The 62,999-nt window shown below is 40.9% G+C and overlaps 2 protein-coding genes across 3 annotated transcripts; both read right to left on the reverse strand.

Moving 5' to 3' along the window:
* Window positions 1-16,773: 16,773 nt before the first annotated feature.
* Window positions 16,774-18,290, reverse strand: LOC126100513 (NADH-cytochrome b5 reductase-like). Its single transcript, XM_049911123.1, has one exon. It carries the CDS (start codon window positions 18,286-18,288, stop codon window positions 17,323-17,325), a length of 966 nt encoding a protein of 321 aa, XP_049767080.1. The 5' UTR covers window positions 18,289-18,290; the 3' UTR covers window positions 16,774-17,322.
* Window positions 18,291-18,405: 115 nt separating this feature from the next.
* Window positions 18,406-51,216, reverse strand: LOC126100514 (histone chaperone ASF1). 2 transcript variants are annotated; one of them, XM_049911124.1, is made up of 6 exons: window positions 51,060-51,216; window positions 50,843-50,979; window positions 49,547-49,732; window positions 19,589-19,728; window positions 19,352-19,496; window positions 18,406-18,600 (listed from the first exon to the last, which is right to left on the reverse strand). In XM_049911124.1, the coding sequence occupies exons 3-6, from the start codon at window positions 49,709-49,711 to the stop codon at window positions 18,406-18,408; spliced, it is 645 nt and encodes a 214-aa protein (XP_049767081.1). In that variant the 5' UTR covers window positions 49,712-49,732; window positions 50,843-50,979; window positions 51,060-51,216. The 2 variants fall into 2 exon arrangements, with proteins under 2 accessions (XP_049767081.1, XP_049767082.1); XM_049911125.1 differs by lacking the exon at window positions 50,843-50,979 and having other exon boundaries at window positions 51,060-51,199.
* Between the last annotated feature and the right edge of the window lie 11,783 nt (window positions 51,217-62,999).

Below are 62,999 nucleotides of genomic sequence, written 5' to 3' on the forward strand. Positions count from 1 at the left end.
ATTAATATCCTTACTTAGCTCCATCAAGGAGTCACGCCTCAAGCGAACACAAGATTTTTCCATGACGGCTACCGGGGACACTCCCCAGGATTTTGCATCTTCCACCACGGCGGCCACAATTGAAGCGTCGGCGCTCACAATCGGAATGTCAGCGACCACAATCGGACCGTCGGCGCAGGGAATCGAAGCCCGACTGATGGACATAAATAACACCGACAATGAGCAGACAGACCATTCCATCAGAACCACCTGATGGTGGAAAGGTTATTTGCCGAAATATCGTGGGACTTAACAATCGCATCCGGCTGGACACTCGAGAGCCCAGAAAACAACACATAAGCCAGAAAGCCTCCGATCACATACTAATTAAAGTTGTTTTGAAAAACATTTACTTTGTATAATTTTAGGGTAGGTATTGCGATCAATAACCGATACAGAAATTGTAAGTTCTTTGTCAATATGACTGTGATCTTTGGTCAGCAACGGGATTTCAGCCACATGCGTTTTGGCCTCAATCTAGAGTAGTAGTTTCAAGTTCTGGGGATAAATATGTGTTTTTCTAAACAAAAAACTGTGGAATCTTGCTTCATGATTTCGGTAGTCTGGTGATAGTCAAAACCTGCACCCTTTTTCCTCCAGAGTAGCAAAGGAATCAATCATCACCTACACAAAGAAGGCATAATGTTACTTAAAATCCGTCTTGATTGCAATTTTTTTAATTCATATGACCGGTTTCGGTTCATTCAGAACCATCTTCATGTGACGTAGCATGTGAAAGTTGCTGAATTTGGACGGGTTACTCCTGTAACTGAAATATCAGATCTGATGATGGTTCTGAATGAACCGAAACCGGTCATATGAATAAAAAAAAAAAAAAAATTTGCAATCAAGACGGATTTTCAGTAACATTATAAAATCACTGATTGCTGTTATCCCATAAGACATTATGTCTGTTTTTGCAAAACAAAGAAGGCACTTGGACAACGGATACTCAGCAGCATCAAGATATGTGACATGACGATGATCTCTACAAAGTACTTTAAGCCATTAGCCACACCGTAATGGTGTCTTTATCGAAATAACTTTGCAGCATAGTAGAGAGAGTCCATGATAAGACATTTATATGTACACGGATTGATGAAATCTGTGTGTCGCAGGAGCCTTAAAAAAATTGTCTTGTGTCTAATAACCACGTGGTGCAATGAAGTGCAATACACAGAAGTCAAGGGAGACAAAACGAAACAGTAAAGTGGACTGTCCACAGAGTGAAGACCCACTGCAAAGGTAAGTACATTTGCATAATTCTTTTTATTCTTTATTATTTTGTTTGTGAAATTTTACGAAAATGACCGTTATAAAAGAGGAAAGTGGTGGTGGATTCGATCAGGATTGTGAAAATTTGTTACTCTCTGGAAACGTAGACGTGCCGATAAAAGCTGATGAAGAGTCATTCAAAGAAGCGGATCAAAGTCTTACTCCATCAGAATGGGAGATGTCGGACATAAATCAATGTTACAAATGATGGAACAATCGTTAGCTTTAAATCAAACAGTTGCAACATCCTTACAAGCTAATGAGGAACAGTTACAAAACATGAATCAGAAGGCCGCGGACAATTTTCAGGTCATAAATCAGAAAGTATCACTTCTTGAGGGAGTGATAAAAAAAAATTGACAATCTTACTTTGGAGCAATAAACTTTGCAACGACATATAAAGATAGACAAGAAACTTAGCAGGGCAGAAACACAGATTTTGGCGGTAGAATCTAAAGTGGGAGAAGTAAAATCTAGTCCGAGCAACAAAATTCAATCAGTAAAAAATGAACTGGTCACAGACAGACAAATGCAAAGTGTTTTGTTAATGTTAACAGACAAATACACTCATGCTCATAAATTAAGGATAATGCTGATACATGGTGAACCAATGCTCTGGTGGGCGGTTTGCGGGTTTAAATTGCCTCAGGGTACGACCATACAGTGCATTTGACCTGCAGTTGTCACACAGTGGCGCTGGCAGCAGTCCACACACGCAGAGGTGTGTTGGTGCGTGTCAGAGAACGGAGCAGCGAGTAAGTGTGCAGACATTTTCAGATGTGCTAATGGTGACTGTGTGTTGAAAATGGCTCAAAGAACACATTATGAGGGGTAGAATACAAGGGCGACTGGAGGCTGGTCAAACAAAGCAGGTCGTAGCACAGGCCTCTGTGTGCCATGGAGTGTGATCTCAAGATTATGACAATGATTCCAGCAGACAGGAAACGTGTCCAGGCACTACAGTACAGGACGTCCAGAGTCTACAACACCACAAGAAAACCGATATCTCGCCATCAGTGCCAGCAGACGGCCACGGAGTACTGCAGGTAGCCTTGCTTGGGGCCTCACCGCAGCCACTGGAATAGTTGTCTCCAGACACGCAGTCTACAGACGAGTGAACAGACTTCGTTTATTTGCGTGGAGACCTGCAAGGTGGATTCCACTGACCCCTGGTCACAGGAGAGGCCATAAAGCCTGGTGTCAAGAACACAGTACATGATCATTGTAACAGTGGTCCCAGGTTATGCTCACAGACGAGTTCAGCTATAGTCTGAACAGTGATTTTCGCTTGGTCTTCATCGGGCATGAACCAGGAACCAGATACCAACCCCTTAATGTCCTTGAAAGGGACCTGTATGGAGGTCATGGTTTGATGGTTACGAGTGGGATTATGATTGGTGCGGGTACACCCCTGCATGTCTTTGACAGAGGAACTGTAAGAGGTCAGGTGTATAGGGACCCCTTTTCAGAGGTGCAGTGGGTCCCATCTTCCTCCTGATGTATAACGCACGGCCCGACCAGGTTGCCATCGTGGAGGAGTACCTCGCAACAGAAGATATCAGGCAAATGGAGTGGTCTTCCTGTTCTCCAGACCTAAACCCCACTGAGCACGTCTGGGATGCTCTTGGTCAGCATATCGCTGCATGCCTTCAAACCCCTACGACACTTCAGGAACTCCGACAGGCACTGGTGCAAGAATGGGAGGCTATATCCCAGCAGCTGCTCGACCACGTGATCCAGAGTATACCAACCTGTTGTGTGGCCTGTGTACATGTGTATTGTCATCATATCCCACATTGATGTCGGGGTACATGCGCAGGAAACAGGTGTTTTGTAGCACGTGTTTCAGGGCGGTTTTCTCAACTTATCAACAATACTGTGGACTTACAGATCTGTGTCGTTTGTGTTCCCTATGTGCCTATGCTATTAGTGGTAGTTTTGTATAGTGCCACATTGTGTGGCACCACAATCTGCAATTATCCTTAATTTATGAGCATGCGTGTAGATACAATTTGTGTAAATGTAAAATCTATGGCTGTAGATCTTGAAAGTAGAGTAGATTCAAAACTAATTGTTGTGAATGATAAAAGTGGAAACAGTCAGTAACACTGTAAAACTCCATGAGGTTGAAACTAAGACAAATGTTAGTGAAGTAAAAAGTACAATATCAGAGTTAAACCATAAGTCAAATACTTAGCAATGATGTAGCTAACAAAATTTTTTCTATGGACACATGTACCTTGTTATCCAATATACCAGTTAGAAACTTTTCTAATGAGTGTAGTTTGCATCCAGTCTACTTTCTGCAGAGTTGTAGTGACGACTTTTTGCCTAATGTGAGTGAAAGTTTGAAACATAAGTTTCTGAAAAACTTTTTGGAGGGTGAATCTCTGTGATGGACCAATCAAAATTTTCCTGTGGACATGTCTTTTGCAGAATTTGAAAGAGAGTTCTTAAAACAGTTCTGGTCTCAAACTTAACAAGCCAGGATAAAGAATGAGTTCCTCAATGGACCAAGCTGTAGGAAAACAGAAGGGACTATGAAACAGTTTTGTAAAAATCAATTGAAGAAACTTCTACATTTGGGTAAAACCTTTGATGAGCTCCCACAGATTGATGCTTTAAAAAGAATACTGCCAACTGATAAGCAATGGGACCTAGTTTATGGACCTGATGACAACATTGAACAATTTCTGAACTATGTGGACAAAATAGAATTATACTACATGGACAAAATAGAATTATAGATAAAGTGGGGAAACCACAAAACTCAATCACACACAGAGAAGTGGGGATCATAGTTGGGGAAACACTAATTTTATCAGTAAGGGAAACAGTAAGTCTAACAACCATAGTTTTCATCATAGGGAACAAAATAGTCAGAATAATAATAATTTCCATTCAAAGGGAAACTATAATTTCCATTCAAGACGACAATCTGGGAACAATTAGAACAGAAATAATAACAGGGAGTTTGAAAACAGGAACACGAATGGGCATGAACATAGGGACACCAGGAGTCAAAACACTATAACTCATGAAGTAAAAAAAAAAAAAAAGTAGCATGAACTCAATTGTTGGTCCACAAGGTAGGGGCGAAAAACTTAGATCATAGATAGACCAATAACAGTGAGTACACTGTACCAAAAGATACATCTGAAGTAATGAGTAGTTATCTTACAAATGTGCACTACCCTATAAACACACTATCCATTAAGAATGACATTTGTTCGTCATCCAACACTAAAAATGCAAGTAAGAGGAATGAACACATTGGTTGTAATAAAGAGCCCGAGGAAGTAATTGACTTAGTTGAATTTTATGAATGGGCAGAAACTTTTAGTTTGTCAGAGGACCAGCAGGTTAATCGTTTAAATGATTTAGGAATTGAAGCACTGATGACAGAACGAGGTGAGCAAATTGTTGACACTGACTTCATGAGCAAATTAAACACACTTGGGCATGAAAGCTGTGGTGTCACCGCAAGACACCACACTTGCTAGGTGGTAGCCTTTAAATCGGCCACGGTCCGTTAGTATACGTCGGACCCGCGTGTCGCCACTATCAGTGATTGCAGACCGAGCAGCGCCACACGGCAGATCTAGAGGGACTACCTAGCACTAGCCCCAGTTGTACAACCGACTTTGCTAGTGATGGTTCACTGACAAAATACGCTCTCAGTTGCCGAGACGATAGTTAGCATAGCCTTCAGCTACGTCATTTGCTACGACCTAGCAAGGCGCCATTACCAGTTACTATTGATACTATAAAACATGTACCGTCAAGAGCGATGCTCATTATTTATGAATTAATGTTAAGTATTCCACCAGCTACGTCTGTTTTTCTAAAGTCTAATTTCCTTGTCCTGTTCCAGACCTCACGCCAGCCTGCATGAGCTAAAACGCATGCCTTTCGGCTTTCCTCTAGTACCTGGTGTTGGCTCTCCTGCCAACCCACAACATTGGCGACGAGGCAACACCGCGTTCGTAACTATACTGCCCTGATTTACTTGTGTAGTGGCTTCGCCAACATCTCCAGATGTACTGTCTGAATTTTATCGCTTACAGAATCAGCACGCGCAGGCCTTACTGGATGCGCTTGGACAGCTCGTCCAGGGTCAACGTGCAATGCAAAACGACATGGCAGCCACCGCTCCACCGCTAATGCAGCCACAACATACAGTTGCACCAACTTTTCATCCTAGTTGCACCAACTTTTCATCCTTTTGATGCTGCACTGGAAAGCTGGACGGAGTGGTCACGCCAATTTGGATTCCATCTCGCCGCCTACAGATTTCAAGGTAACGAGTGGCAACCTTTTTTATTATCTTCCGTCGGGGTGACCACGTACCGTGTGATAGTCACATTATTTCCCCGACGCGATGTAGCAACTCTGTCCTACGAAGAAATTTTGTCTGCATTAGATGCATATTTTAAAGGATCAGTCAATATAGTTGCCAAATGGTATACCTTCTTTCGTACAAAACGAACGGCAGGTCAGACTAATCGGGAGTGGGTTGCAACCTTGCAAGGCTTACTAGGGATTGTGCTTTTGAGTGTCAATGTGGACTCCCTTATTCAGATACTATGATATGTGTTGCAATTGCACAGAACGTTTCTGATGTTCGTATAAGGGAACAGATTTTGAAACTAGTCAATCCCTCCCTTCCACAAGTGATGGACATATTGGATCGGCAGGACACACTTGACTTTACTAAGGTTAACCGGCCCGCCGGGCGAGCTACACGGAACAGTAAACAGTCCTCGCGCCCGGCCGCGCTGCTGCCGCCAGGCTCTCAGCCACATGTACCGTGCCGGCAAGCAAATGCAGTGCTAAAAATCATGCCCGCGGTGTGCTACTAGACATTCGCGTGAGAATTGCCCATCACGCCAAGCTCTTTGCTTTTACAGTAATAAAAAAGGACATGTTCAAAGAGTTTGCCAGAAAAAGCTCAGATCGGAAGCTCAAAACCATTTCAGGCCCTTTTCTTCGTGCCGGAATCAGAATCGAACCAAGGATACTCAGTCCCGCGACACTTCGCCCATGGAAATTCATGTAGTTCATGCCACTCCGCCCAGTGCCACTCTCTCTAACAGTGACTGTGTTCGTCCCACAAATAATGTGCGTCGACGTCGCCAGCACTCCCTTCAAGTCACAAGTGATTTTGTACCAGTGTCAGTTCATGTTGCACGAGACAGTCGCTCTTGTCGTCAGCAGGACAATAAACTTTTTGTGGACTTGGACATTAATGGCAAAGTGACACCATTCCAGCTCGATACCGGAGCTGCCGTTTCACTGATCAATCAAGACACTTACAAACTGCTGGGCACACCTCCTTTGCGTGCCGCAACTGTTAAGTTAACTACCTATTCAGGTCACAAGATCCCTGTGTTAGGACAGTGCAGCCTCTTGCAACATATAAGGGACAAACAAAACTTGTGTCATTTTACGTCCTTCGTTCTTCTTCTGCAGTGAACTTGTTTGGTTTCGATTAATTTCAGTTGTTTAACTTGTCTATAGTAAATCAGGTCCTATCAGTGAACCAGACTGTGCCTTCAGACAGTGTTTCTCGTCTATATGAAGAATTTGCGGACATTTTTGCACCAGGCCTCGGTTGCGCTAAGTACTGTAAAGCACGTTTGGAACTGAAAGTAAACGCGCAACCGAAATTTTTCAGAGCGCGCATTGTTCCCCAAGCATTGCGTGATGAGGTCGCAAAAACATTACATGATTTGGAATCACAAGGTGTACTTGAACGTGTGCAGGTGTCTCTCTGGGCATCACCCTTAGTAATTTTGCCAAAACCTTCGGGAAAAGTGAGACTTCGTGTGGACTTCAAGGCAACAGTGAATCCACAACTAGTGCCTGCAACTTTTCCTTTACCCCACCCGGAAGATCTTTTTGACAAACTGTGCCCGGGTAAATATTTTTCGAAGTTGGACCTAGCAGATGCGTACTTGCAAATACCAGTGGACGAAGAATCCCAGTACATTTTGGTGGTTAACACGCAACTTGGTTTGTATCGATTCAAACGACTGCCATTCGGGTGTGCATCCGCCCCTGCATTGTTTCAGCAATATCTACAAACTGTTTGTGCCTCGGTCCCTACTGCAGCAAACTATCTGGACGATATTGTGATCTCCGTAAGAACAACAATTAGCCAATCACAGAACATTATTTCAGGTCTTGCGACAAAATGGCCTTCGCTTGCAGAAGGCCAAATGTGCGTTTTTTGCTCGTGACTTACCCTATCTGGGACATGTACTCAATGCCCAAGGAATACATCCCAGTCCAGAGCACCTCCGTGCCATACAAGACTTGCTTTTGCCACAGAATTGGAAGCAGCTACAGAGTGTGCTGGGAAAAATAAATTACTAAACAAATATGTTCCACAGGCCTCTTCCATTTCAGCTCCGCTTCATCGCTTACGCCGTAAAGGTGTTCCGTTCGTCTGGACGACGGAATGCGACCACACCTTTCGCCATTTGAAATCGGTGTTGCTTTCCAATACTTGCCTTACACCATTCGATCCCCGGAAGCCCCTTTTGTTGATGGTGGATGCATCGGATTTTGGGATCGGTGCAGTGCTTGCGCACAAAGATGGTTCGCACGATCGCCCTATTGCCTTTGTGTCCAAATTGCTCTCGTCTGCGCAAAGAAATTATTCACAGATCGAGAAAGAAGCATTGGCTCTCGTATTTGGTGTTACAAAGTTTCATGATTTCTTGTATGGTCGTCACTTTACCATCATCACAGACCACAAACCTTTAACATCGCTTTTTCATCCGACCAAGCCTGTACCTCTACGTACAGCGCAGAAATTCATTCGCTGGTCTATTTTCCTCTCGTAGTACCGCTACGATATCTTGTATCGGTCCACTGCTAAGCACGGAAACCCAAATGCGTTGTCCCATTTGCCTGTTGCTGAGGATAGAGCATTCGATTCCTCCGAACTTGCTTGCATGTTCATTGATTCGGAAACCGATAATGTGGTCGAATCGTTTACGATTGATTTTCGTCGTGTAGCTACAGCCACAGCTGCCGACCCTGTCCTTGCTACCGTTCTGCGTTTTGTTGCTACGCAATGGCCCTTGTCAAAGTCACGGATCAGGGATCCGTTGGTTCGCCGATTTTTTGCTCACTGGGAGAGACTTTTTGTGCGACGTGGTGTTTTGCTGTTGCGTTCTGATAATGATCAGTCCAGGGTCTTGGTCCTACATTTGTTACAGTCCTCTGTCTTAAAGCTTCTCCACCAAGGACATTGGGGTATAGTGAGAACAAAACAACTTGCTCGTCAGCACTGCACTTGGTTCGGAATCGATGCCGCGATTACGAATATGTGCTCTTCTTGCATGGTGTGTGCCAAACAACAATCAGCACCACTGCGGAAATTCTTTGCATGGCCAAAAGCCACTTCCCCTTGGCAACGCTTACACATTGATTTTGCTGGTCCATTCTGGAATGCTCGATGGTTGGTTGTGGTAGATTCAGTCAGTAATTTTCCTTTTGTTGTCCGGATGTCTTCCACGACGTCATCTGCCACCATCCAAGCGTTATCCGCTATCTTTTGCATTTACGGTCTTCCACAGACTATTGTTTCCGACAATGGCCCACAATTCATGTCCGCAGAATTTCAGTCAGTCTGCAAGGCCAATGGTATTCAACATCTGACGTCCGTGCCGTTTTCGCCACAGTCAAATGGTGCCACTGAACGATTGGTCAGGTCTTTCAAATGTTGAAGTTGAAAGCGTCGCATTCTCGGGAGGCTGCGTTATTGCTCTTTTTGTCCTCGTATTGCTCTCAGCCCCGAGATGGTCGCTTGCCGGCTGAGTTGCTCCACGGTCGCCCTCATCAAACCTTGATGTCTCTGCTACATCCGCCGCATCAGGTTCCTGTGCAGCGGCAGACACCTGCTTTTGCCCCAGGCGACGTTGTCTACTACCGCCACTATCGAGGTTCACGGCGTTGGCTCGAAGGGCGCATTCTTCGCTGCCTCGGCCGCGTTATGTATCTGGTTTTGGGGGCCTCTGGTGAGGTGTATTGGCATCTCGATCAGCTGCGCCTCTGTCTTCGCACGGGATCTGCCGCTCCCCGTCTGCTTTCAGCGACGGTGCCGTCCGGGCAGCGCCCTGGGGACCCATCTACTGGCTCGCCTCAGCCCCAGGTGTTACCAACGCTGCCTTCCATTTTGCCCCATGGCGACGCAATGCTGCCGCCGCCGCCTGTTCTCCCGCCGGCGACGCCCGCAGTGGACGCGTCGCTGCAACCGCCGGGCACCCCCCTGGGTCACACGCTGCCGATCGCTTCCCGTGCCCAGTTGTCCTCAGACATGGCACTCTTGCCCGCTCCGGACCATATGTCGTCTTCGCCCGTCGGGTGCCCCGGCCCGATGGAGGTCGACCCTTCGGCCCCTCCTGTCTCTCTGCGGGCGCATACACCCCATGTTGGCCTGCACCCTGGATCGGGTTTTCAGGCGTTTCCTAGCTCCCCGGGAGAGGTCCGAATGGCAGGGTGCGGGTGGCACAGCCTCGCCTGTTGTTAGGCTCCCCACCTCGTCGCATACGTCAACATTGGGTCCTCCCCACGGCGGGCGGAAGCCTTATGGCACAACCATACGCCGATTTGCGGGGGAGGAATGTGGTGTCACCGCAAGACACCACACTCGCTAGGTGGTAGCCTTTAAATCGGCCGCGGTCCGTTAGTATACGTCGGACCTGCGTGTCGCCACTATCAGTGATTGCAGACCGAGCGCCGCCACAGGGCAGGTCTAGAGAGACTTCCTAGCACTAGCCCCAGTTGTACAACCGACTTTGCTAGCGATGGTTCACTGACAAAATACGCTCTCAGTTGCCGAGACGATAGTTAGCATAGCCTTCAGCTACGTCATTTGCTATGACCTAGCAAGGCACCATTACCAGTTACTATTGATACTATAAAACATGTACCGTCAAGAGCGACACTCATTATTTATGGATTAAAGTTAAGTATTCCGCCAGCTACGTCCGTTTTTCTAAAGTCTAATTTCCTTGTCCTGTTCCAGACCTCACGCCAGCCCGCGTGAGCTAAAACGCGTGCCTTTCGGCTTCCTCTAGTACCCGGTGTTGGCTCTCCTGCCAAACCACAACAAAAGCAATGTTGTAAGTTTTCAGGAAAGAGAGGTTGATGATTGTAGTATTTGGGAAAATGAAGATTTAATGGTACATGATGATAGTGAGAAATATTTTCCTTGTTTGAAAGAGGAAATGGAAGCATTAGGTGTTGTGGGAGAAACTGATATGCATGTTGTAGATATACCCAAGGATGTTGTTAACAATTTAAGTGATGTTAATGTCAGTGTCACAACCAATAGGTTCTGTAATCAAACATCTTATGAAGAAACATGTGTACATGATAAATATTCTCTGAATAGTAAAACAGACTCTGCAAGTAAGCTACCATTTGCAACTGAACAAAGGTGAATTATTTCTATATAATATGTGGCTAAATAGTGATTCAATTGGAAATGATAGTAATTTTAGAAAAATGATTCTTAACGTGTGTCAAATTTTATATCCTGATTGGTGGCAAAATACTAAACATATAATTGTTGAACAACTGAAGGATAAGTACCTTAATGACGAACAATGTTATACTCATGAAAAGGTTTGGATTAATGAAATTATCCATGCAAGTGACAGCGTTAATGATGTGTATGTTAATGTAATGACAGTAGGTAATAAAGGTGACAGTAATATAGGTAACTGTAATTCAGGAAGTCATTGTTTTAGTGAAATTGAAAATGATTTGTTGTGTGAATATGTTCAGTCTGAAAAAGGTGATGACATACGTAGTCCATTCATTACAGTAATAGTTGGTACCTGGGATGGCAAGTGCCTTATAGGCACAGGGAATCAAGTGTCAGGAATATCTGAAATACTAAGCAAAAAGCTTAAGTGCAAGAAAGACTACATTGAAATGGCAGTCATTGGGTGTGCAACAGGAAAACACAGCAACAGAGTTAAAAGTCAAACTTTGTTATCTTTTACAATTGCGGGAGTCACATTTACACATGGATGCCTAATCATACCAGGACTCAGTGAGGACTGTATTCTTGGGATGTCATGGACTAGAAGTGTAGATGCAAAATTTAGCTGTGGAGGACAAAAACTTATCATAAAAGCAACAAATGGGGGATGTATCTTCACCAAGTATGTCAGATCAAATACAGTTTCGTATTAACGATAAATTTAATACTGTAAGTCTTGTAAAGGAAGAAAGATATGTTGACAACGATGTACCAGAACTAGACTTAAGTGAAGTAGATTTCAAAAAACTTGTAAACACTAAGATTTCAGAAGCTGGTGGTCTAAAAGATGGGCAAAAACAGGAACTAGAATCTTTGTTATGGGAATACAGTAATGTTTTTAGCAACATTTCAGGGAAAGTTAAGAGGTTACCAATGTACTTTGCTAGAGAGATGTCATGATCCATATTCCATAAAACTATATTGTGTGCCCACTGCAAAACTTACAGTGGTTGAGAAAGAGTTACACAAGATGGAAGTGTGTGGCATTATTGAAAGGAGTATCAGTGTGTATAACAACCCAGTGGTGGTTGTGTCAAAAGACAGGTGTATGATAAACTTAGAAGAGGAGGAATGGCACAAAAACTTGAAAAGCCCAAATTTGCAGTGCCAGAGTTAAACTTTTTGGGACATGTCTTAACAGAAAAACGAATTTTGGCAGATCCAGACAAAATTAAAGCTAGTTCAGAGTTTCCTATACCCCGTAACAGAAAACAATTGAAATCATTTTATGGGCCATTTGAATTCTACAGAAAAATTTTGAGTAAACAAATCTTAAATGCACTTTAAGTAACTTATTAAAGAAAGACACTGTTTGGATATGGAATAAAGATTGTCAAGAGGCTTTTGACAAAATAAACAACTGAATAACCAGAACCTGTTACACAGACCAGATTTGAGTTTATCTTTCTGTTTACATACTGAGTAGTGATTATGGGTTATGTGATGAATTATTTCAAGAAAAAGAAGTCAATGGGGAGACAGTTCATTCTACAATTTCATTTGCAAGCATAATGTTATTGAAGCAGGAAAAAAAACTATACAGTCACAGAAAAAGAATTATCAGTCATACAGTGGTAGTTATCAAAATTCAGGACCTATTTACTTGGACATAAGGTAATAGTGTACTCCGATCATAAAGCCTTAAGCTATTTACAGGAATGCAAGCTCTATCATGATAGAAGATGAGCATTGTATTTACAACAATTCAACTTCAAAATTAAGTATATGAAAGGTAGTGACAACATAGTTGCAGATGCTCTATAGCGGTTACTAGTAGGAGGGGAAACAAATTTATCAGAATGAAGAAAAACAGTTTAAAATGAGGTATATTAAAGGGGCCACAGATTAAACCGTTGTTAGATCATTGTGCGAGAAAAATCAGGAGCCAGAACTGAATACAAACTGGAAATTAATAAATTAGGTATACACATGAGAGCTATGGTCATCGAGGCATTCAGAAATGTATGCAGAAATTACAAGGAAATATATATATATATATATATATATATATATATATATATATATATATATATATATATATATACTTTCACAATATGGCCAAGAAAGTTAGAAAATAATTGTGAACTTGTAAGTGTCAATGAGTCAAACTAAGTAACAGAAAATGTCGAGGTGAAAGGCAAAACATTACTCCTGCACAACCTCTAGACTTAGTCGCTGTTGATTTCTATGGGCCTCTTCCAAGTAGGAGGAGTGGCCACTGCTACATTTTTGTCATAGTGGATGTATTTTCTGACCTAATCAAGTTATATCCTGTCAGAAAAGCCACAGGTGGAGGGGGGGGGGGCGGAGAGAGAAGGAGAGAGATACTTTCTTAAACATTGGGAATCCAAAAGTGATTTTGTCGGATAACGGTTTCAAGTTCTCGCAAAAGTATAGAAAGCCTTTATTGATAAATCAGGAATCAACCATGTTCAAATATCTTTATATAATCCGTCGTCAATCCCAGTTGAGAGGTATATGCGCGAAATTTGGTCATACGTATTGCAGTCATAAACGTCCTACAAGGTACGACCATGTACTAGACTTTGAAGATGTCATGAACAGCTAGCAATGTACTTCCACAGGATTTTCACCTTATGAAATTATGTTTCATCTAAAACTGGACAACATTGTCACTGAACTCTTAGAATTTCCAGCATGCACAATGATGACTGTGCGTGAACGTGAAGCCATAGTGAAAGAAACCATGATAAAACAGGAAGACAAGAGAAAGACAACATGATTGCAAGATCAAAGCAAGCAAGTTTCAAGTTGGAGATTATGTGTTAGTAAAACCATATCAGAAATCAAAAATATTAAGATCTGAAATAAAGAAATTCTTTGATATCTACACGGGTCCATTCGAGACTGGAGAATTCACACCTTAATGCATACCTGTTGGTGTATCCTAAATCCAGGAAAGTTCTCGGGCTACGGAATATTGTTTCGTTAAAACTGTATAAACTGAGAAAGTTAAAAGGTGACTCGACAAAAGTTTTTCACTGGAAGTTATGAAATGTTGTGTATAAAAATTGACTGATTTCGATATAGTTTTGTCCTTGAAAATGTTTATTATTTCTTTAAAATGTATTTGCTGTATGAAGTGTTTGCATTGAATTGGCCTTGTGCAATATGCTTATCGTGTTAGTTCCTGATATTTCTGTGTGTTTGTGCAATTTGAATGATTTGATAATGTGTGTAATTTTAACTTGTGTAACATTCTCACACCACACTTTTTCAGACATTTAAAATGTAAACCACTAATCAGCACTAAATCTGTCTTGCAACAATTAACAGGTTTTTTTAATTTTTTTAGTCTTAAAGGCAGAGTCTTAATTACTACACACTTAAGTTGTTGAAATGTCCAACTACACAAGGGGGAGAATTGTTTTGTTAACAACATGAATTGCTGTATATTTGTTTCCCACCACTGCGAAGCATAGGCACTAATATTTTTTCAATTTTGATATGTATATATCATCCTAAAACTTTCAAACAACCATGACTCTACCCTTGCACTTTTACTGTGAATATGAACCCTTGTAACAGACTGTAGCTTTACTTTTGAAAACTAATTTTTTGTTTATCCTTAGTGTGTTACAGTTTGCGATAAGACATTTTACACCCAATATGTTAACGCATTTGTACTACAATGTTTATTGACTTTATTGTTAGTTAAAGGATCCTTTTTGGGCTAGTCCATACCTGTGCAGTATTACTCAGACAGATCCAATTTTATGTTTTCCTTTACATTGTGTAACACAATTTCAATGTTAAACCTATATCATGCCAACTGATATGGGCAGAAGGTTGGCAAAATTCAAAGAAAACAGTCCTATTAAAAATTTTCATTTATTTAAAATCATATTCTTGGCAGTTACATTATTCTGGTGTCAGAATTTTGTTCGCATGTTCATACTTACAAAATTCTTGGGGGGGCTATTGTAATGGAACTGACGGAACCCATTTTGTTATATTATACACTAATTAAAGTTGTTTTGAAAAGTATTTACTTTGTACGATTTTAGGGTAGGTGTTGCGATCCATAATCGATACAGAAATTTTAAGTTCTTTGCCAATATGACTTCTCTTTGGTCAGCAATGTTATTTCGCCGCTTGTGCTCTGGCTGTGGTTGAGAGTTTTTTTTATTTTTTAGGTTCTGGCGATAAATATGTGTTTTTTCTAAACAAAAAACTGTGGAATCCTGCTTCATCACTTCGGTAGTCTGGTGATAGTCAAAACCCACACCTTTTTCCATTCAGAGCAGCAATAGAATCAGTCATCGCCTAGACAACGAAGCCACATGGACAATAGATATTCAGTAGCATCAAGATAAGTGACGATCATCTCTACAAAGTACTCGACATCCATTAGCCAGACCGTAATGGTGTCTTTATGGAAATAACTTTGTAGTGTAGTAGAGAGGGTCCACGATACAGGGCAGAAAAATGGTTGGTGGTGTATACCAGTGACACAAAGGTCAGCTGGGCGAGGGTATCACGTGACAACAACATCGAAGAGGATCTCTGAGTCGGCAAATGAGAAGACCATTTGCCTCGGTTTGACTCTTTAGAGACTTTCGGGTTGGCAGAGGAAGATTCAGATGTTTGTAGGCTGGAGGGACATAAGAAGTCTTCGCAGGAGTATTCCTTCTGTTCTTTCAGGCCTGCCAGTCGTGTAGCAGGTGACTTCTCCCTTGAGGCGAAAGTATGGTGGCTTGTTGCACAGCTGGAGGAGACAGGAATGCTACCATTATATTGGGTGATTTCACAACAGCAGTGTCAAATTTGAGGTTGCATGTCTCCATAGCCATCTCCTCCGTGGAGTGAGATGTTGCCATTGTGAATGTATGTATCAACAAGGCATTATCCTTTTAAATACACATGACACGTTACATATACATATGAACATGACATCTATGGTTTTGACTGATCATTACTTAACGATTAACCGAACCTAAAAAATTTCAGAAATCTGTGTGAAAACTCCTACGCATCTGTTTTGGAACAATAAGCTCTCATGGTATAATTCAGAGCTGATAAAATGACAGAAATATCTAGAATTCCTTGCCAAAATTCTTCAGGGACTGGTACGTACAAGTGAAAACTGACAACGTGGAAACCCGACACGAGACTCTTAACATCCCTCAATGCAGGTCCCCACTATGTCATAGGAGTGAAACCTTAACATTGTTAACTTCTAAAATCCCCCCCCCCCCCCCCCCCCCATTTCACTCTTAATGACTATCTCCTCTTCTTACAGCTTAGTCTTTCTTTTCATACCTTTAAGACAATGGGTGGGAAACTTCAGTCCTGGAGGAATTTAAATACCATATAGCAGATTAGTAGACAGTTCCACATATGTTTGTTGTGAGATACCACAGTGCATGAAGAATAATGTTAGCTACAAGACACGAGCAGAATATATTGGAGAGCACTATAGGTGATCACTTTAAAAACAATGACATGAAATAAGGAAGCATAATACTGAAAGTGCCCCACTCATGTTTTACACTGTACCTCATATAATTAAATTTTGCACTGCTTATGGGAAGAATCTGAGAAGATTAAGATATACAAGGTATAAAGGTAGCTGAGAAGTCTTTGAAACCAGTTAAGTCACATAAAAGCTTAGTTTGAAATAGTGGATAAAAACAACAGCCGAGTAATGGAAGAGTAGAGTAATAGTAATTCCTCTGATAAATGTAACCAGAGTAGCAGTCAGTTCATTGTATACTTCATGGAGGTAGCCTTTAGTGTTTGCTTCTGCATGTTAACATAAAACACTTTCCACATACCTGAGGATTCTCCATGATAGGATTTACATAACATGGTGCATGAATTACTCTATTAACAATTGTGGGTTGACTAAAATTTGTAACACAAATTTACCTTTAAAAATTTATTTTCTTGCAATTTAATTTTGTAATTTTTTAAATCTGAATATGATCAAAATACTTATGTTGCCAAAACAATCTTGCACTTTACAATAATATACAGCATTCAGCACAAAAGGTCAATTTCAGCTAACCACAAAACCAAGCCTTCACATTTATGTTAAACTTTACGTAAAGAACAATTACAACCAATCTTTCAAATTTTCTACCTGATGTATAAATGTATGGTAAATATAAAATGACAAACTTTGTACACATACAAAAACCACGAACAAGGCTTCACTGATAATAGGCACATGTTTCACATATGTTACTACCTTGTTTTTCAGTACAAATTTACTTTCAAACAAACAGAGCAAATAAAATCACATAGAACAGAGAGTAAACATCACCAATCACACTAATATTTATGTGTTCACAATGTGTTAAAAAGTTGCATGATATGAGTATTTTTCTGTTTAAATATCACACCCTGTAAAATCTCTCTCACTAATCCAACTCTAACGTTATTCATCACTTTGTTTACGCAATAGCTGAACACTTAAATCATAGAACCAAGGTGTCTTCTTCTCTCACACCACATTTCCTTACATAACCACAAATGTCTTTGTTGAATGACTGTGTACCACAAATCATAACAAAAACAGAACTCTTCCCTGCAAGTTCACTGGAAACAACTTCTGAAGTGATCCTTCCCGATGAAAGATCCTCGCCATACCATTTCTCCAAACCTGTATCATTATCTTGTGTTAATACAGTTTTTGAGGTAAAATTCCAGTTCTCTCTGAGCTTTCGAAGGGGTTGTCTGAGCAAAATGTTATTTCTAGTTCTGCACGAAAAAATAATCCTAACAAAAGTCTCATCTAATTCATTGGATGTAACATAATGAGCCAATGCGAAACATGGTGCTAGCCCCGTTCCAGCACAAAACATCACTATATGGCTGTAGCTATTGGGATTATAGTGGAAGCCAGTCTCATATGGTCCTTTCCATAGCACCACTTCATCACAATAAACCTTTTTCCAAAACTCTGACATCATGCCACCTTCGTAGAGTTTCACAATAACATTGAATTGACTTTCAGTTTTGCCAGGGAGAGGGGTGTAAGCTCTGGATATGGAAACATTTAAGTTACTTTGAGCTACCAAGTATTGCCATGGAGAAAAATTTATACTCCTGTCACATTCTGTTGATTCAAAGCAGTACACATTAACATTGACTGCCTCATGTTCTACAGAAACACAACGAAATGGAGACCACCGCAATGGAGAAATGATTTCAGCTGTATCAGTGTTGTATTTTGTAGCTTCCAGTCTTCTGCATTCTGCTTCCCAGGCCCTCATTTGTTGCTGATAAATGTCAAATATGCAAGGTTGACAACCTTGCCCACAACAGTCTTCCACTCGTGGTTCTTCCGGTTTGGGTGGAAGAGCCAGAGAGGGACACGGCACATGTACCTTTGGATGCACGGAACTATTATTAACTTCTTGCTCACCACTGTATTGATCCATCTTGTCAGCTTGCCTTAAATAATGTTTTATTACTGCAGTCTTGCTTGCAAAATGTGCAATTGAATGTCTTAACCACTTTCTTTGCAGCACTTTTAACAATGTTTCACAAATAAACAACTACATTTCCATGCTTGTCTCTCCAGAAGCTAATATACTAGCCCTTATAGGTCCACCATCCAAACTATTTGCTGTCATAGTTGCCTCAAGGGATGAGCGCATGCCATTTGTAGTACTTCCGCTTTCCATCACAGCAGTACCATTCTCACCACCTCCATTACTTGTTGCTCTACTGGGGTTGTCATCCCAGTCAACCTATGGAACAAAACAAACAGTGGGAACTACAGATTGGAATATCAATTATAAAAGGAAAAGGACTGACTGCTACTCATTGTAAAGATGGATCAGCAATCTCAGCTGCTGGAGATGGTGGTCGTGTGTGCATCAGGTGTGGTTGCTCATGTGAATGAATGTGTGGGTTTCCTTGCCGAAAAAGGCTTTGGCCAAAGCTAAATGCATGTCATTTTGTAGTGCCTGTCTGCAACTCAACTTGTCATCTTTACAGTGAGTAGTATCTGTTTTTTTTCCTTTTGCTAATGGAACAATAGAATTTTTTGAATTATTATAGGAGACACTGTTACAATATTAAGAACTACTGATATCAACTTAAACTACCAGAAAGTTCTGCAATTGTCCTGATTCAATCTACGACCTACATTACCTTTTCAGGCTTCAGAATTACAAAACAGAATTACTGTTAAACTAAATAAGGTGGAGCAAAGTGACAAACAGCAAAAAGTAAGTCACTGAAATGTAGCATGTCCTTTATAAATTTTTGAAGTATCTACGAAATTGCAATTGAAGTACCAAAGTAATGAATATTATTGGCTAACAAAACCCTTTCAAAGCCACTTGCCATCCTCCTTTTTGTTTTCAATTATGATGCAAATTTGGTTACACTAATAGCTTTATACAATATTTACAAACTTCAAAAAGCATGAAGTTAAAATGAAACAATAAACTACTGTATAAAAGTTTTAAAGTGAGGTAGGGGGAAGAAAACTACCTTGAAACGAGTTACTCTAGGATTTGTTGCGAGAATATTGCGTTGCAGTTTGTCGAACTGTGGTGTTGCTGGTGGCTGGGCCTGCAGCTCAGGGTCCGTGTAATCGTTATTTACGTAGTAACCAACACGGATGAATTCCTGGCCCCTAAACATAAATATGTCACTGAAGTAATTCCAACAATTTACAATCGACAACAAATAATGTTAAAAGATGGAAACTACTTAGTAATTCCTCACCTATATGAACATGTGAGCAACACAACAGTGACACCAACAACATCTGCCACTGGTATTTTTTTTGGATCTGGAGGTTCTGCTTGGAATACAAACATATGCCGTCCCTCTGGCACAGGTCCCACATACACAGTATCTAGTACCTGGACAAAAAGTTCATATTATTTCAAAGCAGTATTAACATCAATATCACAGAGTTCATTTCTTCAGCTTCTATGTCAAAAAGTGAGTATAGACTAGTACAGCAGTTTGGCATTACATTAACAGTAGGAACTAGTGGCTGTAGAGTACCAAAACATTTTTCAGAATTTTAAATAGCTACTCTTTAGAATTACAAAATTGTATTACACAGGACATCCCGCATAAAACCAGTACACTGTCTCAAAAGTTGGCTACACTGCATTTTCTCGGAAAAATAAGTGTTGCTGTGTGTTCGTGCATCAGTTGTGTGAAGCTTGTGTTGTTGAGTTGTTACAGAAATGGGGCACTTTGCATTAGAATAGCAAACTGATATTGTAGAGTGTTATATAAAGATAGGCATCATCAAGGAATGTTTCATGAGAAATGTCTTGATAGGAAACTCCCCACGATCAACACTATTCATGATATGTATGAGAAATGGAGGGTTGTAACATCCATTCAGAATGTTCAGAGGAAAAGATACGAAATTAAAAGCCTAAAAGCCTACTGTGCGAGTGTTGTGCAAGAACTAAAATTTGACGATCAGGCAAAGAGAGTACATTATTGTAAATGGCTGTTAACATCATTTGCCAACTGTTACTTGGACCCCTTGGTTTACTTTATGTCAGATGAGACCTTGTTTCATTTGTTGTTTTTGTTTTTGGGGAAATAACTAGTCATATGCACCCATGTCAGAAGCACATATGGTGAAACAAGCACTGTATCATTTGAGAGATACAGAGGCAAGCAAGTGCGCTGGTACTTACTCCCGTTCACTACTATTAGCACCACATCACCATAACATGTCTGTGCCTAGCACAGAAGTATTGCACCATAATTTAAGAATGAATCTAAAAATTAAGTTTTTTTTCCAAACTTGGTCAACATATGCTTCAATATATTAATGTTTAAATTGGCAAATCTCTGAGTGATTTGATATCTTTCCCTAAATACACAGTTTAAACAGAAGAAAACAAATGGCACTAAATAATAAAGCCAGAATTTGGTCAGAATGTGCAAACGGATGTCACCCTCAACTGTTATAAGTTTCAGCTTGATCGGAACAAAATTTTAGCCAGAATTCATGTATTTACGAAAAATAAATGGCGCTAAATGATAAAGCTAGAAGTCAAAAATTCGTATGAAGCCTCAGTTTAATATGAAAACCTGAAGTACCTGACCTCATTAAAATACCTCTAATAGTTTTCGAGTAATTTACTGAACACTGAATTTGGAACAAAAATTGCCTGATTTGTAGTGGATTAAGTATTATTTATATTAATGATAAAAAGTTTTGATTACAGCACCACATGACATCCATTAAATAAAGCTATACCAAGTTTCAAGACTTGTGTAAATAACACTTAATACAAAGTCTCAAAGTTATAGTTCAGAGGTCACATTCTACTGTCAGTTCCATTCTAAAAATTCTAGATGGCAAAGTTTAAATGCAGTCGAGCTAAATCTTTTTCTGTGATTATAACCAACTTAATTCCATTCATACAAAAATTGCAAAGATTCTAAATTAATACACAACAGTGTCATAAAATAATGTGTGTCCGAGGAAGTGGTCATTTACATTCTACTACTTGGGTACAGAGCGGACGACGGCAGGTGTTTCCGTCAGCTGTCTGCTGCGCCCGTATATTAATACAGCTGGAGAGGCAGTGACTTCACTTCACTTCACACCCAGCTACCATACAGTCCTCAGTCAAACGCCGGCTTATGCGCTGTCTCGGCCGACATCACACTCATACTGCACTAAACTCATGTTTTTGGTGCAAATAGAGGTGAACTCATGAGGACTGTACACCATCCTCGATCGCTTAGATTTTGCTAAAGTAACTGTTTGTGTGCTGCTCGTAATGTTAACAAATCCACGTGGCTAGCGGTGACAATTATTTTCCACTTTTATGGTGAGCAATTATTTTGATTATTAGAAGTCAGAGCAAAACACCATTTAATGGCAACTTACCTTAAAGGTCACCTCTTAACTGTTCCTAGTGCTGTTTAGGATACACACATTTATTTAGTCTTATTGTCACAAATACTACTATGTTGTGCATGTGAAAGCTGACCAAATGTATCAATTAAAACTCAAAATCTTCATTTATAATCATAGTCCCCGATCCCACTGAGTAAACAGAGAATAGAAATATTTCTTTCAGTGCGCTGGACAAGAATATGGATTTACAGACTGGAAACTACGGTCAGTATGTTCACCACTTTCTGGCTGACCAAAGAAATAGTTTTCAGGCTCTCGTAAAAGACGGCGAACAATATTCTAATATTTCCTATATTATTAACCCACCGTCCCACACACAACATGAAGACTTAAAAAGGAGTTAAAAACGACTACTTATGAAGCCCAAGTGACAAAAGGAGAGAGAGCTAAAAACAGGGACTTGGAGAAAGCTCCATAAAATAAACCATAGAGACATTGGAGGTCCTGAAGTAAAGATTAAATGCCCTTCACCATATTGCTACAACAGATAAAACATAAAATGTGATTGAGAGCCCGCGTGTCATAAGTGGTTTAAAAAAAACAAAAACAAAAACAAAAAAGGGGCATCCCATCAGGAAATTGTGAACCGTCAGAGGCTGAGTGCAGTGAGTACAACGGGGTTGGGGATCACTAACAAGTAGCAATGGCTAAAAAGACAGTGCCCAATACGCAACCTAGCTAAAATGATCTCCTTGTGGGAAGAGGGCCGAGAAGGTGGTCAGCCAATATGGTGGCAGAGGTTTCATTCCCTGGAGCTTGTTCCCATGAAGGGAAGACCAGTGGTGATGCAAAACTGACACCACCTGCTGACAGATGGCAATACAGAGATCAGAGGAAGTGAAGAACTAGCGTGTCAAGGTATGAGAACTGCAGTCTTGGCAGCAGCATCCGCAACCTCATTTCGCTTCAGACGAAGGTAACCAGGGACCAAGATAAACAACGTAAGTGTTGCTCCATCAAGAGCATTCCTGGACCCATTGCATTAAAGTGTCAGCACACAGAGGCTCTGAAGGGCACAGAGTGTTAGATCAGTGGACAACTGAAAAGCTTGTGTTGCCGGTTGTGCCGTGTGGCCTGATACAGGGCAAAGAGCACGGCTGTAAACAATGAGCAGTGTTCCGGAAGCCGATACTGAAAATCGTTGCCAATGACAAAAACACACCTGTCACCATGGTCAGCCCAAGAGCCATCAGTGTACACGAAGGTACTATCACAAAGTTCTGTGCGAAGGTCGATAAACTTACAGTGATGGACTTAACTTTGTTCTGAAGGACGCTACTTCAGTCTCAAAGGTTAATACAAGCCACCACACAAATTCAAGGTGGTGAAGAGTTTACACCCATCAGCAAAGTGGAAGGTAGCATGTAGTTGATCTGCAGGAGCAATAGTCGAAAGCGAACTCCAGGAGTTAACAGAAGTGGGACGCGCCCCATACTGGCAGTGAAAGGAGTCCTCGACGAAGGAGATACAGGATGCGTGGCCACGCACGGCAGATAAAGGGCATGCATATCTGCTGAGCAGAAAATGACAGCAGTATGACAGTGGTAGTGTGCATACACACACACACACACACACACACACACACACACACACACACACACACACACTGGGCTACTGTAGAAGGCACCAGTGGCCAAACGGCCTCTGCAATGGTGGATAGTATTGAGACAGAAGAGTGACAGACGTGTAGATGAATAAACCACACACTTGGTCTAATTTTGACCGGACAAGAGACTGATACAATCTGAAGAGGGTGGTCCGATCCGCTCCCCAGGAAGTACCGCTCAGGACACCTAGGACATTCATTCAGGGACTGCGTAAACAGGTGGCCAGGTAAGACGCATGAGAGGACCAAAAAACTTTCCTATCAGGCATTTACCCCAGAAATTTTGTAATTTCAATGAACAAAAAGAGTAACAGGCCCAAGATGGGAAAACGGTGGAAGAAACCAATTGCACCTCCAAAATTTCATACATGCTCCACGAGTATAGACAATCAAGACACCACATAAGGCATCGCTCAAGGAGACAAGTCCGTGGAGAACTTTAATAGATGGCAAAGTCATCAACAAAAATGGAGGCTGAGATGCCCAATGGGAGACAGGCCATAATAGAGTTAATGGTGATAGCAAAGTGGACGACGCTCAGAACGGACACTGGGGCACGCCATTTTCCTGGATAAAGGTGAGCAACATGGCAGAGCCCACACGTTCCTTGGAAAACTGGCCATTAAAAAATTCCTGGAGGAAATGGGGCATGTGGATTCAAACACCATGTGTAGAGAGTACAGAGAATACCAGTCCCGCACCAAGTCTCTTAGGCTTTCTCGAAACTGAAAAACACAACTCCAGTCTGGTATTTACGTAGAGAACTGTTCATGACATGGATTGACAAGATGATGAGGTGGTCAACTGCAGAACAGAGTGCTCAAAAACCACACTGTGTAGTGGTTAATAAACTGCGAGACTCTAGCCACCATAATAGATGGGCACGAGTCATACGTTCCATTCTCTTGTGAACACAGTTGGTGGGAGAAATGGAGCGATAACTAGAAGGAAAGTTTTGGTCCTTGCCAGCCTTGTGTGTGGATATGACAGTGGCTTCACACCAGCATCTGGGAACTGTGCCCTCTGCCCAGATGCGATTATACTAATGAAGCAGAAACTGCTTGCCGGCAAGAGAAAGGTTCTGCCACATCTGAATGTGAACAGTCTGGTCCTGAGGTGGAGGATCAGGACGAAGCAAGAGCATGATCCAGCTGCCTCATGGTAAAGGCGGAATTGTAGCTCTCATATTCTGATAAGAGAAAGGTATCGCTCGAGCCCCCTCCACTCATTTCTGATGGAGAAAGACAGGGTGATAGTGCGTGGAGCATGAAATCTCCACAAAATAGCAGCCCAAGATGTTGAAAATAGTAGCAGATGATGTAGTGGATCCTAATATCATGCTGAAACTGGTAAATAGACTTGGTCCCAGACGGCCATCAGAGATTGGCCCACATGACTAAAGATGGTGTGGAAGTTATCAGAACTGGTAAAGGAAACAAAGCCGAAATAATATTGTGGCAGGAAGTTTCAAACATCAGGCAGTTCTCCTGAAATTTTGTGGAACAAAGCTAGCTTTTCTGCTATCCTGAAGCATGCGACGACACTGTGCACGCAACTGTTTGTAACAAATGCAGTTTGCCATGGTAGTGTGACTGCTAAATTGTGCGAATTGCGTCACAGCATGCCTCAGTGCACCAAGGAACGGGAACACAGCATGGTAAAGAGGAATTGTAAGGAATGGAACATTCTGGGGTGGTAAGGATAGCTTTGATAAGATAGTCTATCTGGTCACTATAACTGGGGAAATGTTCGTCGAAGGTTGCCAGGGAGGAGTACAGCCTCCAGTTGGCTTTAGAAAGCTGCCATTTGGGTGTGCATGTAGGTGGGGTAGGAGTCAGCAATGAGACAACACACTAGAAATGGTTGTGCAAGTCCGTGTCAGAGACAACGGACCACTCAAGATTATGGGCAAACCAGGCAGTGCAGAAGAACAGGTCCAAATGGGAACAGGTTTGAGTTGAGTCTGAAAGGAATGCACATGCTCCCCTGTTAATGCAGATGATGTTAAGCTGCCGAGGTCAGTTGAGAGAGCACCTCCGACAGGTTCTGGGTAGTGCCGAAGGAGATGGTGTGCGTTAAAAGTCACCGAGAAGCAAAAAATGGTGAGGGAATTGCCCAATAAGATGAAGGAAGTCTGCCCTGGTGACCCTGAATGACAGGGGATGTAAATGGTATAAAGGGAAAACGTGAAGTGTGAAAGGACAATGAGGACAACAGCAGCTTTAAGCCAGGTAGTTAGGAAGATGAGTTGACAATCATCATCCCAGATGAGCAGCAAGACTCCCCCACAAGATGGGATGCTGTCTTTGGGGGAAGCTCAAAGTGGACCAGGAGGAAATGCATGAGCTCAAAGCGGTCGTGGGGATGCAGTGTTGTTTCCTGGAGGCAGAGTACAATCAGATGCTGCAATTCTGAGAGTAGCCTTAAGTCCCCTTTGTTGGATCGAAGGGCACGAATGTTCCATTGGATTACAGTCACGACTGAAAAAAAATGGAGTCTGAAAAAATGGAGTCTGAAGACTTCCTGCTACAGGGGCACAGTGACTGGAGGATACTACTTACACATCTTAGGTCACACTTCCTGAATACCTGACAGGGACCAATGGACAATTTAGGAAGGTAGCAGCTCAGGCAATCACCCCTCCATGGGCCTGGCCTTCACTAGGGTGAGTCTGAACCCTACCCATCAACCCAGGGCTGCGAATTATGCTTTACCCAGTCAACTGTTAAGCATCAGATGCGTGGGCTGGCCTTCAGGAGCAGAGAGAGGAAGAAAAAGTGTTAACCTCAAACACCGAAGTGGAAGAAGGCTAGGAGAAGGAGAATGGAAAAAAAAAAAGGAACAAAGAATAATGGAGATACTGTTCTGATATCGCAACTGAATATGCAGAACACATTTCCAACAACATCCCAGACATGTTCCCCAAGGGAGAGGAAAAAGAATAACAAGACACACACTTGCAGCAGGGAAGTGAGAAGATGCTGCAAAGGCTGGGGCCACGTGATAGCCAAGCACGAACCCGCCAAAGAACAGCGAGAGGCCCCCCTTGTGGCTCGCAGGGAAGGGGGGGGGGGGGGGGGGGGGTAGTAGTTGGTTTCAATTGCCAGGTTATGTAAACGCCAATGCGCAGAATTGCAGAGACTTGTCACAAGACACTCCAGATATTTTGCATTAACATCTTCTCCACTCAAAGAAGGTAAGCATTTTGTGTGCATTGTCCAGCTCACACGTTACTGGCCACTTTGAACAGTATAAGATATCTTGAGATCTTTGACACTTTCTATGCATAATTAACAGATTTAGAGAAATTTTATACCGTATTCCAACAAGATGGTGCAACTCTCCACACATCAAACCAAAGTATGGCTCACGTTACCAACATGTTACCCGAAGATAGACATCATTAGAGAAATTAACAATAAGCCTGCTGAATTATGGCTTTTTGCTGGTAATGTCACCACATGAAGTCAGAGGTGACCGGATGACCGTGGCCACACCTTCCAGTATCTCTTACAAACTTAACTACATTTTTTTTTTTTAAATGTTACCATCACCTATTCTTTTTTAGGTAGTTCATTGTTACTTTAATCTTGGGCATGAGGTGTGCCAGTTTTATGTAGGATACCCTATATTTAAAAATGCCATCAATGGGAAACCAATCTAACGGTAACCATTTCTAAATGAAAGATTTACCAATAGTCACTGCAGCCATAAGATCACTCTCAGATATAAGACAGACAGAGACAGACTCTCTCCCCCTACTGCAAATCTCCAAATTCTCGCACCACCTTCCACAACACACATGGGACCAATTTATTAGGATTACTATGACAGATTTTCTGTGGACTCTCAAATTCCAGATTAGTACTAATAAAGAGGCTGGGCTTTGAAACTTTTAGAGATGAACTCCCCTCAAAACTAAATGTTTTTATGAGCAGCCTTCCATTACTTTCGCATTACAGCCAATCATTTTGTTAAAGCCATTAATGGCAAAATATACTGAGCATTAAATCCTCCTTTATCTTGCATTACAATCCAATGAATGTTAATTTCTTCCACTTTTTTTATATAGATTTTTTGACATTTACTTACCACTCATCCTTTATAGGATTGTTTAAAATCTATGGCAATATGCTTTGCCAACTAATTGGGAACCAAATGACTGGCCATGGATAGATAATTATCATCAATTTAAAATTAGCCGCCCCTCATGAATTTTCCAAAATTGAGTTCAATGGTAAACAGCATACCACAGTATAATGTTGTAATTGCCTCACATGTACATCATCCGATTCACAAATAATAATGTTCTGTAAGGTGTATCACAATGATTACGTTAAATGGACAATACAGTCTATAATACAATTTCCACTATGGTCAGACAGCTTGACCACCATTAATTTGTTATGCATCTGTAATCCAATTACCTTCCTCTAAACCAAACTGACCACATGCAGGAGGTATGGCATATTCTCCCTCTTAGATCTTTTGACATGCTCCTTTACCTTTTGACATATATCTTTACCCACAGTGAAGTTCATTTCTAGTCTTAAATGGAAATGTGTATCTTAATATCCTTAACAGATCTATCTGCTGGGCAGATATGACAGGTATTATGTACCACACTTTGAGATTTTGAGTGCAAAAGTTGCTTCTTTCTCTAATCGTCTACTCCCAGTGCTCTCAGGATCACAGAGACTCCTGCATCAAAATCGAAAGTTTGGCTCTAAGTCGGTGCGGCAGAAGTAATTAACATCCAGCGGTGTCCCTGTTTTGGCCATAGTATATATTTAAATTCACAGTATTCAGGGAAAAGTAAACATTTAAGAAATTAGTCTTCTCCAAAATCACTCTAGAACTTTTAAATAACAAGGATGGTAGATTGTTACAACCTTATACTGGCTTTTAAACGTGTTACACTTAGACTTCAGGTTGCTTCTCTGATCAGGTTGTAAATGGCTTGCATGCTCTTCTAAGCCATAAACATGCAAGCACTAGAAAGTCCAATTAATTGCTGATTGCACTTTGTACACATGCATGGTTGCAGAAGGATGAAAGTGTGTAGATGCAGATGAAAACACAGGCTGAGTCAGGCCTACCATGCAGACAATTTTTCCAAGCAACGATGCAGCCAATCTTTGTGCTGTTTTGGTCATACAATAAAAAAAAAATATTGGAGTTTATGAATTTAACAATTTTTTGCTATTTTAACACTTACATTACTATCTCTCTCATCTTGTGTTCCATGTCACTATTGACAATGTTTTTCCGTGCATCATGAAAAGAATCAAGATAAGTTAAATCTGGTACTCTGGTGGCAAAAATCACTAGCTCTAGTCTAACATTTCACAAACAGTACTGTCAAGGAAGGAAAATTTGGTGAAAAGAATCATGTAGTCACAAATCCGACAATCATAAAAATAGTATTTCACCAGTATAAAATTAATGTTTGTTCTATGAAGTTGCTTAATGACAAATATTAAATGTGTGCATTACCTCTAAATACAATAGAACTGTATTAAGGGATTGTGTTCTGGTGATGTAACAGGTTGGAAGAAAGGGTAAAGAGCTAAAGTAAGGTAGGCCACCAGAGTGTTATTTACTTCCCTTCTTCATAATTCTGCAAACTATACAACAAGCAAGTTATTAGTCACTCCACACCATTGCCACTTCTGCAGCGTATCTTATGAATCACTGGAGGCACAGTAGTATATTTTCCACAAAGTGCATTAACACTACTGGGATTAAAGACAAGTTAACTATGTAATAAAAGAAATGCATATCAGCACATTCTATGTAAATCTCTGATAATTGTGTACACGACTGGAAGGAAATTTATTCTTACGTCACCCTAACATTTTTCTGGGAAATGCAAGTTTCCAATCACAAGTGCTGCTTGCTCTTCAGTTTGCAGATTTTTTATTCCTCCCCAGCATTTCATAACCATCTTCTCATATGAGTGGACAAAAATAACTTCACTTAGCTCATATTTATATACAAGAGCTTATTCAGCTTATTGAGTAAGTAATTATTTACAGGTTTTAGAGGAGCTATTAACTGTCTACCACAAAGAAGAGCCTGTCCCAAGTGTAACATGCTGATAATATGCATTTAACAATACTGATTTCATTGTCTCCACTAACAATGGCTGATACTTTTTACAAGATGAGGGCCATCAAAAGTATCTCCCCAGCCTCAGCCCTGCCAGTATGTGAAGAGACCCACAGGCTTAAATTTGCACTCTCTGTGACAGAAGTAGGTCACCTTTGAGCTTTTGGAACTTCAGATAATTCAACCAAGTCAAGCAACATATTTCAGCAGGTTAGTGTTCTGAACTTTAACATGATCAGTCCGTTTCCATCAGACATATTCACACACACCTTGGAGGTACACTGTGGGCACGTGGTAAGTGACTCCACTTAGTTCAGCCCACTCTGGAAGTGCCAGCAATTCCCAAATGGGAAAAGTTATGCAGTATATCAGTAACAATTAACGGTTTCTTTTGTTGGTTTTGTTTCAGAGAACGAAAACAAGTAAGGTCATTAGCACCCATGAATCTTGGAAGACTAACACGAAAAAGAAGTTAAAACAACTACATGTTAAGCCCAATTGATAAAAGAAAAGAGCTAAAAACAAGGACTCCTCTGGGAGAAAGGTCCACAAAATACACTGTAGAGACAGCAGAGGTCCCAAACCAAAGATTAAATGTCCTTCGCCATATTGCAAGAGGGATAAAAAGTAAAATGTGATTGACAGCCCAAGTGTCATTCACTGAAATGGCTGATAACTGACGACAAATGCACTAAAATGTAAAAAAAGTTCATTCGGCCAGGAAACGGCAAACTGCCAAAGGTTGACAATAGGCACTAAGTGGTGGGGGATCACCACTTAAATGACGATGGCTAATAAGACAGCGCCCAATACACAATCTAGTTAAAATGAGAGGGCCGACAGGTAATCAGCCAACCTGCTCAGAGACGTTTAATTCCTTGGAGCTTGTTCCCTTGACAAGAAAAACAGAGGTGATGCCAAACTGACACCATCTGCCAACAGATAGCAACACAGATTATCCGAACAAATGGAAGAGCTAGCTGGCCAAAGTAGGAAGACTGCAGTCTTGGCAGCAGTGTCTGCAGCCTCATTTCCAATCAGACTGATGTGACTAGGAGCTAACGAACATCACAGCAGCTCCTCAACAGTGAACAAATGGAAGCTTTCATGGACCCATTGCACTAAGGGATGGGCTGCGTACTCTGAAGGGCACAGATAATCAGAGCATATGACACAGTTAAAAGGCCTGTGTCACCCGTTTACTGATGGCCAGACAGAAGGTCAAGAGCTCTGCTGTAAATAGAGCAGTGTTCTGGAAGCAGATACAGTAAATGGATTGTGCCAATGACAAAAGCCCACCAAACACCATGGTCAGTTGTAGCACCATTAGTGCACACTAAGGAGCTATTGCTAAGTCGCATGCAAAGGTCAAAAAACTTACAGCAATCGATCATATCTAGAATAGTTTCCTTAGGAAGCGAATGAACTTCAAGATGGATACCGGACACCACACATAGTGATGGTGGTGGCAGGTACTGTGAAGTTGTATCTGCCAGAGCAACAGCTGAAAGCAAAATCTGGGATGGCAGTCAACGGGGTCACTGAAAAATGAGGCATAGGGAGGGTAGCCAGGCACAGCAGACAACATGCTGTATCTGCTGAGGAGAACATCATGCTGGTATGACTGGCAGTTCGGCAGCTACCACATAGATTCTCAACCAGGATAGTATAAAAGGCACGAATGGCTGAATAGATTCCACGATGGTGGATTGTATTAAGACTAAGATGGACAGATGCACAGATGACTAAACGAAACACCCCTAGTCTAGTTTCTAGACAAAGGACTAGGTACAAACTGAGTAAAGTGGTCTGACCAGCTCCCTAGGAAGTACTGCTTAGGACATGTAGGGTGTTGCGAGTCAGGATACAGCGATACAAAACAGTTTTGTCCATGGAAAAGCCAAGGCCATTGTTGATGCTCCACAAGTAAAGACAATCGCGACATTGCTGAAGTTGCCACTAAAGGAGGCACGTCAATGGAGAATTGCTATAGATCACAAAGTCCTTGATAAAAATGGAGCCAGAGACGTATGGGTCATAACAGGGATAATGGCTGTAGCATAGAGAACGTAGCTCAGCACAGAGGCTTGAGGCAGCTCGTTCTCCTGGATGAAGGTGTCTAACAAGGCCGAACCCACATGTTCCTCGAAAACTCCGACAAATTCTTGAAGGAAACGGGGCAAGCAGCCTCAGAAGCCCCACGTGTAGAGTGTACGACACAGCCACCGTCTCTTATTTCTCAAGAAAAGCGTTCTTGACATGGGTTGACGAAGTGACAAGATGGTCAACTGCAAAACATCACACTAAGTCCACATTCTGCAATGGTTAGCAGATTGCAAGATTTGACCCACCATAGCAACTGGCCACAAGTCATACGTTCCATCACCTTACAAACACAGCTGGTGAGAGAAGGTATGGGTATTACAGGGCCTTTACACCAGCATCTGGGAAACATGCCATCCACCGATACACAATTGTACGTATAAGGACAAAGTGCTTGCACGCAAGAGAAAGGTGCTGCAACATTGAATGTTAACATTGTGCAGTCCTGGGGCTGGGAGGACACGAGAGCACAATCTAGCTCCTGCGTAGTATTGTAGCAGTCACGATTCTGAGAAGAGAAGGGTATCACCCAAACCACCTCCACTCATTTCAGAGGGAGGAAGGCAGGGTGACATTCGTGGAGCTCGAAATCTCTGCAAAATAGTACCAAGAGGTCTTTGTGACAGCAATAGGACCCACAATGACATCTATCACAGTCAGGCCAGAAATGTGGGAATGGACCTTTGTGCAAAAGAACCAACAGAGGTTGGCTCATAAGACAGAAAAGGAGTGAAACTATTAAGAGAACATGTAAGTGAAATTCAGGTAGCTTTTTTTGTACGAAAGAATGCAATGACACTACATACGAAGCTGTTTCTAACAAAGCCAGTTTGCCATCATAGGATAGCAGTTACACATGCGTAGAGCGCATCACCATGAGCGAATCGCATCTCAGCATGCCTCAGTCCACCAGAGGACCAGGACACAGTGTGGTAAAGATGGGTGCGAGGTATAGAATGTTCTTCAGCGGTAAGGGTAACGTTTGTAAGGTACTGTACTTGTCTATCGCAACTGGGAAAATGTTGTGCATTGAAAGTCGCCAGGAAGGAATACAACCTATAGTCAGTCTTAGAAACCTGCCAATTGGGTTTACGTATAGGTGGGGTAGGAGTCAGCAATCTAAGAGTGCATGGGAAATGGTCGCTCAAGTAGGTCAGAGAGAATGGACCATGCGGGATGACGAGCAAGCTGGGCAGTGCAGAATGAGAGGTCCACAGGGGACCGGAAGGGAATAGGAGAGGTCAAAGCAGTCATGAGGACGCGATGTTTTTTCTTGGAGGCAGAGAACAAGTGGACACTGTGATTCCAAGAGCAGCCATATTTCCTAAAGGTTAGGTGGTATGCACTGGCAACACGTGGGCCAGCCAGGTGAGGGTATTATGTGGCAACACCGCTGAAGACGATCTCCATGTCGGGAAATGAGAAGGCCATTTGATTTCTTAGAGTGTTTGTGGTTGGTAGATGAAGACTCAGATTCTGTTGGCTGGAGAAACATAAAAAGTCTTCATGGAGAATACTTTTCCTTTTGCCCCTTCTGGCTTGCCAGTAGTGTACTAGGTGATTTTGGTGCCTGGGATAAAAATTTGGTGGCTTCTTGTGCACCTGTAAGAGAAGGAGATGGGGATGCTACAATGTACTGGGCAATTTTACAACTACAGTGCCAAATAAGAGGCCACAAGTTTGCATAGGCATGTTCTTCACGGAGCAGGGCGTAGCAAGAACAGTACTGTAAGTGCCAGATGGTAAGATGCACAGCTTTCAACTAGCCACAACTTGTGAGCAAAAGGATAAGGTACTTTCTTCTTCACCCGGATAGCCCACTCATCTAGAGACACAGGATATTCTCGGGATGAGAGAGCATGGCCAGAGAACTTCTGACAGAGGGACCAGTTGGCAATTTGGGATGGTAGCAGCTCAGGCAATCACCCCTCCCTGGGCCTGGTCTGTATCAGGGGTATGTGTGTACTCTACCTGTTTACCCAGGGCTGGCAGTAACCTGCTATAAGTCAAACACATGAGCCGGCCTTCAGAAGGGCACAGAGAGGAACACAAAATGAAGAGAAACTTCAAACACCAAAGCAAAAGAAGAATAGGAGATTGAGAACGAGGAAAGAAAGAAAACAACGAAAGACGTGATGAACTGTTCCAATGTTAGGCTATCAAGACTGCAGAACACATTCCTAAACATATTCCAGCCATATTCCCAAGGGAGGGAAAAAAGAACAGCAGGGGATCTCTCTCTCTCTCTCTCTCTCTCTCTCTCTCTCTCTCTCTCTCTCTCTCTCTCTCTCTCTCTCTCTCTCTCTCTCTCTGTGTGTGTGTGTGTGTGTGTGTGTGTGTGTGTGTGTGTGTGTGTGTGTGTGTGTGTGTGTGTGTGTTTTTGTTTTTTGTTGTGCCTATTGTGACTCAGCCTCTCCGCTATATGGTAAGTAGCAACTTTCCTTCTCTGGTATTGCTGGACTCAAACATTTATGAAGAAACCTGAATATGGTACTTCACAAATTATCCAATTTGTACCACTGCCAGAATAAAGTTAATCACCCAAAAATCAAATGGGATAATATAGTTTTGTGAGTGAAAGTACAAGAGTACCCATGGAAATGACCATTTCATGCCAATTGGTGTAAATTAAGAAAAGTTTTCACGAAAGATTTATAAATTTTGCTGAAATTTTGTGTGAATTTTCACACGTTCACAACGAATATAGGTATCATTTTAATTTTACTTGCAGAGATATAGGCATTGTCTGCCCCCATAGTGCAGGTTTCAACAGTGCACCCCTGATTTTTTGTTGACACAGTATCTCCAGCAACATTTTCTTGAAGGAAACAAAACTGCCATCTCTTACAACTTTTTGTGCTCTCTTAAACTAAATTAAGATTTCTTGAGCAATTTTCATAAAATTATTTGAAGCAAAGCCTCAAGAAAAACAAACTCTATAAAGTTTAGCTAATTATTGTATTATGCTGAAAAATGGATATTTTTAGCACAACTATTTTCATTAGTAAGATCATGTTCTAAGCTACCTACAAAACAATTTCGTTTTTCATTGCAAGCATATTAGGCCCTTAAAGAAAGTCGGTCCCGGTAGAGGTGCATTTAAAATATGCCCATATTCTGCTAGCACTCAAATCTGACATCTTTTATCATATCCTAAAATTCTTTAGGGAAAGGTAATATCAAAAGCCTTGATGACTATGAAGTGAGGTAGTCAGGAAAAGAAAAAAAGGAGGGATGGTTGTAATGTCATGACTCTACATATATCAGTCTCTTTTTGCTATTATCACAGAATCAAACTTACTTACATATGCACACTGAAGCAATGTATGAAAATTTATAACAATGCTGAGATTCGAACTCTTGTCTCCTACTCACTAGGCAGATACACTATTCACTGTGTTTCAGGCAGGATCCCGTTTTGTCCATCGCCGAAGTGCTATTCTGTGCGAGCTTGGGGGGAAACCAAGTGGGCTGAGGCACGAATGGGAATCTGGATTGAGGAGGGAAGCAGGAAGGCATGCTAGTTACTCTGTGCAGTTGTGCAAAGCCACTGCTCCTGGGTGGCATAGTGGTTAGCATATTTGCCTAGTGACCTAGAGACCTGGGTTCACATCCTGGTCTTTGTACAAACTTTCATTTGTCACTTCAGGCTGAGTATTTACATCATGTGTACGAGACTTGAAAAGGTCTCTGAAGTCCTAGTTTCATTTGAGAAAAACTGGCTATAAAAATTTTGGTGAAGTTCCTAGTAGCCTGTCTTGATATTTTTTGAAAGGATTCACAGAACTCAAAAAATTCTCTGCATGTCTATTGTGCAATACTATCGATCTGGCAGTTTAATTCCAGTGCTGACCCGACGGCCCGGAGGATGACACGGCAGTCAGATGGTCCTAGCAGGCCATTCGTGGCCTGAAGACAAAGTGCTTTACCTTTTTTTTAGTAGAATATTGTGTGTTCGCACATATGCAGTTTATGTGAAACAGTGTACTGATGAAAAATTAAATGCACTGCTACGGTACATTGAGGCTTAACCACTACTCGTTTCTTTAACATTACTCAACCACACGTCCATCACCTTAGATGTCACGTATGATAGCTGTACAACAGCAGCCACGGGTGGGTTTCTTTACTAGCTTCCCAAGCCTGATAAGGGTTTCTTTGCAGAGGCTCTTAAGTGAGATGGCAAATTTCTTTGTCAGAAGCCAAAGCTAGAAGAGGTCTCTAAGAGCCGAAGCTTATGTTTACATCAAGCTACTGTTAATTTTTTAAAATGTTTCATTATCTTGCTGTTTAACGTCATGAAGAAAACTGTACTATCAGCCAGATGATGCCCTTGATTATGCTGGAAAAACTGAAGTAATGTGCTTTTCCAGAACCCATCACTCTTCAGTCCTTGACGGCCAATGAAATTAATTTCCTTAGCCATGCGAGTGCATAAAACTTATGAAAACATCCTTTTCAGCAGAAGTCTTATTTCCAACCCACCACTCTTTCATACATGTATGCAGCATATTGTCCTGGCTTGAGGTCTGATCTGTTTCACTTCAGCATTGAGAGAAGTAACAGCATTCATGTTTGTTTTATCAGCAAAGACGACTGAATGACAAAGCGTTATAAGATGTGAGGTTTGAACATGAGCATAACCTAGCAAGAACTACAGAAAATCATGTTTTGCAAGCTGATGAAACAACTTAGGTTAGTGGAATTTCGAACAGTGCGCCATCTTTTCTGGCCAAAATTGGTGACCTTAGCACAGGAGATATATTAACATCACGCCTCCAGGCAGGACAATATGCTGCATACCTTTATGTAAATGAATGGTGGGTTGGAAATATCTGAGACTTCTGTTAAGCAGATGGCTGCTTTAATAAGCTTTATGCACACACATGGCCAGAAAACTCACTCTATTGGGCATCAAGGAGTGACTAGTGGTGGGTTCCAAAACAGTGCATTATTGCAGTTCTTCCAGCATAATCAGCGACACTATCTGGCCACCAGCAATTTTCCTCATAATGTTCAGCAGCACATTAATAAAAAAAAAGTAAAAAATTAAATGTAGCTTTACATAAAGATAAGCTTAGGCTCTTAGAAGAGACCTCTTCTAACATTGGCCTCTAACAAAAGTATCTTAAGCTTGGACTCTTATGTTAAGAACCCAACTTTGGCTGCTGTTGCACAACTGTTCGGTGTGGCTCCTAAGGTATGGATATGTGGTGTTGTCACTTTAAAAGAAATCAGGAAAGGTTAAGCCTCAGTGGACCACAGCAACATATTTACACAATTTTTCCACCAGTACACCAATAAATTACTTACCTTCGCAATTATTGCACTGGCAAAAGTAAAACTGTACCTATGTTCATTTGGAGCATGTGCGAATGTCCACACAAAATTTTATGAAATCCATAACAGGCATTTGGGAACCTCAAGTCAACTCCGCAAGCAATGCCAGCACAATACTACGTACTTTCTACTTAGAAAAAAATGTTACAACAGATATAAAAAAAGGAGCTACTGAACATATCAAAGAAGGAGAGTACAAATCATTGAACATTTGAGAGAATCACAGAAATGAAAACCTGAACTGTCAGAAAACTGGTGCCAACCATCAAGCAAAAGTCTACAAACCAAGTTCCAAGGTGGAGTATTAAGCGAAGAATCTACAGATACATTATAGATTAGATTAAAACTAGAGTAATTACAGTACACACAGAGGCATTTAAGCAGTTTTTCTCCTCATGCTCCACATGCCAACAGAAGAGGAAGACACCACAATATATTGTTCAATGGAAGTATCCTCTGCCATTCACTTCAAAGCAATTTGTCGAGAACGGAGGTAAACTTAGTTTTACTGAAGACAGGATGTAAATGTGAACAGGGAAAGAAAAATAAAGTTTTCCCAGTTAAAAATCAACTTTTCCCCAGGTGAAAATACAGTTTTTTGAGTTAAGTGACAGTATACTTTCCTTTGGAACTGTAAAACTTAACAATCCTTTGAATGATTAAGGTTTTATACACGAGTGTACAAATTCCCGGAACTTTAGAAAACTAAATCCAGGGGGGGGAAAAGTGTTTTGGATAGATCTTGGACATGCAGCAACACGTACGCTACATACTTTTGTATTACTAAAGTATAAATTCAAATTCCACCAAACACAGCACGTTAGTTTCCAAGCATTGAAATCGAGATTGCGATGTGCTTTTGTAAGCCAATCATAGATCACGTCACATGATCTCGCCAGCCAATCACTTCACATATTCACAGCATGCACCGCGTGACATAGCCAGCCAATAGCAACATCACTTATAAGTAGCACAAACACACAAATAGGAACAAGTTAACAGAGATAATATATCATGTCATGAAAGAAACAGTGCATCAGAAAATGCTTAATGAGCATCAGAATTTCTTAAGCCATAATAAAATGCATTTGGCTTAAAGTACACATTTGTATGTCCAGATACCAATGATTATGGGTTAAGTCAGTGGTAGACTTTGGTTTATTGATAGAATATTGGGTAAGTACAATCAATCTATAAAGGATATTGCTTACAAATAACTCTTGCAACTGGTTCTAGAATATTGCTCAAGTGTGTGGTACAAGTACCAGATAGGACTAACAGGGGATATTTAATGTACACAGAGAAGGGCAGCATGAATGGTCACAAGTTTGTTTAATCTGTGGGAGTGTCACGGAGATACTGAAGGAACTGAACTGGAAGGCTCTTTAAGATAGATGTAAACTACCCCAACAAAGTCAAAGTTTCAATGACTGACTTTAAACTATGACTCTGGGTATACACTATAATTCCCCATGTATCACTCACACAGGGATTGTGAGAATAAGATTAGAATAATTACTGTATGCACAGAGGCATTCAAAGAACCATTCTTCCCTTCATCTGTAAGTGAATGGAACAGGAAGAAATCCTAGTAGCTGGTACAATGGGACTTGCCCTCTGCAATGCTACTCATGGGGGTTTGCAGAGTTTAGATGTAGATGTAGAAATAGTCCCCAGCTTGATGTTAAGTTTTTCAGTGTGGATTTTGAGACACACATTTTCTTTGAGCACCAATACTGTGTCTCATGTTTGGTCCTTTATTATAGCATAATGTTATATGTGCCAGAAGATGAAAATGTGCACTTTATAAATTCAGCAAACTGTTTAAAGTAGCCAATAGTATGGAACAAAATACTTCACTTCAAATAGATCCATTGCCTCAGTGGAAAAGATTAACGAAAGCCAAATTTCTTTACAGAACCGACAAAAGTAACTTCATTTTTCTGCAAGGCAATTAAGGCCTGACTGCCAAAAATACGGAAATAAAATCTGAACACGAACTATTAACAAATTTGGCCTTCCCTAATTATGTGAATGTATTTTAATTCACTTGATAGCACCTGGGCACAGAAATCTGTTTTGTTTTCATCTGATGTAAAGACTGTAAGCAAAGAGGAAACAACAAAATAACTTAATGTAAACACTGGTCACATGGAGACCAGTTCATCCACTCAGCAACCCTCACTGCTCTGTGAGCATGTGGGAACCTGCAGCTTGAGCATGCCAGAAAAATTTTTCTGGGTAGCACCTGGTTGTTTGGCCCAACTGCTGACATAGCTAACAGCCAGAATGGGAGACAGTACTGTTAATACGCAACTCAACTGCACATGCACAAGGGCCCACTGCATCTGCTGAAAGGAAACTAATGCAAACAGTTGTAACGTCATGCTCAACAGAAGCAGTTTATTGTTATGAAGTATTGCGTGTATTTCCTTTGCAACTTATGTTCCTGCAGTGGTGGGATACAGTAAACTTCTTTGTTAGAGTAACAGTTCTTACTGGTCAAGATTACAAAATTTTAACTTAAAAAACTAAAAATTCCAGTCTTATACAGTCGCCTCGCCCCGCCCCCCCCCCCCCCCTCTTACATAGTGTAAGAGGTCAGACTGTTGTTGTAAGGGGAGACAGCACCTCAGATACATCCACCACCACCACCACCACCACCACCACCACCACCACCTCCTCATAGGTTGAGGAGGGCAGCAGGTTGCGCAAAACTGCTATGGTCATTAGCGCCCGGTCTGTGACTTAGGAAACGGTAAAAAACACCAAAATGGAAAGCAGCAGCAATGGGAACGAAACTCAAAAAATTGGAGAAACTAAAAGCAGAAGGAAAGCTTAAAAAACCACTACAGAAAGGGGTTGGTTGTCCCAAAAAAGGCTTCAAATGACCGACGTCATCTCACTGGCACTAATAAACTCGAGAACGCGATCGGCCGAGCGCGTGTCATCTGCTAAAATGGACGATATATCAGGCGACAGCTGTAGACAGGCGCGTAACGGAGTAAAATAGGGGCACTCAAGTAAAAGGTGTCTTACCGTCCACAGCTGAGAGCAGTGGGGACAGAGTGGGGGAGGATCGCCAATTAAAAGATGTCGATGGCTAATAAAACAGTGCCCTATCCGGAGTCTAGTTAAAATTACCTCCTCCCGACGACGCATTCGGGAGGAAGAGGTCCAAGCACAGGGAAGAGCTTTCACGTCCCGCAATTTATTATGGGGAAGTGTCGACCAATGTGCGTGCCATAAAAGAACAACACTACGACATAAAACACTCTGTAGATCAGCGAAGGGAATCAATCGAATAGCTGGCCGAAGTAGAGAGACTGCAGCCTTTGCCACTATATCGGTCGCCTGATTGCCACAGATACCAACATGTCCTGGGAGCCAGAGGAACACCACAGAGATGCCCCCCAAACGCAGCAAGCACAGGCAGTCCTGAATCCGGTGGACCAGAGGGTGGACAGGGTAGAGAGCTTGGAGACTGAGGAGATAGCTGAGAGAATCTGAATAGATAACATACTGTATCCGCTGATGGCGACGGATGTATTGGACAGCCTGGAGAACAGCGTAAAGCTCCGCAGTATAAACCGAACACTGGTCGGGAAGCCGAAATCGATTTGGAGTGTAACCAACAATACAGGCACTCCCTACACCAAACAATGTTTTTGAGCCATCACTGTATATAAATGTGGCTTCCTTCATTTGTGCACATAGAGCAGCAAATGCCCGATGATAAACAAGTGAAGGGGTACCATCATTGGGAAACTGACAAAGGTCACGGAGCAAGCAGGTCCGGGGACGGAGCCATGGCGGTGCTGTATCCCAAGTTGTCACGAAGGTTTTAGGAAAGCAGAAGGAGAGAGAATGGAGCAGTTGACGGAAGCGGACTCCCTGTGGTAGTAGGGAGGAAGGGCAGCCTGCATACCCTAAATCCAAGGAGGCATCGAAAAAAAAATGTCATGGGCCGGATTAGCAGGCATGGAAGCCAAATGACTAGCATAACGACTCAGAAGGACAGCTCGCCGATTGGACAGCGGAGGTTCAGCCGTCTCAGCATAAAGGCTTTCCACAGAGATGGTGTAAAAAGCTCCAGACACTAAACGTAATCCACGGAGGTGGATAGAGTCCGGACGCCGAAGAATAAACGGCCGAGCAGAGGAGTAAATTATGCTTCCATAGTCCAATTTTGAGTGCACTAAGGTGCGACAGAGGCGGAGAAGGACCACTTAGTCCGTTCCGCAGGAGGTACCATTCAGGACACTGAGGGTGTTGAGGGATCGCAGACAGCGAGCCGAAAGATAGGAAACATGGGAGGACCAGCACAGTTTTCTGTCAAACATAAAACCCAAGAATTTAGCGACGTCTGAAAACGGAAGGTTGACAGGTCCTAGATGTAAGGAAGGTGGAAGAAACTCCTTACGACACCAAAAATCAACACAAACGGTCTTACTGGGAGAAAAGCGGAAGCCTGTATCGATGCTCCAAGAGTGGAGGCGATCGAGACAGCCTTGAAGACGTCGTTCAAGAAGGCTGGTCCTTAGAGAGCTGTAGTAGATCGCAAAATCGTCCACAAAGAGGGAGCCAGACACATCAGGAGGGAGACAATCCATAATTGAATTTATGGCAATGGCAAACAGTACAACACTTAGCACGAAGCCCTGGAGTACCCCATTTTCTTGGGATAAAGTACGGGAGAGAGTAGTGTTCACCCGCACTTTTAATGTGTGCTCTGCCATAAACTCGTGAAGAGAAAGGGGCAACCGACCGCGAAAGCTCCAAGAGAACAGTGTGCGGAGGATGCCTGTCCTCCAACAGGTATCATATGCTCTCTCCAGATCAAAAAATATTGCTACTGTTTGGCGTTACTGGAGAAAATTGTTCATGATATAAGTGGAGAGAGCAACAAGATGGTCAACTGCAGAACGATGCTTTCAGAAACCGCATTGGGCAGGTGTTAAAAGACTGCGGGACTCCAGCCACCACGCTAGACGGTAATTCACCATACGCTCCAAAACCTTACAGACACTACTCGTGAGAGAAATGGGGCGATAGCTAGAGGGGAGATGTTTGTCCTTTCCAGGTTTCGGAACGGGAACGACGATAGCTTCCCACCATCATCTGGGAAAAGTACTGTCGGTCCAAATTCGATTATAAAGGCGAAGGAGGTAAAGCAGACTATGGTATGATAAATGCAGCAACATTTGGATGTGGATACCATCCGGTCCTGGGGCGGAGCAGCGAGAAGAAGAGAGTGCATGTTTGAGTTCCCGCATGGAGAAAACAGTATTGTAGCTTTTGCGATTTTGAGAGGAGTAAGCAAGAGGTCGCACTTCTGCTGCACGTTTCTTCGGGAGAAACGCTGGCGGGTAATTCGAAGAGCTCAAAATCTCAGCAAAGTGTTGACCCAATGAGTTAGAAATTGCGACTGGGTGCAGTAAGGTATCATGCACGACTGTGAGCCCAGATACCGGGGAGAAACTAGGCGTGCCTGGTAACTGCTGAATCCAACTCCAAACTTCCGAAGAGGGAGTGAAGGTGTTAAATGAGCAAGTAAAGAAGTCTCAGCTTGCCTTCTTGCTATCGCGATTGACGCGACGGTATCGCGCACGGAACTGCTTACAGCAGATACAGTTGGCGAAAGTAGTATGGTGTCTGAAAACGCGAAGAGCACGTCGCCGCATGGCTCGTTCCACCAAGGAACTGGGGGGCACCAGGGCAATTTGGAGGTGCGAGGTATTGAACGTTCCACAGCTGTAAGAACAACGTCTGTAATATGAGTGACCTCATTGTCAATGCTAGGAAAGTGACAGTCATCGAATGTCACTAGAGATGAAAAAAGTGTCCAATCGGCTTGGCCAAACTTCCAGCGTCTCGGGCGCATATATGGCAGTTGTGGCTGCAATCGAAGGACACATGGAAAGTGATCACTCTAGTGTGTATTAGCAAGGGCGAACCATAAGAAGCACCGAGCTAGCGGAACAGTACTGACCGAAAGGTCCAAATGAGAGAAATTTGTTGTGGAGGCAGACAAAAATGTAGGGTCCCCAGTGTTGAGGCAAACAAGATCTGCTTGGTGGAAGACGTCTAGCAATAGTGAGCCACGCGGACAAGGATGTGGAGATCCCCCAAAGTGGGTGGTGGGCATTGAAGTCCCCAACAAGCAAATAGGGGGGTGGAAGCTGACCAACAAGATGAAGGAGATCAGCTCGTGCCATTGATGTGGACGATGGAATGTATACAGTACAAAGATAGAAGGTGTATCCAGAAAGGGAAAGACGGACTGCGACTGCTTGGAAGGAAGTGTTTAAGGGGATTGGGTGACAATGGAGAGCAGAAGAATCATGAGTCCTCCAAGTGCTGGAGTGCCTTCAACAGAGGGGAGATCAAATCGGACTGACTGAAAATGGGGGAAAACAAAGCGGTCGCGGATTGTCAATTCAGCCCGATTGGCTCGAATGCCGCGGATATTCCAATGGATAATGGCCATAGGGTGGACAGAAAATGGAAGAATGTGACCAAGGTTGCTGTCAATGACTGCTCAGAGCTTGCAACCAACAGCATGTAACAGCACTCAGCCGAAGGCAGAAGATCCCGATCCATAGGTTATTCAGGAGCAGCTCCTGCCACCAGCGATCGGCCGCCAGCAGTGCGCCTCGGCAACACAGAAGACGGCCGAGGGCGGTTACCAGGTGGTGCTGTAGATGAGACACACTGTGCCGGAGAAGGTGAGGAACTGGGTTTCTTATTAGCCTTCTTGGAAACATGATGTTTAGATGAAGAAGGAACCGATGGTTGTGAAGTTGGGGTACGTAAAAAATCTTCACAAGTATGCTCTTTTTTGGAAGTCCAGGTGTCTGACTTTTGGGATCGAGATTTAGCAGAACCCGATGAAGGGTGAGCCATGGAGTGATCAGGGGAAAGTGGGGAGGTTGAACAGGCAATATTTGCACTGGCCAAGCTGACGACCGTGTCACTAAAGGTGAGATCACAAGTCTGCATGGCCGTCTCCTTTGTTGGCCAAGGAGAGGCAAGGACAGTGCCGTATTTTCCTGTCCGCGGCACAGTGGGCTTCGACTGGTGACTAATTTTCGAGCAGCAAAGGTCGACACCTTTTTCCTTCACTCTGATTTCCTGAATGAGCTTTTCGTCTTTAAAAATGGGGCAATCTCAAGAAGAAGCAGTGTGGTCACCCATACAGTTGATGCAACGAGGGGATGGAGGTGGACAAGCACCCTCACGGGCACCCTTGCCACATGTAACACATTTGGCCGGGTTGGAACAGTACTGGCTGGTATGATTGAACCACTGACACCGATAGCAACGCACAGGGTTTGGGATGTAGGGGCAAATGGAAATTATCTCTTAGCCCGCTTTTATTTTTGATGGGAGTTGAAGTACGTCAAATGTCAAGAAGACAGTACGGGTTGGAACGATGTTCGTGTCAACCCTTTTCATGACTATGAACAGCCATTACGCCCTGGTCAGACAGGTAGTGTTGAATTTCCTCGTCGGACAGTCTGTCGAGGGAGTGTGTATAAACGACTCCACGTGAGGAATTTTAAGTGGGGCGCGCTTCCACCCAGACTGGGAAGGTGTGGAGCAGTGAAGTACGCAGCAATTTTTGTGCCTGGAGGGCACTGACTGTTTCTAACAAGGTGCCATTCCGTAATCTGGAACAAGACTACAGGACCTGCAATTGCATCGACACCTTTCTGAATAATCAAAGGGTTGACCGTGGAGAAGTCGTGACCTTCGTCAGACCGAGAAACAACAAGTAACTGTGACAACGATGGAAGAACTGTCTGTGACTGAGACTCAATGAACTTACGCTTGTGAGCAGACATACTGGAAGATGAGGAAACCATTGCGAAAGAATCCCCCATGATTACCAGCGTCTCCGATGACTCACTCCTCCCTTGTGGGGGCCCTCTCTGAGGGCACTCCCGCCTTAGGTGATTGTTCACACCTCAGGTCACACCTCCTGAGAAACTTACGGAGGGACCAATCGGCACTTTTGGAAGGTATCAGCTCAGGTAATCACCCCTCCCTGGGCCTGGCCGTTACCAGGGTGTACGTATGTGTCCTACCTGTCTACCTGGGGCAGGGAATTACGCGTTACCCCATCACCAACTACGCATGAAATTGCGAGGGTCGGACTTCAGACACGCACAGGGAGGAAAAAAGAGAAAGGGAAAACAAAGAAAGGGAAAGGAAAGAAGAGATGTCTCAAATGCCGCAGCAGAGAAAAGGGTAAAGAGAAGAGGTAAGGAAAAGAGAAGGACAAAGGAAGGACCAAGACGTGCAAGCAGAGAAGGCGAAGAATGCGTTACATTTTCGAGTGTCCGTCTCCGGACGTAGGCACAAAACATACTCCCAGAGGGGGGGGGAATGAAAGAGCCATAGGTGAGGAGAGAGGGGGGGGGGCGAAGATGGGGGATAGGGAAGGATGCGGTAAAGGGAAGGTATGCAGCCTGGAAAGGAAGGAGGGCCACATTAGCTTGGGGTCCCGCGCTCGCTACGCACGTATCCACGAAAGAGTTGTGGACCTCTTGGGGGGTTGGTAGAGAGAGAGTGTGTGTGTGTGTGTGTGGGGGGGGGGGGGTGTATTAAGGATGAGGCCAAAAGCTGTATTTGTCTTAATTGGGCCTGTCTGCAACTTTATTCATCTTTACTTTAAGTAGACATCTGTCCATTGTTAAACAACACATTATAGTCTTCTGTAATTGTGCAATTGTATTTTAATTCATCTGAAAGTCCTAGTGCAGACCAAGTTGCAGGGAAAGTATTTCACTGCAAGCCAATGAGCCTGGCCCTCCTCCCAGGGTGTACCCAGAGAAGGGAAGGCCACAGAATCATAAGAAGCAGCACTGAACGAACCATTACCAATTGCATAGACAGCTGTAGGCGAATGACCAGCTGTTTGGAGCTTGATACATTTCTTACAAATACCATTTGCTATGATACCATCCACTCTGATCAGGGCCACTCCCCACAGGTGCCATCCAGCCACAGCAAGGGCCTTCTGGCACAGTGACTTGCCAGGAATTCTGATGTCCCAGAATGACAAGCAACTATCCCTAGGCATACAAGGGGAGGCAACAGCTCAGGTATCAGAAGTGTGGTCCCTGTGCTGTCAGCGAGCTTGGCCAGATGGGTACTTAACAGCCCCACCACGAGGACTGGCTAAACTTGCTGGTGACCAAATGGGACAGAGGGGACTACAGCAGGAAAGGAAGAGGGAAGGAGAGGAGGAGAGGTAGCCACACCGTAGATGTTAGGGAGAGATTTCTTCCCCAAATGGCTCACATTATAAAGAGAAAATTGGGAAGTGGAGATCAAACCCTAAAGGGGGACCAAAAATGCCAAAAAGGTAGGACTGAAAAGAAGTGGCAAGGAGAACAAAAACCAGAAGGAATACAAGAGACTTGTTGGATAGTCAGGTCAGCATAAGTAACACCAAGAGGAGAAGGAATGAGCACAGGGAGCGGCACTGGGTAGAAAATTCAGTCCAGGAAGAAAGGGCCGCAATAGTTCCAGGACGTGTGCACCAAGCAATAAAGAACTGTGAGCCACAGGAGCGGAGGGGCAGGATTGAAATTATAGAGTGATATATAGTCACACTGTAAATTTTGAATATTGGCAATGCTAGACAGGGCATTCATCTGTTAAAATACATAGATTATCTATGAAACAATGGAAAAGCCAGGACGGAATTTAACAATATTCCGACACTTGCATAGTCTCACAAAACCACAGTCTCTGGCAGCTGAAGCCAGTTTGGCTTCTATTGTGAAAGTCCTTTTGTTGCGCCTATCTCAGCATCTCCGATATATGGTAAGTAGCAATATCCTTTTCATAATACTGATAGATTATCTATACATAGGCAATGGAAAGATGGTTATAAACATGCAACAAAAGCAGGCATAAAGGCAATGTAATTTGCACACCAAAATTGAAATCTTTGACAACTAACTTGTTTCGAGTTGCATTTAATCTTGCAAGGCTGCCTTAAATTACTCTGACAAAACTATCACATATTCCCCTTTTGGAATGGAGGTTGTGATGACAGATCTGTCTGTAGCAACGGCTAGGTTGGCAGTAATTAGTACAAGATACTGGTGAAGACAAAATTGTGTGTTGAGTAGTTCAGCTACAGTTACTCATGTAGAGTGTCCTTAAAATTAGTTTTATTGTTGTACTAAAGTCGCAAAAATCGGAAGATCAGAAATACTCTATGGTAATATTACTACCAGGATTTGGCACTGTTACAACTCACTACTACAAAACATGTATGCCAAGAGCTCTCAGTTGGTCATTTATTACCAGCTGTTAGTTTCTTGTGCTCCCATACCACTATGGTGATGGCTGCGACTCTTACTCCACGAAACGATGCCCCAATTCTAAACTTAAATACTGTCACACAACAGACAAACTTTATATGAGCAGCGCATTTCCTTTATTTGGGTATGTAGCATTATCTTCAACTTTGATATACCTGCAATGTCCCTATCAGCAAGCTAAAGTCCACCAAAATGACCAAGACTGCGGTAGCTAATTTTAATGTTTGGAAGCGAGTTTGTGGTAAAGAAAAACAAGTAGCTCTAAATAAAATTTTATATATATATATATATATATATATATATATAGACACACACACCTAAAAACAAAGATGATGTGACTTACCAAATGAAAGTGCTGGCAGGTCGACAGACACACAAACGAACACAAACATACACACAAAATTCAAGCTTTCGCAACAAACTGTTGCCTCATCAGGAAAGAGGGAAGGAGAGGGAAAGACGAAAGGATGTGGGTTTTAGGGAGAGGGTAAGGAGTCATTCCAGTCCCGGGAGCGGAAAGACTTACCTTAGGGGGAAAAAAGGACGGGTATACACTCGCACACACACACATATCCATCCACACATATACAGACACAAGCAGACATATTTAAAGACAAAGAGTTTGGGCAGAGATGTCAGTCGAGGCAGAAGTGCAGAGGCAAAGATGTTGTTGAATGACAGGTGAGGTATGAGTGGCGGCAACTTGAAATTAGCAGAGATTGAGGCCTGGTGGATAACGGGAAGAGAGGATATATTGAAGAGCAAGTTCCCATCTCCGGAGTTCGGATAGGTTGGTGTTAGTGGGAAGTATCCAGATAACCCGGACGGTGTAACACTGCGCCAAGATGTGCTGGTCGTGCACCAAGGCATGTTTAGCCACAGGGTGATCCACATTACCAACAAACACTGTCTGCCTGTGTCCATTCATGCGAATGGACAGTTTGTTGCTGGTCATTCCCACATAGAATGCATCACAGTGTAGGCAGGTCAGTTGGTAGATCACGTGGGTGCTTTCACACGTGGCTCTGCCTTTGATTGTGTACACCTTCCGGGTTACAGGACTGGAATAGGTGGTGGTGGGAGGGTGCATGGGACAGGTTTTACACTGGGGGCGGTTACAAGGGTAGGAGCCAGAGGGTAGGGAAGGTGGTTTGGGGATTTCATAGGGATGAACTAAGAGGTTACGAAGGTTTGGTGGACGGCGGAAAGACACTCTTGGTGGAGTGGGGAGGATTTCATGAAGGATGGATCTCATTTCAGGGCTGGATTTGAGGAAGTCGTATTCTGCTGGAGAGCCACATTCAGAATCTGATCCAGTCCCGGAAAGTATCCTGTTACAAGTGGGGCACTTTTATGGTTCTTCTGTGGGAGGTTCTGGGTTTGAGAGGATGAGGAAGTGGCTCTGGTTATTTGCTTCTGTACCAGGTCGGGAGGGTAGTTGCGGGATGCGAAAGCTGTTGTCAGGTTGTTGGTGTAATGCTTCAGGCATTCCGGACTGGAGCAGATTCGTTTGCCACGAAGACCTAGGCTGTAGGGAAGGGACCATTTGATGTGGAATGGGTGGCAGCTGTCGTAATGGAGGTACTGTTGCTTGTTGGTGGGTTTGATGTGGACGGACGTGTGAAGCTGGCCATTGGACAGGTAAAGGTCAACATCAAGGAAAGTGGCATAAAAATTTTAAAAAGCCCTCACTCAGTTAACAATTTATGAAACAGTCAAATGTACTGTGCAACATAATTAAGGAAACAATGCACTGTTCTACCACCTTCCAAACTGGATGCATAACAGTAAGGGTAAGGCAATGTAATGCTGTCTTATCAAATCATCAACTTTACAGGAAATGGAAAATTAAGTCAGTACCAGGAAGTTGCTGTAGTTATTGCTATATATTCCGAAGGCCACACTGATGGCAAGTGGGGGAAAAATGGTCAAGAAATATATCAGCAGGTTCAACGAACATCAGCAGCGGCATGTTTTCACATTTTTACACTACCTGAATTAACTATAAATGCTAACCTGCTTATATTTTCAATACTAAATAATTAATGTACAGTGTTTTCAAAACCAATGACATTTGTGGAAGTATAGCAGTGAACACATTTGTTAGGTTTCAATTTTCCCCCATCTCACTGGAAGTCAACTTATCCCAGAATATTCTTGTTAATTTTAATATTTTTTGTGTTTCACACCATTCATTGATACTTACATTTCTGTCAATAGTGGTATGCTAGTTTTGCCCTGTAATATACTGAGCTTAAAGCACTTCTGCTTACCTGATCAAATGCTTCACTTTCTGCAGAACCAACATAAATTATTTTCCATTCGAGATCTTCCTGGAGATCTTCTACACACTCAAATGTTATTTCAAACTGAAATGGATTCAAGAAAGCCGACGGATTGTCCAATACAACAACATTCATCACCTGGACTTTAGCCATGTTTTAAATGCACCAATGTTCCTGTAAAGGATAAAAAAGTTTCCTGAGCACTTGTACAATTAAAGAACAATTTACATTCTCATAAAACACACACACACACACACACACACACACACACACACACACACACACACACACACACACACACACACACACACACACTTCAACAATGTTTGGCACAGCAAATTCTGATCTTTAGGCTGTTGAGATTTTTGTATGTGGTATGAAAATTGAGTAGGTCTGGGAACTAACACTAACTGGCACTTAAGTAAGCAGAATGCATGTGGAATACTAAAAAGTACAAAAATACGATTCACTGCATAAAACAGTCTACGACGGAAAGGGTAGCAGTTGCTTGAACAATAAATTTACAAGCCAATACAGCAGACTTTTTTTATTAAATTCAATAAAAAACATATTTTGAAGATAATTTCATTCTGTTATCTTTACATAATCCATTGAGCCTTGAACCAATGCTCCTCTTCTGAAGGTACTATCTGAGATGCTGTTTTAAAATGCAAGCTATAAAATTAATTTTTTTGTCAAAATATGTAAGTCCATCACACCATGAAATTGGTTTTCTGAAATTTCAAGTATTTCTTTGAAAGATATGGTGTTACACATGTGCCAAAAATTCTAGACACAAATAGGTCATTCAGGTCAAGTTGCAAAAAATGAATGCAATCTTCCAGTCATCTTTCCTAACAAGTTATTCCCACTACTACTTATATAGTATGTTTTTGTCAAACACACATTTTAAAAATTTACTAAAACCTTTGAGTATTAATAACCAACAGCACTTCACTACATATGTAACTCATCACTAGATACTATTGTGAAGCAAATGACAACATATTACAATAAAAACTTCCTGCTATTATGAATAGAGCCTTAATAAGAAAGGCAATTACACACATGCACCCAGCAATTACAGGTTCTAGTGGGATCTTTATAGCACATGAGCATAAAATGGTACATATCTGAGCAGTGTATTGGTAGTAAATTTCAAAGTTAAAATGTATTAAAAGGGCATTAACAGTTCACCAACAGCCTACTAATAAATTATAAAACAAGGAGTTTAACTACTTAGGCTACAACACCAATTATCCCTTTTATGAAACAATGTAATACCTTTTCAAATGCCAGCAGGTTTGTGCATTGTCCACACGTATGTTTGTCCTACACCACCTGTCCCTACAAGATGATATCCCAGTTCCTCCAGAGAATCTAGGACCTCACGTGGCACTTTGTCACAGACGTAAACGTAGCTAAAAAAGAACTTCATAGACATAAACAAGTAAATGGTTATCAACCATAAAAGTTGCCAGATAAACAATTCAGGACTTACAAGTTATTCCCAGGATCAACTTTTTTAACAGCACCAAGTTTAAGCATTAACTCCGGATCAGAATTCTCATCACCGACAATCGTTGGGCCCCTTTCCTATATAAAGGAAATAACAACTCAAGATTAGTCATGCCACGGCTCATTCATCATATACAGCATGCATTTCCACAGCAACACTCCGGCATGTAACTATCGTGGAAGGACAGGAGAAACTGGCTGAAGCAATGACAATATACACAATGGTTGGAAAATTTCTAAGCAAGTAAGTATGCACAATGCTTAAAAACCGTTCACAAGCTATAGGCATAGTGTGCACAGAATAAAAAATGTACTGTTTACAACAGAACAGCATAGTTTTACAAGTTACCTACAGAAATAGGAAGCCACACATCAAATGGGGAAATGTCACAAATAACAAGGCAACATACAATCATTTAAGTGGTAAGACATCTTTCTCTCTTTCTCACAAGGAGACACAAAAGCATAAATAGCAGAGAAACTGGCAGTGTTAAATACATACAAAACTGCTGTTTACTTGTATATTTCAAGCAAATTGCTGGACTAATTTAGAGTTGTATTCCAGTAATAACACTTCCCTGCGCAAACTGCAAAGGAGTTCGTAACTTTATTACCGCTTAATTCTTGTGACAAAACGTGCACCTAACATTTAATTTCACAGTAGATATGCTCTCAAATAACATGGCAATGTCTAATACAATACTACTGTTTCCGCAAATTCTGTCTAAACGATAATTGTGAACAATTCAGGAGTAATTGATTCGTAAATGAAACTGGGTTCTATCAAAAGCGCAGTGGAAGTGGAGCTGAAAATAACGGGTTTTCGCTTCCCACAAACAGTTGTTTTGCAGTGCAACGGCGCTCATATTTTGAAAACATAATAACCGTCACGATATACGAAACTTCGGTGTCTTCATTACACTCTCACTACTTCCAACATGCACAGACTTCAAACGCAGTAAATACTCTTACCAATCGTATCTGTGTAGATACTAATACATAAGGCATACTGAACGTAAGGAGATTGCTTAAGCAACGTTGGAAGACAACATTACACACTAAATGTTTAACACGGTATTACTCTTGCCTGTTCAAAGTTCAGTAACTTCCGTCCACACGACCCCTGCAGGAACGCGGGAAACTGCCGCAGCGCGAAAAACTTGAACACATATATTCACACCCCCCACCTCAGTGATCAAGGATGACTACAATATTTATACCGATGTGGATCTTTGATACTATAATTATAATTAGCCGCTGAAATTGTAAAAAAAATTATTTATATAAATAAAACATATATCGCTCGAATACAGTTAGAGATGTCTTTGGTGCGAAGTTTGAATCACTCATTTCAAGAGCTAAATGGTGGTGACTAATTCATTCTAGATGTCTGCATTTATTGATTGCCTATTTTAGTCTCTTTATCAATTACTCAGGATCACTTAAAAATTATCACAAGCTCATGGAAAGAATCGCGCTGCTGAAATAATAATACTTAAGCCCACTGAATTAGCAACGTTAACAATGTATCTATATAAACTATTATGTTAATTTCAAATCAACAAATATGATCTGTGGAGAAGCAACGTAATAAGCATGGGCTATTGTTAGGAACCTTACTGCTGCTGCGTTTAAACCTTTTGCGAAACCTATGGAAATGCCAAATCCAGAGGCCACGAATAGGTAGCAGTCCTGAGTCCCATTTATAAAACACTTGTTTCCTAGTTGTTATTCATTACAATGATTTGCAGTGACATAAACCACCACAAAATGAGTACTTAGTTGTTCCTGAAGACAGCCTTCAGCCAGAGCTTCCAAACATGAAGTGTGTCACTGACCATCTTTACTTCCTGTGGAAGGTTGTCGAAAATGAGTGCTGCAGAATTACAGTCCTTTCTGAACAGTACGCGAGCACGATGAAATTTTCATAATTGCGAGTCACTTCTTAAACTTTTTAAGTTCTCATTAAAGAGCGCCATAATATGCTTTGATTGTCTTTCTAAATTATTGCCATTATGACGCTGCTAATACACTAAGATGTAAATTATTTTCTTCTTGATTCGTGAATATAGTCCCAAGATTATATATATATATATATATATATATATATATATATATATATATATATATATATATATATGTGTGTGTGTGTGTGTGTGTGTGTGTGTGTGTGTGTGTGTATGTATATGTGTATATATATATATATATATATATACATATGAGACTGGATAACACGATAAGGAAGCAGGGATATATGAGGAAAAAATGCATTGAGATTGTAAAGGACGAAATATAGATACAAATAAGGGGAAAAAATAAACTGTGTTGGCAATAATATGTTCATAATTTGCATTCCTGACTTTGCAGCAGTGTTTATGTATTATGGACAACTCTCACAAGACGAAATGTATGATTGCTTGTTACAGTTTTTCCTCTCATAATGCCTGTTTGTAATGCACAGGAATGTAGTTCAGTATAGTAGTCGATGATAGCTGACACTGCTACATGTAAATACTCTCTATTCTCCTTAGAAGTTGGTAAAGATTCACACACAGAAATATCGGCCATCTTCTGAGGTTCTTCCCACTAATATTTCCGTTAGAGCCTTAAAAAGGCAAAACAAATATTGTGGAAACGTTGTAAAGCTTGAACTAAAACTTGCATCTTTTAAATTTTGTTAGTAGAAAAAGTGAATAGGCCAAATCACAGTCCAATCAAAAAAGGCAGTAGTTTCTCAGATCGATGTATATATGTGTCAATTGTTATAATCTTGGGTCTATATTCACGAATCATTAAGGAAATAAATTACATCTAAGAGTAATAGCAGCATCACAATGGTAATAATTTATAAAAAGAATCAAATCATATGTAAAAATATACGAGACCTTACATTACTTCTACAATGAAAACATAAATCGATCTTAGAAACTACTGCCTTTTTGACTGGACTGTCATTTGGCCTATTTACTTTTTCTACTAATAAAATTTAAAAGTTGCAGGCTTTAGTTCAAGCATTACAACGTCTCCATTGTGTTTATTTTGGCTTTTTAAGGATCTAAAGGGAATATTAGTGGGTAGAACCTCGGAAGAAGGCCGATATTTCTGTGTGTGAACCTTTACCCACTCTTAAAGAGAATAGGTAATATTTACACGTAGCAGTGACAGCTACCATCGACTACTATACTGAACTGCATTCCTGTGCATTACAAACAGGCATTACGAGAGGAAAAGCTATAACAACCTATCCTATGTTTACTCTTGTGAGAGTTGTCCACAATACATAAACACTGCTACAAAGTCAGGAAAGAAAATTATGGACATATTATTGCCACCACAATGTATTTTTCCCTTATTTATATCTATATTTCGTCTTTTACAATCTCAATGTCATTTTTGCTCGTATATCCCCACCTCTTTATCGAGTTATCCAGCCATTTATCTCTCTTTCTCCTTCCTGACCGTTGTTTACTTAATCGTTTCCTTTCATTCTTTCCAAGCAAATTCATTCTTTGTATCGATGTCAATGAGAAAGGTAAGTTCACTCTTCATGATATGAATTTTATGATGCTGCCTAATCTAACATCAGTTGTAGAGCTAATTTTGTACTTAAAAATATGGAAAGTAATGGAAAAGTACATTTCTGAATTAAATTCACAATTTCTCCTATGGTAACAGGATACTATATGATTTGGATATTTTGATGTGAATTGTGTCCCAAAAATTGACGAATCTCATATATTGGACACAATGAAAATTGGAATATGCGCGATCCATTATGTTTGAGCGAACACTGGTGAAAGAGAACTGAAATTTCTTATTGTGTATTAGATGATTTCCAGTTAGTTAATACTAGTTTCAGCAGGGAGTTGCATATTTATGGAGGTGAGCCAGTTTATATTAATAAAGCTTTATTAAATGGTAGTACTGGATTATAACTACATAATAAGTTGCACTTTGAAACGACAAATATATATATATATATAGTTTAAGCCTTCAGAAATTGTTATTTTATCACTTTATAGGTCACAAAGTGCAGATCCACTAACGTTTTTAGAAAAACTGGAGAATTTATTTAATTTTTTAGTCAACAGATAAGAAAGTGTAGTACTGTGATTGGTGGAACATAAATATTGCATTTGAAGTAACAAAAAATATACATAATGTAAATGAAATTAAAACTCTGTTAAAAACAAGCAACTTTGATATCGTCTGTAATTACTAATGTCAGATTAGTTACCTTTGTTGTAAATTGGGTTGACATTATTGATTTTTTAGTTTTTTGGGAAGGCTCCTGTGCTAAATGATGCATTAATGATATAAGACACTCGGAAGGCTATGTTGCTTTCACTGTATTTTATTTGATTGTTTGGAATCCCAACATTCCTAAATTACTTTTTTAATATATCTGTAAGTCTCATACAACTAATATACTTACGGTATGGAGAAACATCGTATTGTCATTCATAGGTTATTAACTCTCAAACTAGAATGAGATTTAGTTTGAATCAAGTGTTTGTGGAATATCCTGGATATCAGCAGTGGGTCCTTAGCAGTCTTGCCTTCACTTTTACAGTAAAGTTGGCATTTCTTTTCCTTTTTATTACTTCCCAAAATGTTTTCATTTTGTAACTATATTTCTTAATGTAGGGGTGATTGTCATCTGTTGTATGTAGTATAAAAGTTTTCTTCTGCTTTAACTGCTGTAAATTTTTACATATGGTTCAATGCTTCAGTTTCCCTGGTAGATTTAGTTAACATCCTGAATATGTCTGTTACTTTTCTGTTTCCTGGATTACTCATGTGTTTGACAACCCCTAAGAAAATGTTGGGATTTCAATGCTGAGCTTTACAGGTCTGACCTCCATCGCAGAGGGGTCAAGAGGAAGGGTGAGACGTAGGTAAGAGGAGGTATGACGACCCCTATCTGTCGAGTGACATGTCGACAGTGGAGTTGGGTAGAACTGTAGTGAAAGTTCATGGCAATGTGAAGTCATAAATGCACCTTACACTTCACTTGATCTTCTGAACTCTGGCCTTTCTTTAGTTTGTCTTGCTGTTTGAGGCTTGGTTGAGTTACAGGCTGATGTTGCAGGACACCATGCTTGCCATTATAGAAGAGGGTTGTATACCTGTGAGCCAAATTTCATAGTTCCCTGTCACACTAGGAGAAAATAACGAGGTTTTAAGAAAGTGACTCCTTAACCTTTTTTTGCAATGTTATTACGAATCCTTGTGCTGTCAGCATTAATTAGCCTCTTCTCTCTCTCTGTATTTATCATTGACCAATACATTATTCTCAGATTAAATATACAAGATCAATATAACTTTGATTTCATTGACATATTCAAATTTGTGCATGCTCACAATTACTTGGAATTATTGTTTCAGACCCATTTATAAAGCTATAGTGTCTTCATATCCATTCACTGTTATATTAAAACACAAAAACAAATTGATCAGTTGTTGTAGTTTAACATAGTCATTTTTAAAATTAACTTTAAAAACTCCTAGAATAGTTATACTTTTCTTCGCCTGATAGAGAAATGCTTCTATTTACAAGGAAGGCAACTGTTCAGAGTTAGCACACAATGTATTGCAGAGATCTTGTTTGACTATTAATTTATTGATGTGCTTAGATACTACATCATCAGACATAGAATGAAATATAAAACCAAACCACATCAAACTGGATACATAAGGCAGCTCAGTTTGAAGTGGTATGTTTTTCATTCTATGTCTTATGATTATGTATCAAAATGCATCAATAAATTAATTTGCAACCATGACCTTTCACAATTCATTGCATACGAATTATATTTTTAGTTGACACTACTGAATTTTGTAACCAAACTTTGTATTAATGTGAAGAATCACCAATACGATTGTGCTAATAAAAGTAGTGTTGCATTTACATGGGAATGAAGATATAGACTATTATTCCCAGTTCATTGTCATACTTACACTCAGTGACTAATCTAAAACTATAGTAATATTATATTGAAATCAAAATACCTCTACAATATTTTTAAACATCCAGTACTGTGCACCTCAGCAAGTGCATAAAAGTGCATATTGTCAATTACAACACATTTTAAACATCTTGCATTACAGTAAATAGTAATATGTTACTTTAACATTAGCCAGTGATTAAAACGATTTACTGCAGCCTGGAATAAGATACCTATCACATCGTGTATGAACATTTTGCCACATTGAAAAGTTTTTATTTTTGTAGATGAAGGCAAAACCTGCTTTTGCTGTAACACTAACTATTCTCATACACAAACAAACGACTCAAAACTTACACCATTGAATGAACAGAAGCAGAACAAGAGCAGATCCATCTACTGTTACTTACTGAAGCTCTTGGTAGGCTACAGGAAAAGTTCACAACACCTGTAAGCTAAAGTAGTAACTATGTGGAAATGAAGAGAGCAGTAAAACACAGGAGGACATGGAGAGAAACTTTCTGCTTCACGCACAACACGTCATGCTAGACAGCATAACATTGATCGAGTAGGGTTGAACAGAACCTGTCCTGCCTATGTTACTTACATCTCTCTCTGATGAGCTCAGTGTAGTGTTCATAAATCTAAACTCATAACCATAGATTAAAATGATCTCGTATTTAATATTTAAACAAAGTGGAAAGTAGAAAGGTGTGACTCAGCTTCATCCATTATAACTGATGTTTTTGGATAGCCTGCAGTTGTCATTCATTCTTTAAATATGGTCATGAAACACTACACCACTTATGTATTTTTTCATCTTTGCACAATGCATTTCGTGAATTACCCATCGTCATGATCAAACACTTACATTATTATTTTTGTGTTGTGTTGTCTGTCTTGCATTGTAGCTGTCTTTTTTTGTGGTTATAAGATACTGTGCCTTCTGAGTTATGCAGAAAACATGACACACGCAAACCATCAAGTTTGCTGTTTGTGAAATTTCACGGTGTGTGTGTGTGTGTGTGTGTAATGCGGTAGGCACAGTACTGTACCGTAACCTTAAAAAGACGACACAATACAGTGTAAAGGAGGCACAACACGCATACAAACAGCATACAAAATACGTATGTAAATATTTTCACTAGACAATGAGAATAAATTCGCGAACGCGTACTGCTAAGCATGAATAAGGTGAGAATCCGGTGCACTGTTTCATTATTTAAATCAGAAAATTTGAACAATGCGAGGGGAACAGAGGTGTCCACTAGCGCTACAGGGGGAAGCCTAACAGACACATCATTGTGGTCCAAAACCAGTCGGAAGTGACGTCAAAATGACGTATACGCAACGCGCTGCACACTTGTCGAGTATCGAGATCCGTGGTCGAGTCGAGTTAGGTGAAAGTTTTCGGACCACACTGGAGTGTATGTTAAAACGTCGGTGCGTGTCTGCTGAATCGTCCTGAAACGAGTGTGATCCGCTGATATGTGACCGTAATGTGAAAGAAATGTGGCTGTTATCGCACGTACACTGTAGCGGAGAAATGGAAATGTATTTATAAATTACGTAGAAGTAAATAAATCGTACGGATTCTCAGCTTATCGGATTTTACCTGTTTCTTGACCATGCTGTGATTGATCTGCTTATTCTGTCGAGGGCCAAATAGGTAGCATAAAATGTTATACACCTAAATAATAAATGCAGTATATCCGTACACATTCCATAAACCATCATGTATAACCGTTGAGAGAAACTAAACATTGCCATTGCTTACGAGAAATAACTTTTGTTGTCGAGTACGCAGCTCATGCTGGGGGAAAAAACAAACTTAAGAATAGTGTCGTGATAAGGCTATAAATTGTCATTTCCTGGGATACGTAAGATTCCAGTGGAGTTATAATGAAATATTGGTTTACCAAGAGCTGTTACTTGTGTTAAAAAAAATAGATATGTTTTCTAAATTATGCCTCACAGGAAGTTAATGCCTTTTGCCGTCTTCTCAGTTAATTGTGAAAACAACTTTTCAGAAGAAGCAGGCTTTGTTATACATTTAAGGGGTAGTTGTTTGGCTATACATAGGACAGCTAATCTTTTATATTAATAATAGTTTCTATGATCATACAAATGAATTTTGATCATGCAAAAGCGGCATTAAAGGATCATGAAAGAAACCTCCAAGGGCAACATAAAATTCTTTAAAAAACTACTTCCTGTGTTCATTAAATTAGTAAGAATACTTGTGTGTTGTGCCATGCAGTGTCACACAAACTATATATGATTTAAGAAGAATGGGTAAATAACTTGACTGCATAAGAAACAAGGCAATTTGCTATGGGGTGCATAGCTCACTCAGCAAGAAAGAAGAGTAAATGACAGGCTGTGTTACAAAGTGTGTTGTCTTAAACCTTTCACATTATTTCCACTTTCCTGGCAATTTAAATATGCACACTTCATAGCTGAATGAAATATTTCATTTTGTATATGAATCCAGGTCGTGGACTTTCTTCTCATATGGCTGTGACTTCAGTTTTGGAAAATTTTACTAAAAATTTACAAACAACAAAACTCTATGAAGCTTTCCATAAAGCATTCTTGTAACCATTCTTACTGTGAGAGCATACATCTACATTTTGCACCACATAATGCAGAGTAACTGTAGATTTGATTCAGATGTTCAAATACTGAGAGATGTAAGGTATTTATTGTGCTACACAGTTTTGATTAAGAAATTGTCTCCAGAAAACACTTTTTTTACTAATGGTAATGCATCTGGTATCCTGTAAATAATGATAAGATAATCTTATACACTACAGTCTGACAAGATGACCAAATTTAAAGAGACTACAGTAACAGCTATGTTACATTAACTGTGATTAGGAAGACAGGCTACTGTTTGCCTTACAGGTAACAGTGAAAGAAAATCATTTCTGCTGCCATCTTTAAATTAAGTAGCAATCTGACTTCCTATTGAGATAAAGCCATGTGTTATTTAAACTTGTTGTTGATGCTGTGATACATACAGGTTCTGAATTTTGAAAATTCCAGTAACTTCAAATTAAAGTAAATGAGACATTGGTAACAAATGCATGTAGTGTTGCAAACTTCTTAAATAGGTACAGTACTTTGTATCTGTTACTGACAGCTTCAAGTTATCAGGTTCAGTTAACAGTGCAATTGAACATCTGAGACCTCTCCCTACAAATAACTTCAGTAAACTGGAAATGACACTCACTTCTCCCTAAGTAGCAGCATCCATCATAAAATCCTTAAAGTATTCTAGTGAAGTTTTCCAAAGTGTATTCATGTGAGTTGAGTTGTACCTCAAATTATTTGTGTAATCAATCTCTTATCAGTGGAACATTTCCAGACTGGCTAAAATATGCCTAAGTTAAGCCTCTGTACAAGAAGAGCATTAAAGAGATACTATCAAATTATTGAACATTTTCACTTTTGCTGGCATCTTCAAAAATATTTGAAAAGGTTGTGTCTAAGCATCTTCTTAAGCATCCGACTGCAAACAATATATCATCCAAGTCACAGTTTGGGTTCCTTATGCTTACTTATATAGAGAAGGGTATTTGCACATACAGTGGGAATAATTCATAAGAAAAGAAGGTAGAGGCTACTGGCATTCTCTGTGATCTGTCAAAAGCCCTTGACTATAAATCACAGCTTTCTCTCAAGAGAATTAGAATATTGTGATGTCACTGGCAGTGCTGCAAAATGGTTAGAGTCTGACCTAACTAAAAGGAAACAAGGGTGTCACTGCAAATACATGCAGAGTAAGCAAATAGTCTTCGTCTGATTGGGAAGTAATTACATGTGGTGCTCCTCAAGGTTCCATCCTGAATCTGTTGTTTATTCCTGTCTACAGTAATGACCTCATCTGTTAAATTGCCAGATGCTAAGTTTGTTTTGTTGGCACATGACACAAACATTGCAACAAATAGCAAGTCAAGTACAGATTTAGAAATTGCTACTAATCAAATTTTCACTGACAATAAATGGTTTAGAAGTAATTTACTGTCATTAAACTTTGGAAAGACCCACTATATGCAGGTAAGAACGTGTAAGAAATTTGTTTCCAGGATGTGTATAATGTACGAAGACATGCAGATAGAAGCAGTTGACAGTGTTAAATTTCTCGGGTTACAACTCAGTAATAAATTCAGTTAGGAAGGGTGTGTGCCACAAAATTGCTGAAGCACCTAAACAAGTTTGTATTTGCAATGGGAATGATGTCAGATGTAGGAGATAGAAAAAAAAAACTTGTTTACTTCATTTGCTTTCATATTTTGAGGTACCTCGTCAAACCGAGCAAAAGTTTTTAGACTGCAGAAGCATGTAATAAGACTCAATTGTGTTGTAAATTCCATATAATCATGTACAAATCTGAGCAAGGAAGTGGATATTCTAACCAATGCTTCAGTATATTTATCCCTTAAAGAAATTGGTTGCAAATAACATGTTTATTTCCAGACAATAGCTCAGCACATAGTAAAATACTAGCAACAATAAGACCTAAAATTGCTTACCTTGGTCCAAAGAGGAGTCCAGTTTACGGGAACACACATTTTCAATAAATTGCCAGCTACCATTAAAAAGTTTGTTTCAGAAACAGCACAGTTTAAACAGAGTTTGAAAGATTTTTAGGCAGGCGGTTCATCTATAAATGAATATCTTAACAGGGACTGTTAGACCAGCTTAAGTAAAAATGTCTTAGATTTGGTTTTACAACAGTTAAGATTAGGTGTTGTGTGTATGATAAATTTGTTAAAAGTGCATAACTGTTTCATTCTGAGTGTATTAATTCTGTAAACGTTGGCAGTCCCAGTTTATCTGTTATGTATTCACATATATTTAAAGTATCCTGACATGTGATCAGGGAAGTGTTATATTCAGATGGTCTTTGTTTTTTATGTTGTACTTTGACATATTCCATATCCAAGAAACCCATCTCATTTTTGGGTCTATAGAATGAGAACTGAATCTAATGTAGTAAAATACATCTGAGGATGTTAAACATGGCTTCAGTTATCAGCATAGATGTGTAGCCGTTTCAGTTGCTAAGATGAGAACTTAAAGATACCAGTGATATTTATTATGGGTTTATTATGTTGATCATACCTGTGTACACCCAATTCAATTGATAAGCAACTCGTATGGCTATAATTTATATGTAAAATATTGTCAGAATAGAACAATTGTCATATCCAATCGCTCAATGAACGCTACTTTTATGTCAGGTCTTTCGTTCCACTGTTGAATCTTCGAATTGTGTGTAATGAACTGGCATGAGCTACAGACAGTGCCATGATATACAGCCAAGCATTTTAAATGCATGTTGAATCAGAGCTTGATGATACTGATTAGTTAAAAACCTTTGTTGAATTTGTATACCGTTACTTTAATATTTCCATTCCCCTCAAAACATTGGTAATACAGATCACAGTAAGGATTGTACACTAAATTAATTCCTCTGCAACAGGAACAACACCCCTTTAAACATACGTCTGCAAGTCGTGGTTTCACCTTCTACAAAACTTCACTCCCGGTCTCACTCCCTTCCCAAGGACTGCACACTTTTCATGTCTTTACACATTACTGTTACATCAGTGTGCAAATTTTAGTCTTTGTATTTTATCCTTGCTACCATCAGAATTTCCTAGTGTATAGTCCAGCCAACAGTGTCAAAAGCTTTCTCTATATCCTCTTATAAGATTTTTCGTAGGACCAATACTGCCTCATGTGTTGCTACTTTTTCCCAGATACCAAAGTAATGTTTCCTGAGGTCAGTTGGCACCTACCAGTTTGCCCACTATTCCTTACTTAATTTGTGTCAAACTACAACCATGACTTGCCACACTGATAGTTCTGTAATATTTCCAACTTTCAGTGCCTGGTTTTCTTGGAATAGAAATTACTTCCTACTGAAACGTGAATGTTTTTCACTTGTCTCTTATCTTGCATAC

Source organism: Schistocerca cancellata, chromosome 9 (assembly GCF_023864275.1).
Source record: "Schistocerca cancellata isolate TAMUIC-IGC-003103 chromosome 9, iqSchCanc2.1, whole genome shotgun sequence".
NCBI lineage: Eukaryota > Metazoa > Arthropoda > Insecta > Orthoptera > Acrididae > Schistocerca > Schistocerca cancellata.

Bases quoted from the DNA above. Each gene is read 5' to 3' on its own strand.
- LOC126100513 (XM_049911123.1), bottom strand. From the start codon at position 18,288: ATGGATCAATACAGTGGTGAGCAAGAAGTTAATAATAGTTCCGTGCAT.
- LOC126100514 (XM_049911124.1), bottom strand. From the start codon at position 49,711: ATGGCTAAAGTCCAGGTGATGAATGTTGTTGTATTGGACAATCCGTCG. The intron at 19,729-49,546 runs GTAAGCAGAAGT...CTTTTTGTCCAG, and splicing joins AAAGTGAAGCATTTGATCAG to GTACTAGATACTGTGTATGT. The intron at 18,601-19,351 runs GTAGTTTTCTTC...TTTGTTCCATAG, and splicing joins CTAGAGTAACTCGTTTCAAG to GTTGACTGGGATGACAACCC.